The sequence below is a fragment of the Coptis chinensis genome, chromosome 5, assembly GCF_015680905.1.
Source record: "Coptis chinensis isolate HL-2020 chromosome 5, ASM1568090v1, whole genome shotgun sequence".
Taxonomy (NCBI): domain Eukaryota; kingdom Viridiplantae; phylum Streptophyta; class Magnoliopsida; order Ranunculales; family Ranunculaceae; genus Coptis; species Coptis chinensis.
In genome coordinates, this window is record NC_141460.1 from 50,794,689 (window position 1) to 50,856,505 (window position 61,817).

At 37.6% G+C, this 61,817-nt stretch overlaps 2 protein-coding genes across 3 annotated transcripts; one reads left to right on the forward strand and one right to left on the reverse strand.

The window, feature by feature from the left end:
* The first annotated feature begins 24,166 nt into the window (after nt 1-24,166).
* Nucleotides 24,167-30,169, forward strand: LOC147497824 (TORTIFOLIA1-like protein 4). Of its 2 annotated transcripts, none has more exons than XM_086560143.1 (5): nt 24,167-25,292; nt 25,378-25,486; nt 26,277-26,881; nt 27,629-28,131; nt 29,770-30,169. In XM_086560143.1, the coding sequence occupies exons 1-4, from the start codon at nt 24,489-24,491 to the stop codon at nt 28,094-28,096; spliced, it is 1,986 nt and encodes a 661-aa protein (XP_086416269.1). In that variant the 5' UTR covers nt 24,167-24,488; the 3' UTR covers nt 28,097-28,131; nt 29,770-30,169. The 2 variants fall into 2 exon arrangements, with proteins under 2 accessions (XP_086416269.1, XP_086416270.1); XM_086560144.1 differs by having other exon boundaries at nt 29,782-30,169.
* LOC147497825 (uncharacterized) lies at nt 29,657-60,488 on the reverse strand. Its single transcript, XM_086560145.1, has 7 exons — nt 58,498-60,488; nt 49,346-49,893; nt 48,864-49,256; nt 48,688-48,787; nt 48,127-48,611; nt 47,962-48,044; nt 29,657-30,024 (listed from the first exon to the last, which is right to left on the reverse strand). The coding sequence occupies exons 3-5, from the start codon at nt 48,869-48,871 to the stop codon at nt 48,402-48,404; spliced, it is 318 nt and encodes a 105-aa protein (XP_086416271.1). The 5' UTR covers nt 48,872-49,256; nt 49,346-49,893; nt 58,498-60,488; the 3' UTR covers nt 29,657-30,024; nt 47,962-48,044; nt 48,127-48,401.
* Between the last annotated feature and the right edge of the window lie 1,329 nt (nt 60,489-61,817).

The following is a 61,817-nucleotide window of genomic DNA, read 5'->3' on the forward strand; positions in this document are numbered from 1 at the left end:
AAACAGAACTTAAATACTTATTCAGCTCATTGCAAGGGTGTCAAGGTGTCGACTTACTCTAAAAGTGAGGAACTCCAAAACTATACAGAACATATACGATCTAATCCGGGCAAATAAATTATATATTATTGAGAGGGAAATCAACTGGTCTCAGGTAGATGAGTAGATGACTATGACTAAAGTAACTAAAATAAGTAGATCCATTGATATAACGTAATATTATTAAGTCTTGGAGACTTTTGAAGCTCACCAATTATGTTTACATCCCATCACTTCCTACCTCCACCTCTTTACGAGATTTTATTAGATACATCCGGTTAACTACTAAGTCTACGACAAATAGATAACAATTTAAGACGACTGTTCGTCTTCTTCTTTAGAAGGGGTAGAATCTCCTCCTAAATCATCTTCTAAGCTGAGATCTTCAATGGCGTCTTCTATAGCACTAGGAAGAAGTATACCATCATTTTCTTTTAATGGACGAGAATCATTTAGCAAAGTATGATGTTCCATAGCATTTTTTAGCACATCACGTGTTCCATTCAGCAAGTCGACATTCTTCTTAGTTGAAGACTCAAGCTGAGCATTTTCAAGCAACACTGCGGAGAGCTTTGGATTCAATGCAGCTAGCGTACCTTTTTCAACGCGCAATTCTCGCGTAATTTTCTTATAATTTGTCTCTTTTACTTTTAATGCTTTCTCCATAGCCATTTTTTGCTGCACCAAACAATCTTTTTCATGCTCTAAAGTAGACACTCGTTCTTTTAAAACCGACGACTCATTATTGACTTTGGCAACCTCAGCTGTAGCCTCGTCTTTATCGTTCTGAAGCTTCTCTATCATCAGTGGTGATAGACCCCGTTCTTTTTCTTTACCAAGCATTATCATTGCTTTAGCAAAACTCTCCTTAGCCTACAAAAATAAATTTATTACTACAATAAACTATGATAAATCCTTTAATTTAAGTGCAATGGAATACTAACCTCTTGCAACTTTTGCATCCCCATATTGCAAAAATCTGAAGTATCACCTATACAAATCAAGTTACCAGATTGAATGTTCTCTCCAGAAGTGGGCTGCATCAAATGTTTGTTAACGTAATCATCGAGCATATCAAAGTCAAGAACTTCAGTAGTTCTTAACACATCTATCATGTCTTCTTCCAGAAAACCAATTGAAATGGGTGCAGTAGCTTCCATTATTGTGGTGTTTACAGCTTGTAAAGGGGCAACAACATCTTGCGTAGAGCTATCAACAATAGCATGAACCTCATTGGCCTGGGAAAGTCCACTCCTTGAAGGCTGCAGTTGGGTATCTTCAGTTTCTAAGCTAATTTCTATAACATGTGAAATAGTAGTTGCTGCATCTTTGTTACTTGCGACGAGGAATGCTTTAGCAGTACTTTGAGGAGCATTATCTTCACATGCTTTGGGCTCCACAACATCAATAGAACGGCTTTGTGAGATTGTGGACTCAACACTACCGCTAATAAAGTTTTCATCAACTTTTCGTTTGTTCCTTCTATCTTCCTCTTCGGATGCCTTAGTTGACACTTCAGGCATTTTACAATCTTCCCAATCATCATCTTGCACTTCATTGGTTAGTTTTCACTTCTTTTGATTTGATCCCTCCCCAGAATTGAGCGATAATTTCCTTGGCAAGCAGTCACTTCTAAGATTCGTTCCATTACTTCGGCGCCTATCTGTCAATTGATCTTTGGATGCAACATATTGCTCTTGATGCGTTTTTGGCCCAGAAAGTTTCTCACGATCATTTTGTCTCTCACTATGCCAACCCCAATAAGCAACCTCATTAGGCCAAGATAAATCAAAAATGTGTTCCTCACGGTCACTACTAAAATAAAATTGTAAGTTCTCTGCAGCTCGTTTTCCAATCTCGATATTTGGAATAATAGGGCGTTCATCTATAGAGCATCACAAATAAATAACGTCATTTAAACATACAAATATACAACAATAAAAATCAATAAAACTCAATGTGAGAATTTAACGCTTTTCGTACCTTGTATTTTATTTGGAACACGTATTCCATGGGGATTCCATGGTCCTCGGAGGAGAAAACAATATTTATCCTAGTCTTTGTAACCTTTTGGTAAGTCTTTAAACTTCTTCTCAGTCTTCCAGTCTACGGTAAAATATGACGACCCATCTTCCTCAATGCGACGTTGCGGTCGCAGCAAAAGAAACAATTCTTCAAAACCAAAGGGACGCTTGTAGCTTTTTGCCAAGGCTTTAGCTCGTGCAAATACCGACCATAGCATCATCCCGATTTGTATTGGTGCAATCTTCCATAAAGACAATAATCGTGCAGCGTCATAATCTAGCGGGATTGTTAAACCTCGGTCCATTTGCGCACACGTTACGACCATTTATCCCTCTTCCACGGGATGATTTGTGCTGAAATTTTCAAGTTGCTTGACATCAAAGTTCTTCAGCTGGCAAAGACCCTTAATTCCTTCCGTACCAGTTACGTGAATAATAGATCTCGGCACAAGCGAATGCTCTAATCATCACCGTCGAATAATTTCACCAGTACATGTTACCATCGTCATTCTAGCATCTTCATGGCTACTTCAGACTTTCACGTCATATTTATTTCCGCTCATAATTACCATATATAACGATCGGGTATGTTACACTTAGAAGACGATTTGTTCCTTAAACAAAAGTGAGATACGTACTCTTACTTAACAAAAGTGTACGTAACCTTTTATAAAGATAAACAAGATTAATCCTTATTAAATAGATAAGGATTAATCCTTTTATAAAGCTACCTCCTGGTAAAATGGGATACGTACTCTTACTTCAAGCCTTGAAGTAATCCAGTTTTCACAGTCCCTATTAATCAAAACACCAATTCGTAATCCAGTTTTTCACATTCCCTATTAATCAAAACACCAATTCCACTTTGTTCCAGATTAATCCTTATCTATTTAATTATCAATATATACCAACAGACCAACAAATTAAGTTAGCCTACCCAAACTAATAAACCTTGGGCTTTTCATCACATCAATATGTTTATATGTCAATGATGTTTATTTATAATACATGGTCTAAACACTATACCAGTTATTATGGTTCAGTTTCTTTTCCCTATTTTTTCTTTGCCACATCCAATCAATTCCATATGGCAAAGAAGGGGCAATGTACGTACCTCCACATTCGTACCCTGGCTAATGAATTCATTAGGGACTTAGTCTTTATATTAAGTCTAAGTGACCGGTCCTCGGTTACCTGGACGGCTCACAGTTCCAGTTAGCCACTTGGACGGCTCACATGTCCACTTAGCCACCTGGACGACTCACAGCTCTAGTTAGCCACTTGGACGGCTCACATGTCCACTTAGCCACCTAGACGGCTCACAGCTCGAGTTAGCCACTTGGATGGCTCACATGTCTACTTAGCCACCTGGATGGCTCACAGCTCTAGTTAGCTAAAACATAGTTATATCCATCTACATTAAAACATGAACTGTTACCTAAAGCTAAAAAATAATTGAGAACTAAAAAGTACCTAAGAGCTCAAGTTTGAACATGAAAATTGATGGTTGATTCGCACTTTCAAGAAATAAAACTTGAACTGTTACCTAAAGCTAACATGCAAAACAAAGACCCATATGCAGGAAACAATACAAAGATGATAGAACCAGTGTCGGCTCGTCCATAAGGCGAGTTAGGCGATTGCCTAAGGCCTCAAATTTCCACAAAAAGCGTACTATGCAACATAAAATTCCTACTAAATATGCAATAAATCTTACTAAAAGATTTTTGGATACTACAAAACATAATACATATCCCATACAAGTCTCCTCATAAAAGGTAATAACTTTCCTTCTCTTATGTTAAAAAGAATTTCCGAAAATACCTCAAATTTCAAATGGTTAAATTTTCAATTTTCCATCTCTATACTATATCTCCATAAATGATAAGTTTAACCAGACCTATGAGAAACAAATTAATCAAAATAAGCATAAATTTCAACCCTATTAGGCAAAGAAAACTTGTTATGTAGTGTAGAATTGCAAACAAAAAAAGGAATAACTAACTTAAATTTTGGTTTGGAAAAAGGCCTCAAGTTCTAAGTTTCGCTTAAGGCCCTAGCACCGAAGCTAGGGCCGGCCCTAGATAGAACCATACTAATCTTGAAACAAGGATAACCTAAAACCTTCATCAACATACTAGGGGAGCAGTCTAAAGTACCTGAGCGATGATAGAATTCCCTTGGTAGATGGTGCAAGATCTATGAAAGGTAGAAACTCTATCTTTAAACCAGGATAGGGCTCTCCACAATATCTCAAACTTCTGAATATCAGTTTCAGAAACAAAATCCTGCAGAGTGGCAGGGGATGATGGCTGCCAAGAAAGCAATCAACCATCAGTTTCTTTACAACTTGCTGAATATCAAAATTTTACTAAAATTTTAAGCATAAGTAAATAACCTCATTCATGTCAAAAACCAACACCAAAGCTGACAAGTTGTCCAACTTGGGCAGTACCCCTATAGAAAAACAATCCCCAAGATGAGCCATCCACACAAAAACATCAGTTGTGTAATACTTGGTACTAAGAGCACCTATTAAATGAGAAAGAAAGATAGTTATAATACAAGGTTGGAACCAAAAAAAATAAGACAAATCTTGATTACTTACCCATAGCACAGTATTTCAGATGATAATGATGAAATCGATTTAAGGTCGAGAAAGAGAGAAATTGAGATCTAGAGTCGTCTAATTTTGGAGTGGTGGAGAGATAAGTGGTGGAGCCGACTGATTTTGGAGAGAGGGTCGTGGTTGAGTGGGGAAGAGAAAAGAGATAGAGAGGGGAGAAGAAAGAAGAGAGTGGAGAAGGAGGAGTTTCAGAGCCACATTCTCGATCTAAATTTTGAAAATTTTGTTTTTTTGTGTTGGTATTTTTTTTCCGAAATTTTGTTTATTTCGTATGCTAATTGAGAATTGATTGTATCTGTAAGATTAGAATAGATAGAGGGATGGGATTGGCTGTGTCTAGAATGTGGCGTGGCTACAGTGCCTGTGCCTCTATCCCTCCCCATTATATCTATAATGAAGAAGATAAATAAAACAACTAAACTCACCAGGGTATACTGATCAATCTGCGGCTCTAACTCATGGAAACGAGCATCAGGCACCTCAGGAATGGAAAGGTAAGTAGCCTCCCCATCAAGTCCACACACGGCAAACATTATCAGATTAGTGGCAAACACAGGAGCTGGATGATATGCATTCACAGGTTGTGGGTTGTAAACAGGCTGTGGTAGATGAGGAATACGTAGCACACGTCTCATCCCTTCTAGGCCCATAAACTCGAAGTTGTTAGCCCGACCAACAGGGGGCAACAACGGACCTATAGAGACACAGTTCCACAATCTATAATACTGATCAGCAGTCTACTCAACAATAAAAGAAGACGCATCTGGCCAAGGACCACCACTAGCATGAACTTCATGAACTTGAGTTCTACTCCACGACTTAGCATCACTAACATCTGGTATGGGAGCACATGGAAATCCATAATGTCCAGTCAATTGTCTCCAACATCTGTCACCACAGTACCAAACCTTACAGTCACGTGTGGCAAAAATAACTCTGTAACGTAGCAAAACACAAGCATGCCGCATAACTGGATCGTCAAAGGCAGTAGACAAACGCCAAGGTTTCCACTCAATAGATGACAATGATCTAATATCAATCTGAGCACGAGCCATACACACATTATTTCTAATCTGCCCCCTGTTACGAGTCAAGTGAGTCCCTGACCAACTTGCAAATCTAGGGCGAGTATCAGAAATTATGTCTATGTTAGGACAAAGACAACGGAAGTGCTCGTAAAACAAAATCTCCAAAAGTCCTATGAATCCTGCAATCTGAGAACTTTTACTTCCAAATGTCTATGAAGATTCGTCTAACGCCGTTATCAGTGTGGCATATACTGAGCTACCAAGGTCATAATCTCTCATATTATGCAAATCAGAAACATAAGTATAATATCTAAGTCGTACAGTAGAATGACCATTTGAAAACAAAACATGCCCAATAAAAAAATATCAAAAAAGCCCTAACATACACAGCAACACCCTCACTACCAAGTAAAATAGTCAAAATTAACTCCGTTCGTGTAGTAGGATCCAAGAGAGGTTCTATGTATGCAGTCTTAATATGAGATAGCTTAATACCAGAAGAATTATAAGCATCAGCATCTAAGATAGGAAAAATCATAAGCATACTACCAATATTTTCATCATTTGTATTAAAAGGTATCGGTTGGCCTATACCGATACTCAACCCAGAAATCATGGTGAAGTTTAGTGGTGTGCCCAACTCCGCACAAGGAAAATAAAATGTATGAGTTATATTCCACCATCTTTCTATTGAAGCAATGACCACTACCCAATCAGCCTTCTCATAATCTACATCAACCAAAAGACCCAAAGGTGTACACAAAATATTATTTCTAATATGTACAAACTCATCCAAACTCTTAAGAACCTTCCACCACTCTCTAACACTAAGTAAAGTCAATCTAACTCGGTAGTCAATAACTTGCTGATATTATAAAAAAAATGCATATAAGATAAATAATTAATTGGTCCAACTCAACTAATTATTAATACATAATATTCAAAATATTTAATCAAAACTAATTAATTACTTGAGAATTAGCCACTACACTCGACACGTGTTTTGTATCACGTGTAGAAGACACAACTTGCATATCAAGTGTTTCATCGGGATTAAATTGTCAATCAAAATCGTTCAATTGATACTCAAGTACATAGGGATGTCTATCAGTCGGCGTGACATTCTCTACTTCTTCTCCCCCACCGTCTTCTACTTCCTCGACTTCTTCTAACTCTACGTCATCGCCAATGTCGTTTGTGTACTGCCAATACTCATCATCATCACCGTCAAAAGGTTGAAAAGGATCCATATAAAATTTCAAGAGTTTAGGTAGGTTTTTGTTTTTTTTTTTTTTAATAAGGAGAGGGTTTATCAATTGAGAGAAAAATTAAAAATGAATGAACCACGCAGTTTTGGTTATGTATATAAATACATAGCACGCGGTGTTTCGCATTAATCGCCGTGATCTTGGTTTTTCAAAAAGTCGTGGGCTATCTGTTGTGATTTATCCAAAACTACGTCATTTGATGTCAACTATTTGATATCACTCTTGAAGTTGGTTGGTATTTTTTAGGTTTGGTATTTGGGTTGGTTCAAATATTTGGTGTTTTTTTTGTTTCTCTCCTGAAGATGCTATAATGATTAAATTATCTAAACTTTTAAAAATGAAAGAAAAAAAAAATAGTGGTAGGGGTCCTAGAAAGTTGGCTATCATTTTGTGTAGAAATATTAACTTACTTAATAATTAATTACTTAAAGAGAATTGATAAGCTAAAAGGGGGAGTGAAATTTGTAAGCTTACTAGGCTTAGGCCCAAGTCCATCCCTCTTTTTCTTTTACAGGGCAATACATGGTACTCATTCTGTAAAGCCCAAGCCTATTATTCTGTAAAGCCCATCAGCCTTTGTTGACTTGTTTGATTGAGTTGAACACTTGAACCACGACCTGGGCTTTAAGTGCTTAACCACCACAAAGCCCTTACCAATGTGGACTGGTTATTTATTTACTCTTCTGTTATTTCATGTCAAACCCAATCAACAAAAAAGAGTCTGGTTTATCTATAACCGGGTACAGATATGAATTTCGTATTATTGAACCGTTAGATCGGTGCCGAAATACACAACACATAGATGTCGAGGTCGAAGTCTGTATTTTGAGGCAAATGTGTGTATTTCGAGACGATCTAACAGTGTAATAACACGGTTACAGATATTCATCTTTGTACCCAATTATAGAAGAACTGGACTCAACAAAAAAAATATCAAGCTAGCCAATCAGACCTCCCAGGCTCCCACTCAGCGTGGAATGTGCACTCAGTTAGTCAGTTCTGAAGATTTGGTGACCATGCAAACCAAATGAATGACTTTTACTGTTTAGAAATTAAAATGTTAAAGTTATCTCTCTGAGTTTGAGTTTGATCGTATTGTTTTATGGAGAAAGCATACTAAGGATTCTCTTTTGATAGACTTTTGACTTTTTGAGCATTCCAATTTCCAACATTATATATTGTTTCTAGTTTCTACCTTGTTTCGCAATTTTTTGGTACTCATTTTTACTGATTTTTTTCAACACATTCTCGCAGAGAGACTCACTCTGAAATCATTCGGTCCTTAGACCAATATCTGGTCATGGAATTAGTCACTGAGTCTCACACCTAGAGGATCAGGAATTTCTTTATTTCTAAAAATGAAGGTTTGTCCAAGATTTTGTACTGTGTCCCACAAAGTAATGTATTTTCTCCATTTATGCTTACAATTTATCATGCTGAATGTCGGTCAGCTGGACGCCTGGACTGCTGGAGTAGTCAAATATCAGCTAATGATGATACAATAATGGATCTAGTGATGTCTTTCCGAAAGTCAATTTAGTGCACAAATACTGAAGAAGTTTGATTGCAACCTATATATTTGCTGGTGCAGTTTGAAAACTGTCAATGGTGGCCCAAACCGACCAATATAGGAAGCAATGAAGCATAGTTAAGCCAGTCTGGTATTTGTTTTGGTGCAGGACACGACAGAGCTGGAGCCGCAGATCCGTCCAGGGAGGACTAGAGTTGGTGAGCCGACTGCAGATAAAGAAGTTGGCAATACTGACGGACTGTCAGAATTTAGCTGCAATTTTGAAGCGTAGAGAGACTACACTTTCATGGGGGAGCGACTAGTGACATTTACACTTTTTTGGCTCAATTGGATGATTATAATTTTTAGGGTGAACTAGTGTTACCTTCTACTAGATGAGCCAATTAGGATTTTCCCCCGACTAGATGGGAAATTAGGGTCTCCCCCCTAAATACACACAAAAAAATTTCGGTCAACCCACTTTGACTTCTTTTTTTGTGTGTATTTAGAGGGGAGACCCTAATTTCCCATCTAGTAGGAGAAAATCCTAATTGGCTCATCTAGTGGGGGGGTAATACTAGTTAACCCTAATTTTTATTACATTAGTAGAACAACAAACATAGTAGCTCATAGTATAGCTAGTAGAGGTAGGCGGATGCCACCGTACTCTTGTCTAGACCGTGCCTCGGCGAGGTCATTAGTAAAATTATGTATGTGTTGTAATCTTAGGGAACTTTCCTAGTTTGGTTTGCTCCCTTTTGCTAAAAATAAAATAAATAAATAAATAATTGCAGGGCTTATATTTCGAAGGTTGGATGGACATGAATTGAGCTGCAGGAGTACGTGCAACACTAGTGATAAGTCTTTAAATTCATGAACCAACACCAAATTTGCTATATATTAGAACATGGAGGGTGTCGGCTCAACCATATAGCAAAATAGGACTCCGCTTAGGGCCCCCAAATATAATCCACCCACCCACTATTGTTTTTCATTTATTTTTAACCGTTAGATAAACGTTTTTACATTATATTGGGAAGTTGGAAACTAGAAAATCACGTCAAAATAATGTTAAACACTTAAACTCCTTCGGTTCTCTCGTCTTCTCCAACAAAAAATAGCACATCTCCATAACTGATTAAAGTTCTCTCTTCATCACCCTATAACAAATAATCAAGTATAACGCCAACAATTTAATCTTGGGTGATTTTGAGTTATCCCCCTAAACTTATGTCGCGTTTTGTGTTTAACCCCCAAATTTTGAAACTTCACAATTAGACCCCCAATCTGTCTCAGACCTCTAACAAAACTGTTCATTTTTTTCATAATGCCCAAACTACCCCTTTCTTCCCCAACAATATAATCAACTCTCCACACACCTTTTAATTACCTCAACTGAAATTAAGAACAAAAAAATACCCTTTTTATCCAAATCAAATTAGCCCCAACCTCAATTTCAACACTTAATATGATTCTAATCAGATTAGCAACATATACACAAGCAATAAACAAACATCGAAATTACACTAAATGAAACAACAATTTACCTTGAATTGAGCGGAAAGGAGATGTAGAGACAGGGAATTGAGTTGGGCACTCTGGTATTGCAGCAAAGAGAGAGAAAATAATTTGGGGAAATTGGGGATTTTTTTTAAGAGGGAAAAAAAGTTTTTAGGGATTTGAGGGGAAAAACAATTTGCTCCGCAAATTTCTTGAAAGGGTAGTTTGGGCATTATGGAAAAAAATGAACAGTTTTATTAAAGGTCTGAGACAAATTGGGGGTCTAATTGTGAAGTTTCAAAATTTGGGAGTTAAACACAAAACGCGACATAAGTTTGGGAGGATAACTCAAAATCACTCTTTAATCTTACCTCTATCATTCTTTTGTTTTCTATGGTTTTTCTTTTTATATATATATAAATTTATTGAAGTTTCAAGTTTGTGCGAAGATTATTCAAGAAATAATAAATAAAATACTTGGATCATATGAAATAACGTAAACAAATCAATAAGATGTATGTTGTGAAAAAAAAATAAAAGATATAACAATTTTTATTGGTATATATTAATCAAAGAAGATCTCCTATTCGAACTTTACTTAGGGCTGATTATCTTGAGCCGCCTCTGAGAACATGGTTTCTGCTTAACTTTTGGCAAAACCACTAACATTAATGTTGGACGGGGAATCTAGTAACTTGCTTCCCAAGTTTAATACAAAAGACAATTGTACTTCATTAAGACTTATAAATTGTTAATTGTTGTCATGTGCAAAGGCACATGTGACATGCCAATGTGTCACTGCACCCTGATTGGTTTCATGGAATGTAGATCCTCAAGCTAGAATATAAATTCATTGACTTTGAAACTATAACTTGTATATATTAGTATATTATTACTTGTCTTTTATGGTCAAATAGATTTTTTTTTTTTTTTTTTTTTTTTTTTTTTTTTTTTTTTTTAAAGGGTGTTGCTTCATGCATGTAAACCCCTCCCCTTCATGTCGTACTATAAAACCTCCCTATTTCTGATGCCTCGTGACATAAACTCCCTATTTTTGTGATTATACAAAAATCACGATCTCTTTCTTATCTTTCAATCTATTTCTATTTCTCTTTTACCCTTTGTAAAAAAAACCCCCCATTTTCATTCCTTAGTTTCTCTCCTTTAATCAATTTCCATCTTCTTCAATCATTTAAACGAAAAAGAACACTAATTCAACTTTGATAACACACAATTCAATATTAAAATTAGAAGAATAAGTTTCGGCGATGAAGAAATTAGGTTTGATGAAAAAGAAACATTTTTCAACAATGAATAAATCAAGTTTAACAATGAAGAAACATAGTTTCATTATGAAGAAACATGATTCTACTATGAAAAATCACTCTCTTTCTCATTTCGATTGATTGTTGTGAATCTTTGTTTTTGTTTTATTGATTTTTCTTTCTTCTCCCTAATTTAAATAAATTGGGTTCCCGTGACTATGTAAATTTGTTTTCGCATAGAAATTTAAGTATGCAAATTTATTTTTACATATTAATTTTTCTCAGCAGATCCCGTGACTGACTATGTAAATATGGTTTTACATAATCGTTTTGGTATGCAAATTTATTTTTACATAATGATTTTTATGTGCGGGTGTGAGTCTATAACTATGTAAATTTGTTTTTATATGGACATTTCAGTATGCAAATTTATGTTTACATAGTGATTTCTCTGCATATCTCATGACTATGTAAATTTGTTTTTACATAATCATTTTAGTATGTAAATTTATTTTTACATAATGATTTTTATGTGCGGGTGTGAGTCTATGACTATGTAAATTTGTTTTTACATGGAAATTTCAGTATGCAAAATTATTTTTATATAGTAATTTTTCTCTGCAAATTTATTTTTACATACTGATTTTCAATGAAAATTTAATTTTTACATATTGATTTTATATTAGAGATGTTTGTGTTCTAAAGAATTTTGATTCAGCGATATCATTGCTTGACATATCTTGTGTGATATAGGTTCTCCCATTGCGCCACAAACGAGTGTTGGATCTTGTTTATTTTGAGTAACAAGTGTTGGATCTACAAATCTACAATCATATTTACTTTTTCTTTTTAGTGTTCCAATCATTTATTCTTATTTTTTTCCATTTCAATTTTTTTTGAAGATAGAAATTTAATCTTCGTGTTTTTTGGGGGTTTTTTTTTTCCGATGGAAAGAGGATATAGAAGGAGAGAACGTGGATCTTTTGGAGGTGGAGGGGTATTTTGGTCAGTTTCTGATTTTGGTTTTGCATTTTAAAAAACAGGGTTTTTTTTATCACTATGTCCATGTAAAGGGGGTTTTTATGTAGCCAGTTGAAGGTAAAGGGAGATTAAACGCAAAACCTGATGGAGAAACTGTACACAATATCAAATTATCTCTACTAATATATAATGACGCTTGCCCCTCCCCCGAGCCGCCCAAAAAAAGGAGCCAAACAGTGACGGCTAATCCGAGCTGTCAGGAACTTTGATAGGATAAATGACACTTATGCCCTAACTACAAAACAAAAATAAGCTATGGGCATTAGGGACAAAAAAGTATATTTTTAAATTTTTAAAAAAGTGCATTAGAGACTCGCCAACCAATTTTGTCCCCAAATTTGGGGTTTTTTTTTTTGGCCCTACCAAACTAACTTTGTGGATGGTCAGTAACTTCGCCTATAAATTTTAAAACAAAACATTAGGGGAAAAAATGTAATTTAAATTTTAAAAAGTTGTACCCACGTGTAGCGGTGCCAACGGGTTGGTTTTGGATCGGGCTTTAGCGGTTTCTGTTTGGATTATACTATTTGTGGTTCTATCAGTTTCAGCTCTCAACATTTTTAGTATGAGAATTATAGAACCCAATCCAAAACCATCAAAACCCATGGTTTTTTTTTTATCGGTTTCGGTTCTAATTCGGGTCTTTATTATTTATTATGATTATTAAACAATTTCAATCATTTAAACACTAAAACTTGTTTTCATTTTTATTTTTTTCTTTTCCTAGATGATAATATTTTATGTATAATTAGTGATGTATCAACAATCATATTTAAATCAATCTATGAACATATATCAATCATATACGTTAAAACATTTACCATTCATGTGATAATTTCAAGCTTAATTTGATATAGAAATTAAAATAATCAAATATCTAACCCCAAAAATTTGATTTTTTTTTACGTGCATACACATATATTTGTTTCCTTGTATTAACTCCATCGTGCATGTACACGTGCAATCACATATATTTGCTACCTTGATATATTTTACGTGCATATACATATATTTGTACATGTATATTAACTCACATTTTAAATCGAATATGCGACTACATGTGTATTACAATTACATCTCACCACTAATTTTTAACATGAACATTATATATTGGTTTATAATAAGTGCGTGTATCACAATATATCAAGCATGTGTATCCTATTTAAATATACACGTGCATAAGTTAATAAATCTAAAATGTATTAGTTAATTCATAATATACACGTTGACATTATTATTAACATCTATGATACACTTGTTTAACGTATTGTTATAAAATATACATTTAACAACACACATTCACTATTATACTATATATATTTAATAGGCTTTTATACGTAAAAAACATATTTTACATTATAATGTATGAGTTTGATTATTTTAAATGTAATATAATACTAAATTTTATATATCGAAATCATAATAATCGGTTTCGATTCGGATACCTACGAGTTTTTTACTATTCGGTTCTATGGTTTCGGTTATTTATCGATTCGGTTCTTAATGACCCATTTTAAATGGGTCTAACATTTTAAGGCCCAAAACCAGAACATTCGGTTTTGGTTCCGATTCGGTTCCAGATAATCGGTACCCATTGGCACCCATGCCCAAGTGATTGAGAAATGAGAATTGTCATCTTCGAATCTCTTGCCTCCAAACTAAAATCACGGCCCACATAAGTTGCATAGGACTGTTATAATTGAAAACTCCAACTTGGATAACTGATTAGCTTTATCGTCCAGCCTTTAAACAGAGGGGGATGGTTAGAGCATCTCTAGGTGGTAGTATAACATGTATTTTTCTTTATATTTGAAGAAAAAATTCGGAATTTCCCGGAATTCCATCTCTAAGTGGCCTCATTCATGGTCGCATAACCTGCCTGTTCGCATTCTTGTTCGCAAATTTGGAGGTTTGGATGCGGATGCGGAGCGACAATAGTAATGTCGCCCCACTTTTTTGACTTTGACCACAACTACGGCGCGCCACTACCATTGTCGTGCGACACTACTACTGGTGCGCGCTACTCCTAATGTCACGTGCTCCAACGGGCAAAAAATGGCCGGATTTCTACATCCATATATCTACACTCATCTCCTTCTTCATTTTCACACACAACACTCTCAACCATTTCACACACAACACTCTCAATGTCACAACCAAAACAAGGAAGGGGTCCAAGTTGGACAAATGAAGAAAACATTGCTCTTACTAAAGTGTGGATTGAGATTGGAGAAGATCCTATAGTAGGGAATGATCAATCGGGTCAAGTTTATTGGGAACGAATTATGGCTAGGATGAATGAAATTCAAGGTTTTGACCGCAACCGTAAGTGGAAGGGAGTCTCACAACGTTGGTCGATTATTTTACCGTTCTTCAACAAATATCATGCTATACTAAGAAAGCTTGAAGAACAACCTCCAAGCGGGTGGGGACGGAAGACATTTAAGAAGTTTTCTCGCCGTTTAATTTATACTTCGTTTAATTTATACTTCGTTTTATATACTACTTGATATTAATTTTTTTTTTTAATAAACGTAGTTTTCAGACGCAGCAACAACTTTTGCGGCTACTACTGGAAAACCATGGATATGGCAAGATTGTTATAATCTAGTCAAAAATACGCTAAAGTGGCAAAAGAACTTCGATTCACGCGAATCCAAACGCTTTGCTCCAAGACCAAAGAAGAAAGCAAAATCCGAAGATGTTGAAGGTTTCGATTCTTCACCCTCAACCCCAACCCCTTCAATGCCTTACTCTACCCCTTCACCTTCACTGTACTCAGAATACGATCCTAGCAGTACCGAAGGTTTTTTGGAGAGGTCGGTCGGTAGGAAGCAGAGCAAAGAAATTGAGAAGAACAAGAAAGTTGCTTCTACTATCGAGGGTAATGTTGCCACTGCTAAAAATATGGATGAATTTCTTGAAGCTTTTAAAGAAAGTTGAAGAAATAAAGAAGATATTCAAAATGAGCAATTTCAAAGTATGATGAAATTGAAGCAAGAGAAGACACAAAAAAAAGTTATTTTTGAAGCAAGAAAAACTCTGTGTTAGAGAGGAGGAAAATGAGACTAGGTTGTTGGCAATGTCACTTGACAGTGTTAATCCTCGTTTGCGAAGGGTTTTAGAGCTAAAACAAGATGCAATTGTAGCTAAATATGAAAAAAAAAAAAAAAAAAAAAGGCTGGACCAAGTAATACAAATGATGCTTCCAACAACGAATAAGCCAATGATGAAGAAAATGATGACTGGCTTGATAACTAGAGTAACTCTAGTAGTATGTAATAAGGGTGATATGTATTAGTTGTCGTTCTATTAATAAAAATTGCAATTCATTTGCTAAATCAAAGGAAGTAAATTCTAAATCACACAATATAATAATAATCACACAACATATTACACAAGATAATAATAATCACACAACATATCAAAATGATCAAATGAACAATTCTAAATCACACAACATAATAATAATCGTTATACAACAACCTCCTAAACTGTCATACATTCGCCTCCTCTGCCGTGAACTCCTCCTCGACTGTCCTTGTGCTGAACTCTCCGTCTGGCCATGCTGTGATGAACTCACCCTTGTGCGATCAATCTAAGCCTGTAACTCATCAATTTGGCGTTGTAAATCGTCATAATCCACATGAGCCTGGGAAAGAAGTCTCTCTCTCTCAACACTGTAGGCAAATACCGAGGAGCGCAAGCCATCATTTACACGAATGCTTGTCTCATATCTCATGCGTAGGTCATCCTGAAATAATTATTCATTAATAATTTATGATATTTTCATAATAAACAAAAATAATAAACCAAAACCAATAAAAATAATTACCAAAGATAGATGTCCAAGGTCAGGCTCTAATTGTACGACGCGAGTGTCATCAATAGAAGAAATGGGCTGGTAAATCGTCTGGCCACTCGGATCGCTCAAACTGAAAACCCAAGGCCACTCGGAGGGAGGGGATCCGTATTTGGAACAAATGTGTATACAGTCCAGCTGAAACGCGTCGGCGGACGGGCCGGGCCAATCTGGAATTTACGTCTGACACCCAAATTGCTAACCGTATGAATGTTGCCTGTACGACCTACAGCTGGGAGCAAATGACTAATAGATACCCTAAACCAGTAATGGTAGTACTGCTCATAAGTCCGCAGAATGTAACTAGGTCGAAGCCCACAGAGCCAAGTCCAATGCACGTTACTCTCGATGACTTGCTCTAAAGTCATGTCCTTAGCCTCTGATACATGGGTAGGCGGATCAGGGGGGATACTAAAGTATGGTGTGAGCTGTCTGTAACATCTATCCCCTAAATACCACTCCATATCACTCCCACAAGTGAATACCATCCTCCTATGAGAAATGAACAATGCATATCTACAGTCATTCGCGCCGATGTGCACAGATGTCCTCCAAGGCCTCCAAACAATAGAAGCCTGTGTGCTAAGCTCGATCTGGGTTCGGACAGAAGTTATGTTATGACTGATCTCACTGGTCAGACGAGCTCGACGAGGTCCGTGCCAAGCCCTGAGCCTCGGCCTCTCATCGGTATACTCTGTGAGGATAGGATTTGCAGCACGGAAATACTCATAAAATCATACCTCTAAGAGAATGACAAACCCTCCCATCTGGGGACTACTGACAACACCAGTCTGCCGAGAAGCCCTATCTAAACAACGCAACAAATGACCGTATATGGCTCCACCAAAATCAATACCGCCCAACTCATGCAAGTGCTCAAAGTTGGCTAGATATCCCGAGTTAATCATGGAATGGCCAGAAGGAAAAAAGAAGACACCCATCAAATACATACAGAAAGCTCTTACATACTCATCAACATGTGTTTGACCATCATCAGAATCAAGTGACAAATAATCTATTAAAAACTGCAATCCTGAATCAGTAGTCAACGGTATAATGTATGCAGCCTTGATACCAGAAATCCTAACACCAGCACTGTCATATGACTTCTCGGTCAGACAAGGGAAGAAAGTCATCATTTGGGCACAACTCTGGAATTCAGTGCTACATCTCAACGGATTACCTAATCCTATACTCAAACCAGATATCATGCAAAAATCTAATGGAGTGAAACCCAACTCTCCCTGAGGGAAGTGAAAAGTATGTGTACTATCCCACTATCTCTCAACTAAACCATTAATAACTCCTTGAATGTCAGCCTTATTGTAAGGGATGTCAACTAGATGAGCAAAGGGAGTCGCTAAAATTGCATCTCTAACATGGTCAAGTGCACCGACTTTCTTAATATCATCCCACCACGTCTTAAGCGCACGTGGAATGCACCGAACCCGATACATAACACATCTCTGATCTACGCAAAATGAAACTAAAATTAAAAAAATAAAAATAAAAATGTACGTATTGAACTACTAAAATTAACTACTACTACTACTACTAATTTATGAAATTAAAATACATACATGTTATTCAATAACAACTCTTGAGACATGTCTATCAAGAAACCTCTTAGACACCGGCCTAAGATGGCTGAAATCAATAGCCTCCGCAGGAAATTCAAAATCGACTTGCTGATATTGAAGCAGCAATGGATCGTCAGTCTCAGCTCCCTGATTTCCAGCTCCAGAAGTGGTTGGTTCATCATCTAGATCACCAATGGGATTGTTCCAAACGTACGGACTATTACCACTATTTTCTTCCTCCTCACCGTCACCACTCTATTGTGTTTGGTTATTATAGACGTATTCATCGTCGGAACTCATTTTTTTCCTAGAACTAGAGTTACTTAAGTTGAAAAAAAAGTTGTGAAATGACAAAAGCTCGACTGTCGCGCGACATTATATTATACATAGCACGCGACATTAGTACTGGCGCGCGCCAGTGCTAATGTCGCTCAGGGTGGGCCCGTCAAGTGAATTTGCTCGCGAAATTTGCAACCAACTTCTTTAAATTTTTTCTTCAAATATGAAGAGTATGCTACCACCACCTAGATATGCTCTTTTATACTTATATATATGAACTCTATCTTATGGTGACTCCAAAATGACTACATCACTAAATACAATAAATTAAAATCTGATTTTTGGTGGAGATATTTTCCACACAGTAGAGATCATTCTCACAAAAAATCACTTCATTTTTTAAAATGTACAGCCTTGTCAAAAAACTGTTTAGAATGTTATAAAATTATTTAGCAACCTTGCTTTTTTTTAATTTTATAACAACTTTTGACAAAGTTAAGCATATTCAATTAAGCTAATTTTTTGTGGATGTGTTCTCTATTATGCGATGTATATCTCTATAAAAAAAATTAGCCCACAATTCATTTTGTAAGTCCACTTTTAAGAATAGAATAACTTTGGAGTCACTATAAGGTGGAGTTCATATAACCATCCCCTTCAAACAACCATATGTATCTACCTTTTACCATGTTGATTCCCATGAGAATTGAGTCGCATAGACAATTTCCTTAACCTCATTTGATGTGGTGATTGTCAAGCAGTTGATAAGATGGGAAGGACCGAAGGATGCATGTATGCAATAGAGGAATTCCAGTTGTATTTTGTCATATGAACAAGTACTTTTCCATATTAGATACGCAGCCAAATAACACTTCATGATTGCTCGATCTCCTGCCTCCATGTGGAATTATTGAGGATGATTATGTTATTGCAATGCTACCAGCCTCCTTATTGTTGGTATAACATGATCTGTAGGAGACTAATGACCCATCCACCACAAAGAGCGGGTCCATGACCAAAATTAGTCCCATGACAACCAATTTGTCCCAAACTACTGGGTTGAGAAGACTGCCGATCCACTGCTCCCACTGTTATTTTTCCTTGATGATCTTTGTAACATTTCGATTATGCATGAATGTTTGGTAGGGGTGCCAATTTTTTTCGAAAATCCGATTTTTCCAAATTCCAATCCAATATTTTTTTTTTCAAATTTGGCAATGATAATTGTGTTTTGATATTTGAAATTTTGATATATGATTTTTCCAAAAAATAACTGGATCGGAATTGGATGTGTTTTCAAAATCCGATCCGATCCGATTTTCAATTAATTTCAAAAAATTTAATATATAGTTGTCTATTTCATATAATTATTAAATTAAAACTAGAGATAATTTACAAACCAAATAAAAACCCTAGAGAAATAGAACATTGTCTCTCTCTCACAACTTCAAGAAATCAATATTATCATTCTAGTACATGTCTCTCTTTCTCTCATCTTCCTATATACTGAATTAATATATTAACATGAAGAAAAAACTTATTGAATGAACGTTTTAAAATGTCTAATTAACTTGTTTACTGAATTAATACATTTCAAAATGATTGCTAAAAAAATATATTAACTGTATAAAAAATGGTTATCCTAAAATAGAATCCGATTATATAATTCAAATTTCCGATTTACTTTCGAATTTTGCCGATTCTAAATTTTTTGAAAATTTTCTGATTTTCTGAATTTGGGAAGAATATTGTCATCTGAATTTTGAAAATAGAGAAATTTTTCAAAAGCCCTTTATCCGATCCGAAGTCACCCCTAGTGTTTGGACTAGAAATTTACAAACACAGTTAGAGTTGTGAGAAGTGGTTGGATTGAAAGAGAAGGCCGGTGAGACTGAATCTTTGAAGTCTACGTACGTACCAAAGTCCAGAAACATAGATTAAGTCTCAACAGTGTTGCATGCGTAGTTCTGAAAGTGAGAGCAAACTCTTTTATGAGAAAGATCCGAATTCCAGTACCCTATAACCCCCAAACCTTTGAAGATTTGGTTAATATTTTTCTCCTTACTAAGATATATTCTTTCTTACTTATATGTTATCTATGTTGACATAAACGTGCATATTTAATTAAATATGTGCCAGATACATTTGTAAACATTTGAATCTAGACCAAGTCCGGACAAATGTTGGGCCGGATCCGAAAAAGTGTTGGGTTGGATCCGAAAAGACGTTGGGCTGGATTCGAAAAGATGTTAGGCCGGAGTCAAAATCTGGATCCTGATAGTATGACTATAACACATGTTTACCTTGAGTTGTGGATTGGTGGCATGCACCATGACCAGATATATCATAGCATGAATAATTATGATGTCGTGGTCCGAAACATACTGCTTTCTCCTTGTTTTTGTCGTGACCAATATTTCATTTTCAGTATTAAAATGGGTTGGCAGCCCCATTTTCTCATTCGATAATTTGTTTTCCTATTATACAAGAAGTACTGCAACAATACTATTTTTTTTTGTCTAGACCACCCACATTTGTAAACATCATGGTTTATACCCCATTTCGTTTGACTTCCATTCCAATTCCGTTAGTATTCCAAAATTACCCCTAAAAAAGAGTCCTTATTAATTTTTTTTTTCTTTCTTATTTACACTTAAAAAAAGTTGTTGTTAAATACCTGTTATGCCTTTGGTTCAGAAATAATTTTGGTTTTAGGTGAAATACCAATGAAATTGGGATAGAAGTCAAACGGAGTGAGAGGTAAATCATGATGTTTACAAATGTAGGGATTTTATTATAAACTAGAGACAAATGTAGGGGGTTGAGACAAATTAACTCTTTTTTTTTTCACTTGAAGATTAATGTTAAACAAAAGTAATTCATGACAATAAAACCAAAAAGAAAGTTAAAACTTAAGAAATGTTCCCTTCAATCATGTTCTTGTCAAATGAAAAGCCCGACATTGGTTATGGAAAAATTTACAAATATACAACTATCCACATTGAGCAATTGGATAAACATATATCAGATCTAGCTACTCTCACAATTCACCATACATATATTCATTAGCTTGACACATGGTATCAGCTAGCTATCGCATACCACGTGGCATAATTTGATTGGAATGGGAAGAAGGAATGTTTTGTATGGTTGCTCCCTATATATCCATTTTTTTTTTTTTATAGAGAATCAGTAGTACAATGGAAGTCCTGAAAACATTTATTCACCTTGGCTGCACCCTTCTACATCACCATGTGGTCCTGTCGCATGAGGAGGAAAACTCACATGGAAGGGTGCATACTGCACAGAGAAAGGGAAATAGATAGAAAATTTAGAGACCATATTCATTCAAGATAACTTGGCCGATCACATTTCTTTCCCTATCGGCCTATCCCATGTGAATATGTATGAACATATTTAATCACAGCTCTCAGTCTCAGTCAACTAAACACACTATATGGGACTTACCAAATTAATAGCAATTATGTGAAAAGAAGAGGAGAAAGAGAAAATCTGATAGAGACGACATAGAGTCGATGAACATAGCATTTTCAGTTTTTCACTACCATTTTTTGTGACATAGTTTAATCATTTATATTGGATATATATTATCTTGATGATCATCATTATTGTATGATCTGATGATGAAATTATCATAGGAAAACTAGTTGATTGAGTGTTATTCATGCATGCATAATTAATATATTTAGAGAGGAATTGAGGAATGATCTTTATCTATATTTGTATGTGAATATTTCAAACATATTTGAGCACATGTGTAAAACAGGAAAACGGGATTAGCGTTCTTTTTGTGGTAAAACGATAATGACTATTCTTTATATATTTTTTTACACTTTACATATCCATAGTTCTACGACAGATAATTGCTGCGAGATCTCATATCCCCGGGCGATTCTTTGCTTGAGATCATACAATCCACGGCATCGGGTTCTTGCGAGATCCATATCCCCGGCAGGCAGTTGCGCATGACGTGTTTTTTTTTTTTTTTTTTTTTTTTTTTTTCACAAATTTTTTCCAAATTATTGAACACACACGAAATATGAATACTTCATTTTCTTCTTTAAAGTTTCTTTATATATTCCAAAAACAATACCAAAATCATGACAAAAAAAATGTACAATTGAACCATAATTTTATTATCTCGCGGCAAATATTTTCATATGATATAAGAAAATTTTATGATCAAATTAATGAAGAAGAGTTTTGATAATTAATACAAACAAAGACTCTATTTTAGTAAACAAAATCATATCGCGACAACTAACTTTTTTTACGGTGGCTATTAAAAAAAAAAAAAAAAAATTAAAAACCTACGGCAACCACTTTTTGTGGGATATGGTATCTCACGTCAACCCGATATCGTAGGTTGTGCAAACCCACGGCAGCTACTTGCCATTAATGTTTTTTGTGTATTTAATGAAAATATGCTATTACTTTTGAATTGGTCAAAAAGGTACTAGTTCCTATTTATAGGGTGTCAATACCTGCCCTAAAACAGAGTTTGTTGCAACTTGCAAGTAGTTGATAGTTATTAAAAAAAAATATATGCAAATTCAGTGAAAAATTTGCTATTCATAACTGAATTTGTTCTTACACCGTAATCAAATGTAATCCTATATTCCTACCAAGCTACAAGATCTCATGAATCCACTACAAACGGAATCACAACAAATAGCCAAAAAAGGGATAAGGTAGAAACCAGAAAATAAGTTATTATTGCATGCATCATCTGGATTTAAGAGGAAGATGGCGACACTCAATGAGCCAGAACCATGTGACCCCGGATAAGCCGTTTGGTTTCTGCTGTTCTTATCAATGACCAAGTTTTGAAACTTGAAACAGATTTTATTCGTTTTCCAATTCTACAAAAATTATTAAGGTCGATTATATGGTACTAATTAAGCATAGTGTGCTAATTGCAAAGTCTTATGTCTTTGGACACATACAATTGTTCTATTTTTCACGAGACGTTTTACATGGTCTGCGTGACTTAGAACTCAAACTATGGTTCGTTGAATATACCCAGATCTCTCCAACAATGAATTGGCTACAATGTCTTGTCCTTCACATGCTTCGTATTAAATTCAGCTTGCAGACCCACAAGGCCACAAGTTCACAGCACGCTATCCCGAACATTTAAGTTGGGAAAGATTGGCGTGTTGCACACAAATGCCTAACTAATCTGATCTCTAGTTACCTGATCGGTTGATTGTACTAAATAAACATCACTACCTAGTGACTAAAATGTGCGGCATACAACATTATTGGAAGTACATACTGACTGAAATGTGCAAATTAGTCTGACTAGATAATGTGTAATTTGATTCCTTATTCTCCATTCCAAACGCCAAATTAACATGACTTTTTCTCTGGAATCAAAATTGTCTGACGTCTCCTTCACTGCCACAAGGCACAAGCTCACTGCTCACCTTGCAAAGGAGACAAGGAGTCGCACCAAGTAACAGGACAGTATTTTGATTTTGCCATAGGGTCCTTCTAAGCAACGCATCTTCAAGTTTCTGTGTCCTCAAAAAATCAACATGTGGTGCATTATGTACTTGCTAGTTGCTACCAGCCTGCCATACAATGCATGTGTGCATCACATTGTCATGCAACTGTTAATGGTAAAATACTCAAATGTGCAACTCTCCAGAGCATGGCCAAAATATCGTCGAGATATCCGATATTTTACCGATATATTTTGGTAAATTGGTACACCGATATCGATATTTTTGATATATAGCCACCGAATATTGAACCATTTTTTTTTCTGAGATATATTGGAATTTCCGATATGAAACTTTATATCGCTAATATAATTAATATTTCTAATATAATTGATATATATCGGTTGATTTTTTGACCATTTTTAAATATAAATCCGATATTTTCAATATATTTTCGATATTATATGTCCGATGTATCCGATATTTATGATATTTTAAATAATTTGGACTGGTCACTAAAAAAACCGATATTTTCGATATATCTAATATATATCGATTTTTGAGTACACCGATATATTAACCGATATCGATATTTTGGGCATTGCTCTAGAGTTGATATAAGTTCCAAGTCTTCTATTTTGTTTTTCTTCTTCTCTTCTTTCCCTCTCAAATTCTCAATAACCATATTAAGGTCATTCGTCAATAATGCTTCACCAAGACACTAATAATGTAATTTTCCTTCTCAGTCCATTTCACATGCAATAAACAGATTCCTGTCAGAAAACCAAATATAAATATTCAACAAAAACAGAATTTCCAGCTATCCATATTCTCTGTGAAGTTAGAACTCAACACTTAACAAAATGCCTTGAGTGAAGTGTAAAAAACCTCAACACTCCTGACTCCACCACCCCCTCTCTCAAACAAATCCACCAGACCACCACTCATTTCTCATTTTTAAGCTTGCATGAAATCCAACTTCTTCACAAACCAAAAAAATGACTCAACCAAAACGTTCTTCACCAACTCATGAACTCAAGAAACGAGTCATAACCTGTTTAAACAAACTTTCAGACAGAGACACACACACACAAGCCACAACTGAGTTAGAAACAATCATCAAATCACTAACTCATCATGACTCATTTGCTTCATTCCTTACATGTATCTATGAAACAGACTCATCTTCGAAAACACAAGTTCGTAAACAATGTGTACGTCTTCTTGGCTTCATTTCAATCATTCATGGTAATGCATTGACCCCTTTTGTTCCAAAAATGATTTCAAACATTATAAAAAGGTTACATGATTCTGACTCCGTTGTCAGAACAGCTTGTGTTGATTCAGTTACCATAATGTGTAGTTCAATTAGTAAAGTTTCGTTTTTTACACTGTTCTTGAAACCATTCATGGAGACAATGTTGTTTGAACAAGATTATAATTCACAAATGGGTTCTACCCTTTGTTTAACTTCAGCTATTGAAGCTTGTAATGATCCAGAAGTAGTCCATTTACAAAGGGTGTTGACTAAATTTGTTAAATTGTTGAGAAGTGAGAGTTTTAAGGCCAAACCAGCTTTGTTATCGTTGATTCGGAGTGTTATCGGTGTTGGGGTGTCGATGAATCGGAATGTTTTGAGGGATTTGATTGGTTGTTTGGTTGAGTTTTTGAGTAATGAGGATTGGGCTGCAAGGAAAGCTAGTGCTGAGGCATTGTTGAAATTGGGCCTTGCGTGTAGAGATATGTTATCTGAGTTTAAGTCTTCTTGTTTGGTGTCTTTTGAAGCACGGAGATTCGATAAGGTTTGTGGAAATTTTTAACTTATTTTTATCAAGTTTTTGGGAATTTTGGAGATTTGGGTCTTGATTATTGTTTTGGATTGTGTAGGTGAAGGTTGTGAGGGAGACTATGAATCAAATGATTGATGCTTGGAAGGATGTTCCTGGTAGTTATGGTGAAGTTTCGCCGCCATTGCAATCGAGAGCTTCTTCTATAGGTAAATGAAAAACTTGATTCTCAAATTATTTTTCTATAAGTTGTGTTTTGTTAGCAATTACGTTCTGAATCTGTTAAAGCATAGTGTAATTTAATATTTGAGTGAATTCTTTAATCCTTTTATGCATTTCAGAGTTGATGGCCTTGTTTACAAACAATTTAAAGTGCTTAAATTTTTAGGTCCGAGGTCAAATAACAATGATTCAAATGCAATGTCAGAATTCTCGTCCATACATAGTTAAGATCTAGTGTTCAAGATTTAGCTATATGTAGTTGTGTGATATGACTTTGTTGCTCCTGATAGCCATTTTGGTCTTTACATCTAAAAGAACTTCCTCGCTGGTAAGGTTTTCTAGTGTCAAATAAGCAACCAGTAGAAAGCGCTATCTGGAAAAAAGACTGGCAGAGTTAAAATGGTCACAGAGTGGGCTGCTGATGATGCAATGTGCCGAATTTGGTGCAGTGCCGGAATCCTATGATAAGCATATCAAGTAATGCTTCCTATTCTTGTTTATTCTTGTGAGCAGTTTGCTCACATAACAAACAGTCTGATGGATACTTGATCGGACTTTGCTACTTTTGTTGACAATCTTGTCCGTCAGTGTACTTGATCTTTCACTTCCTTGTATACTATTGTTACTCTATCGACAAAAATGAAATACAAAATAGGATTGCATGACTGAGATGTTGATCATTGATCCTCTGTTGCTTTTCTATTCTGTTTCTCTGGCTCAGTTTGCTTTCGGATATTAATTCAATTTTGTGTTGTTTCAAACTTCTTATGTTAACAGATAACACCACCGGCGAGTGCTCTCCATCTAGTTCCGTAAGCTCTAATGCTGTGAGTTCTGATTCCACTCAAACCAAGAGAAATACAATCCCAGCAAGCCGGTCTCCTCCGTCGAATAATTCAACTAGAAGAACTGCCAGGAAACGGGGCCCCATGAAAAATACAAACAGGATATCAACTCCACTTTTCCAAAGGCCGGACTATAACAAAAATTTGGATTGGAAGATTGAAGCTTCTGTTCCTCACACATCCAACTTTATTATGGACTCTGAGGACCGTTTCGAGGAGAGAAATGAGAAAATTCAAGAACCAGAGATGAATCAGAAAGTCCAGGAATCAGAGGTGCAGAAGAACAGCCAGCATCCAAAGCCTGAAGACAGAAGCAATTTCTTCAATAAAAACAGTGATGAAAAGATACACAAAGTTGGAGGATTCAGCCCTGGTTCCCGTGTTGTTCTGTATAATGATGAATGCTCGGAATCTACTGTTAGCAATGACAGTGAGGAGCATAATGGAAACCTCAAAGAGACTGAAGATTTGTCTTTGATCAGGAAGCAGCTTCTTCAGATAGAGAACCAACAATCCATCCTGTTGGACCTTCTTCAGGTATGTCCTTCTTGGTTGGTAACTATTACTATTTTATAAGCTTCTGATCCTTATGCATTATTTCGTGAAATCGATCTTGTTCTGCTGAAGTTATTTGGTCAATGAAGATAGGCTACAAATTCAGAAAGCAGGAACAATATGTTGAGGGGCTTCACATGTTACTTGGTCCATCATATTCTTAATGACATATTGTTCCTGCCTTCTGAATCCTATTGTTAGAATTGGATATACATAAGTCTAGATTAGCAGTGAACCCGTCCACGTTAAAAAAATGCAACAGAGAATACTTCAGTGTCTTAATTATGAAATATGAAATCCACTTATGTCTAAATCTGTATAACTTGCCTTGTGTAAATTGAAGACCTAATATGTATTTGTAGGTGTTTTTGTGTTTTTTGTTACCCCCCACCCCAAATTCTTGGGTTTTGGCTGGTAATGAAATAAGTTCTCGCTTTAGGCTCTCATGTGACACTGAGCTATTACCATGCATGAAGTAGTACCTTGAGTGACCACCTTGGATAAGACCATCATCTTTCTGGTAACTTGGAAACTCAGAAAGGTTGACAGCAACAGTATTTGATGCATGTGTCTTCTTTACCTGTGTTATGACGAGTATTTGACGCATTATACGCAAGTAAAGGTTTTCTATTATTTCGTCTTGCATGGTTGCTCTTTGTAAACTTCAGTGAGACTTGTCATGGAACTTCTCATTGACAGTCAACACATTTTCCCTTTTCTTTTGTACAGAGATTTATGGGGAGCTCCCAAAATGGGATTAGGTCTCTGGAGACACGTGTCAATGGCTTGGAGATGGCATTGGATGAGATTATGTATGATATGACAGTGTCAACAGGAAGAACATCAACCAGCGATCCTTCGGAGAACACATGTTGTAAGTTACCTGGAGCTGAATTCCTAAGTCCAAAGTTCTGGAAAAAAACAGATGGGCGATACTCAACTTCAAGGTTTACTTTTTCTGGGAGCAATTCTTGGCCGCACAACATGGTCGATAAAGATACCAGTGCAGAACCTTCTAAGTTGGAGAACAGGAAATTCTATCACCAGGCTGGTGGTGGTGGATTTGTTGTCAATCCATTGGCAGCTGAGAACCGTAATGACTTCAGAAGAAATCCAGAGGTTTATTCGAATAGTTTGCACACAAGCATATTCCAAGATGCAGGTAGGAGACAAGCTCGCACAGGAACTGGGCTTTAGCTGTCTTTGGTCTTCATACTTTACTGTTATCGCAGGTAAATCTTTTTAATTGATTGCCTTTGGTACTTCTACCATGTTGTGTTTTAGCACTTATTAATTTACCACCTCTTTTTGTAGAACACTACACCTTCACAATCAAATATGAATTGCTAATATGAATTGTTCAACTCTTGACATTGAGAAGATATATACAAATAAACACAGTATATTAGTTGGGTAGGATCTATGAGTATGCTTGATAACAAACCTAAATATAGGTTAGGCGCAGATGCTATAGAGCCACTACTTTGAACATGGTGCTACCCACGTAAAGGACGATATTTTTGTCTCGGGAAACTAAAAAAGAAATAATAATATTCAGCTTATGTTTGAAGGAATCCACAGAAACTTCTGTTTTGAACCAAGTCACATTGACACAGATACACATGTCGGACACCGACACGTGACCTATATGAAGTAGGACATGGGGACATAGCTAATTAAAAAGATAATTTTTACTATTCTATAGTTACATAACTAATTTTTGGGCTCAAGAGTTGAGACCTTACACAGCGCCTCCTTACCAGTAAATTATTAATATGATTAGTAGATTGTATTCTTAGTCTTTTACGGTTTAAAAGAAACCCCAGTTTGAAATTGTAAATGCATAATGTGTCTGTGTGTCCAACACGAGTGTCTGTGTACGTGTCCGTGTGTCGGACACGGATTTTTGTAGAAATATGAAAGGTCCATATTACATAGGTTTTAAAGAGGTAGCTCCGTGTGTCTTTTTAAAGGGGTAGCCTATTAACCTTCCTCATAGCATATTTATGTACAATGAACCTTGCTAGTATTCAGAAGGTTACTTTTGTATGGTACCATCCCAACTTTCATTTTGTTTCATCTCAGCCGAAAATTCAGATACCAAAGCTGTATAACTTGGTCCCCCAAACCCTATACCTACTAACTGCGGGTAAATAGCATCCATAGTTCTTAATGTAAATTCCCATGTAGGACAGTAGATCCGATATGATTGCAGACCCATATTTGTACCTATGCCTGTCCTACCCACAGGGATACCGTAGCGAAGAGTATGGGTCTGTTTGTGTACTTAGAATTGAACTTTGAGTGGATATGCCAACTCTGACAACTCAAAGGCATGCCTAGGAGCAAGAACTGGATAGAGGAATACCAACCAAGGCATCGGCAGAGCTACACGACAGGAACTTAACCACTAGCTATCAAGGGCTGATATTGATTATCTTCTCCATTTAGGGATAGTCACTCGCCAGCATAGTCCTTGCTTTGGAAAAAGTTATTTGACCGAACCCCTATCGCTTGATTGATCTAGCTTATCAGATGCTTGTTTTTCCCCAGTCAAGTAAGTACCCAATAGTGCTTTGTACGTACAGTCACCAGTATAGCACTAACCGCCCACAAGGATAGGAGGTAAGTAGCTACCATTAGGACTTATAACAAACTTGGCTAACAAGCACTGTTGTTTTGCCAACTGCTAGCGTTGGGTTCTTCAATTGTGTTTCTCCCTCATAAAGGATATAAGTAAGGTAGTATATAAGCATATTTGTACCGTGCTAGGAGTAGGCATCTTTCTTGATTCTTGTAAAATGGTAGCCTTATTCATGGTATTGTTTACTAGCTAACTCTTTCTTTTTCTCTATTCTTTTGATTGTTAGATCACAACATAGTTGGGCTGGGAGTTTGTTATCCGGGAAAGTTTAGCATCAAGAAAAAGCAAAGTACACAGCTCCTGCCATCTTGAAGATTCTAGTGTTCTGCCGTGGATCATCCCATTCAGAAGATCAAACCTGCTATGAAGAAAGCTCAGTGCAAAATCTTTAGGATCAATGAATTGATCCGGGAAGAAGTGCGGAAATGATTCATCCAGTAATTCTTCATGTTGAAGCAGCGTTCTTTTCTTGATTCCAAAGCTGAAAGATTTAAAGAAAGAGAAACCATTGGACTCAGGCCTCACTCTTTGATTCATTCGAAAATCTCTGACTTGGCTCGAGATGTGAGGAAAGTTATGGTTGAAACTCAAAATTTAAATAATTAAAAAGAAAGATTCAACTGTTATTAAGATGTTTCGCCGTTTTGTTTTACAATCTGGTTAGCAAGAAATACTTCGCAAGCACAAATTGTTCTTCCCATTCTTTTATCAGCTAATGCACAAGAATCCTATCCATGCACACAAATTGTCTCTCCAATGACCAAACGCATCACCTTGTGTCTTGTGAGGGGAGATATACTTAGGTTCATTATTCTCAACCCAAGCCCAATATCAAGCAGACTGCAGACCTAAGTCTAGAACATGAAGCCCTACCGAAGCAGAACATGGTCGACCCAAGTACCAAAAGTCGGCCAATACTTGCTTTCATGAATTGAGCCCATCATGTTATAAAATTTTGAACGCAGTAGATGTATTAGGGATCCATGTTATGATGTTACTGCGAACTTACTAGGAGCTTGTCCATTCATAGCCAATGAAAAGCAAATATTTTACCTTGGTGATCAAGACATAGCGTATTCCAACTCCAACTCCTGTCCAAAATCTATATATATAGGAGCTTGCCCATTGGTAATAGCATTGTATATAGAAGATGAGATAGGCTTCGGAGGTTATAACAACCCTAATTTTTAAACAACATAAATTACATTATTTGAATTGAAAATAACTATTATATTATGAAGTCTAGCTTGTTCTAGAATTTGTTTGGTTGTTGTTGATTTTTCAAAATTGTTTTTACATGAATTGTTTGTTAAAACTTGTGTGGGTATTTTAGAATCATTTTTGGGCTTGAAAACATTGTTAAAATGTACTCATTGATATAGTTACGGACTTTGGGTGTTTTTAGATCCATTTGAGGCTCATAAGTTAACTTAAACAGACTTAAAACATTGAATAAAGTCAATAAACAAGACCTACGAATTTCCTCTGTAAAAAATCTCATTATTCAAAAACAAAACCCTAGCCTCCATTAAAAAGAGTGTTTTTGATTGAAAGAAATAAAAAGAAGGGGAAGAAGAAGAAAAGGGATTGGAGAAAAAGAAGCATATATGGATATTCTTTTGCAAATTCAATTTCGGGTGAGTAGTCTAAACCTTATTTTCATATAATTGATTTATTACTATGGTTTAAATTAGTTGCGTATTTAATTCTCTATAATTATATAGAACTTTGAGATCGAAATTATTTGTTTAATCAGAGACTTTCAGTATATTGAGTTACTAGCACCAAAAGTTTAGCTTTGATATATAGGTGTTGTTGTGTTCAGGAGTATTTGTATACAGTAGTGAGTAAACCATGTGTTTATTGATTGATTGGTAGTATTATATAGGTCTGCAACTGTTTTGAATGATGTGAAGTCATTGGATTCATGTTATAGGGTTTTGATTTTCAGAATTTTAGAACTGTTCTTAGTAATTTAAGCATAGAAAATTCGTTTTTGATTTTTTGATATGAATCCAACGCCTGTCTACTATAGACACGCATATCTACAACTTTTGTGTTTTGTAAAATTTCATATCTAGTCGTTTTGCATACTGAAATTTAAGTTGAAGTCTGACGCAGAAACTGGGACTGAAACTGAGCAGTCTGCAGTAATAAAATCATATAAAATAAAATATTTACTCTTTTGTGTTGATTCCAAAACCATTAGAATCTAGACTTACAGAGGTACAACCTCATACTTTGACCCGAGTTCATACTCGTGTTTAAGATTATGAAAACTGACTTCAATATATGATAACTGTTTGTGCACATATTCTGGATATGTTGCATTATAGGAAGTGTATAGGACACTATACTTTGTAGATTTGTGGGAAACCAAAACCTAATAAAATCTTAGAGAGTTGTTTATCGGACGCAGTGAGCCTCACTTAATTTGGATGAGTTACGGAAAAGATATGACCTCGACAATTTTAGTGCGTCAGAAATTCTATTTGTCAGAAAACAGTTTTCTGCATAGGGTTTGATCACAAATTGCATAAAGCTAGGGGGAGAGTTAGAGTTTTTGTAAAACATGAAAAGGTGAGTTTTATAAGTCTTCTTTCTAACTCAATTGGCCTCGTTATATTCCGAGGTCTGTGGAGGTAGATATGATGTCTGGAAGTTTGACTGGCAGAAAATAGTGCGTCAGAAATCAGTTTTTGTGCACTGTGTTCTAACCTAGTTTTTGTATACTTAGAATGAGATTGAATATTTTTGTAAAACATAAAAAATTAAGTTCTGTGTGTTAGATTTTCAACACAAAAAGCCTTAATGTATTTGGATACCTGTGGAAAGAGTTGTGATATTCGGAAGATAGTCCGTCAGAAATCTAGTTTGCTGAAAATTAGGATTTTTACCGTTTTCGACCTAAGTTTTATTCTAGATGGGCTGAGGTTGGAATTTCGAGTTCTACATGAAAAAGTATATCTACATACCTTAGTTTCTAAATAATTAAGTTACATGTCATTTGGATGAATGTAGGAAAAACTATAGCATTGACTATGTGGCTGATAAGAACTACGAAGGCTTGATTCCAATCTTGAAAGATTTGGATACGTAGGCAGCTTTGAGCAAAAGTACAGCCACTACACTATATTATATATTAATATTAGTTATTAGTTATTGTGATAACTATATGTGTATAAAGTTAGTACTTAATTATGTACGTGATTGTGGTGGTTTAAAATGTATTCACAAGCTAGACATTTAACTAATGCGTTATTCCTGATTGAACATTTTGATATCTATGATTTATATAATTGATAATGAGATGAGTTGATTAGTTATTGTGTTTGGAATCTTTAGTAATGATCCTATTGTTTGAGACGGTGTTTGTTTTGTAATGAAAATATTATAATAAATGAGAACTCTTGAGTGTTAAAATTTGGGGTAAAAGTGTCCGGTGAAAATTAAATGTGTCGCCCACATCTTTAGATCTCTCCACGCCTCTTTGATGAAAAGAAATGTTTATGACTAATGATGTCATGTGAAAAGCCGCCTTAAAGAGGAACTAAGGCATTCGCCTTGTGGGTTGGCTGTATTCCTTGAATGTACGGGAATGTAGGTGGGTATACCTTGAATGTGGCGGGAATGACCTAAGGTATTCATTGAATGTGCCATGAATGACCTATTAGTATTATGATGGGTATTCTTTGAATGTGGCGGGAATGACCCAAGGTATTAATTAAATGTGTCATGAATGACCTGATATTTTGTTATGCCCAAAGGAGGCTTTGTGATTATGTGTATGGAAAGCCCAGAGATGGTTGTGACTCACAAGTTACGAGTTTACAAGATGAAAGTATGTTTTCTGGAGGCGATATCCCGCTTGGGACATATGTCTTGTAGTGGTACTCGGTGTGAGTGAGGCACACGGATATGTGTGATTTGGCAAATGTGTGTAGTGCAAATCGTGGAGTAGGAACTAAAGGTTGGGCTGTGTCTTTGAATAAATTAGTCAACAAGATAATTAATAAACAAAGTAAAAATATTGATTTTACATGTGACTGAGTTATTGCATATGAATATTTATATATTATGATGTATATGATTTCTTATGAGAAATGTATACGTGGTTTGTGTGAGTTAATACTCACGAGGGATGAATGTACTCCCTAGTTGTGATATATTTCCTCGTTCTCATAAGTAAACGAGTGGTTTTTAAGAAAATTATTGGCTTTAAGTATGAGCGAGTTGTTGGACTTGAATATTAATATTGATGATATATTATGTCAGATTGTATATTCTCATGGGTATTATGAGAGAAGTAGATATATGAATTAAATGTTTAGGTTTGGGAAACCTAACTTTGTTTTGCAGGAGGGTAGGACTTAATGATATTTTGTGCAGGGATGTTATCGTACCCTTATACAGAAGGGGATATCGGTAAGATTTAATTCAATTACTAAGTTAAAATGAGTTATTATCATGAGTTAATAGAATGAATGTCTTGTTTGGGAAGAAACTATGCCGGTTGAAATGACGGAACTACCTGTCTTCCAAGCTAAGAATGGTTAAGTTATGGGTACATATAAAGTGTTTGTTTGGATAATTAAAGTATGGAATTGTTTTTATGTTGTTGGTCTACTCATACCAGCAAATTCAATTTGTTGACCCATGTTTGCTTTCTTTTGCAACGTGGGTGTGTTCTTGGAAACATAGATGGTAGAATGCAGTGGATGAAGACACTTGATTTGGATTCGCTCTTGGAGTCTTACTGGTATAAGTTATATGAAGTATAAAGTCTTGATTTGAAACAGATGTAATAGAGTTGTTTCGAAATTCTTGAATTTGTACATTAAGAGTTGTTCTTTTGATTTTAATTTGATCTCATATTTTAATATCGTGGTTGATAATGGGTTATTAGGGTTTGGTTTCATCCTGGATTTTCAGAAGATGGAATAGGGTGTGGATAATTCCCTATTTTAAATTTTTTGGAAATTTGGGGGTGTGACAGAGGTGATAATGGAGTAATCTCGGAGAGAGTTAGACAGAGAGAAAGAGAGAGAGTGAGAATGGTGTTTCTCCTTATCTCTCTCTCTCTGTCCGTCTCTCTCACGAGAAGTACTACCAACCAAGCAACCATGAAGACGTACCTCTCTAATAACTTGTGAGTTTCTCTCTCTCTCTCATCTTTAAGAATTCTTAATTTCCTTATCAAGGTGCATGTATAGTCTCTATATAATGCATGTCTAATCATGCATCCCTATATAACAATCACAAGTAATTTTTCTGTGTTAATTTGGTTAATTAGCTCTGGTTCATCTCTTTCAACTTGATATGTGATATGATACTGATAGTGTAGAGAAGTTGGTCTCTCTCTCTTTCTCATGGATCGGACTTGAATATTATATGGGGCAATGCTTGTTGTGGTACTGTTTGTGCTGGATTTTTTTGTATCTTTTGTTTCGTTTATTATGCAGGCTTTTTTTTTCCAGGTAGTTAGGTCTTCGATCGTGAATTGAACTTAGATCAGATTTAACATTTGAAGTCTATGTCTTCAGTGGAGGAGCCATACACCTATTCCAAGTTTTTTAAGTAATATATAATGTATTATATGTCAGGAAATTGTGCTAATGATACATTGATAAAGTTGTTAATGTTGGAAACTTGGAATATAATGATTTCTTTGTAATTTTTATTCCTTTTGTCCAGAGAAACCTTCCAAGTACCTAGCTTCAAACATGTGCTGAAATAAGCCACAACATAATGCTCTTCGACACCAATTAATTTCCTATAGATGGAGCCTTCATAATCATACTTACTTTGGGTCAGATTGAATCTGGGATATGTTATGCTCTTCCTGAGCTTTACCTCCAAGTATTTTTTTTTTTTGAAACAGATAATAGGGTTAGGCATACCTATTAAAAAAGAAGACGACGCCTCCTCGACATCGTATAACTTCGAAAGCACGCCATGCCTCAAGTTCGATGCTTGATTTCGCACCGTCTGTTTCTAAAACTGTATAGATCTTTGTTATTTGTTTCTATTTTCCTATTAACATGTATAGTAAGGATTGATATCAATCTTAGGAACTTGTAATCTCTATATAAACCATTGTATGAGACCTAGAAATAAATCAAGTAAATATTCTCTCAAATCAATCTCTCTCTCTAATTTATCATGGTATCAGCCTAATTTCGATCCAAACCCTAGCCCTAACCGCTCTAACCTTCCGCCTCCTCTACACCACTCAGATAGTCCCACGGCTATTCTCGTCTCTCCCCTGTTATCCGGTGACAATTATCCGACTTGGTTATGGTCTATCTCTAGAGCCCTTCGAGCAAAAAATAAGTTTGGTTTTGTCGATGGCTCTGTCACACCTCCCAATACTCCCAAAGAAAAATCTAAGTGGTCGCGATGTGATGACCTCGTTGCTTCATGGATTCTCAATTCTGTTACTCTAGATATCCATGGAAGCATCCTCTATGCCGACTCTGCATCCAAAATCTGGAAAGATCTAGGTGACCATTTTTCACAAACTAATGCACCCAAGGTCTTTCAACTGAAGGATTCCGTCACTCTTCTCAAACAAGACAATTGTCCAGTATCTGTTTACTTCACTTTACTTAAATCCTTATGGGATGAATTAAGTTCTTTGTCTACTATGTCTGCTTGACTTGTGGTCATGCATCTATTTTTGCCAAAGAGGTTGAAGATGGTCGCTCTATGAAATTCATGCAAGACCTAGATGCTCGTTTTCAATCCATTCGCAATCAAATTCTCTTAATGGATCCGACAGGAAGAGAAGCAACAAGAGATTCATGTACTCTCTCTTCCTTCTGCTCCAGACGATGTTGCCCTAAGTACCCACTTTCAAAAGACCAACTGGGCTTCTTCTTCGAAATCAAGCTCGTCTAAACCTCCGCAACACAACACTGGTTCGTAATAGCCTCGAGCGCGCGTGCCCTCAGATATAGGGCAACCAGAGTTGGACATTATATTGGTACATGTTACAAACTGCACGGTTATCCCCCCAAGCCTGCTCAAGCCAATTCGGTTGCTACGGACTCCAATTCTCCTGTTTTCTCCACAGAACAATACAACCAACTTCTCAGTTTGCTTGATTCAGGTAGCACCACTTCACAAGCAAACCTGACATGTATTTCTCTCTCGTGTTTTTCTAAATCCATATGGATCATTGACTCTGGTGCTACCAATCATGTTTGTTCATCATTACATCTGTTTTCTCATTATCATACTTGTTTAACACATTCTACTCTTAAACTTCCGGATGGAACAGATCATTTAATTACTCATGTTTGTAGTGTTATTCTCTCTCCTCTATTGTGTCTTGACAACGTTCTATTTGTTCTCACTTTTTATTTTAACTTGCTTTCCATTAGTGAACTAGTCAAGTCTCACCCTATCTCTATCACGTTCACTAATGATTCTTGCCTTTTTCAGGACCAATTATCGAAGAAGAAGATTGGATTGGTCCGGCTTAATGGGGGTCTCTACCATCTCTAACTAGCTTCCGTTTGCTCATCCCACAACTCCACCACCAATAATTTATGGCATTATCGCTTAGGACATCTCTCTTCCACGCCTTTGCAGATTTTAGCTAAGCAGTTTCCTTTCATTTCTTGTTCCAATAATGCTACTTGCAATATATGTTCGCAAGCTAAGCAAACACGTTATATTTTTCTCATAGTTCAATAAAAACTATTAGACCTTTTCAAATGATTCATTGTGACATTTGGGGTCCATTTCATTTACCATCCTATTTTAATGCTCGTTTTTTCTTAACTATTGTCGATGATTTTAGTCGTGCTATATGGATTTATCTTATGACTGTCAAATCTGAAACTGTCATGCATTTACAATCTTTTTTTGTCATGGTTCATACTCAATTTCATTCTACAATATATTCACTCATATCTGGCCATAGCAACATTGATGACCATTTTCATGAAATCCAAGTCCTTCCAAATTTATATCCCATAACATGCAACAATTTTTTTCCAAACATGGGGTTATCCACCAATGTAGTTGCGTTGCTACTCTCCAACAAAACGTTGTTGTTGAAAGAAAACATCATCACTTACTCAACGTTGCACGAGCATTATGTTTTCAAGCTCATCTCCCATTATCCTTCTGGGGTGAATGCATTCTCACCGCAGGCTATGTAAAACCCCAAAATTTAAATTTGCTACTGTTGGGCCATGTTTTATATTGGGCCGAACTTTAATTACATTGGGTCTTATGTGTGGACCTTGTGCTATATTTTTGTGTTGAGTTAGGTGCGATCCAGACACCCAAGTGAAGTTATTGGGAAAATATAAAAATTGGGGATTCTCGAGACCAGCTCTCGAGATGTAGAGGGAGAGAAAGATTAAGGGTTTTGGAGATCGATAAAAGCTCTTGGCTTGGAAATTCAAAGTGACTTAGAGGGGAAAAAGGAAAGCTAACTTGGGGAAATCCATGCTAACCTATTCTATGATCTATTATTTGGTTGCTCTTGGAGAATCGGTATGCAAGGGTCAGGCTATTTAATTGGTAATAAGACTAAGGGAGTATAAGAAGAAACCCGGTTAATGGTCAATCCTTTATATTCTATTAATTCCTTTTATTTGTTAGGAGTAGGAATATATATATGAATATATGATCCGTTAGATCTCGAAATTTATTAGTTGTCGGAGATGATTTAAGTTATTGTTGTTTCAATCTATTATGTATTACCTCGTTGTCATTCTATTGACATTCATGACTAGCTTGGTTTGTATTGGTGAATGAATTGTTACGTGTACAGTTTAGATGAGCATTGTATGATAGTATCGAAATGGTGAGTTCTAGTATTGAACTGTCGAGCTCTAAAGGAAGAACTACGTATGGCTTGATCTCTGAAAGGGTACGTAGGCAGCCACCTAGCACAGGTGCTTCCGTAGGCAGCCACCTGGCACAGCCACCCCGTAGAGTTCTTTGTTTCTGATGTTTGATCGTTGTTTTATTTTCTAACTATATATGTTAGAGCGTGCTTAGTGTGATATGTTTAATATTGGGTCCTCACGTATTTTGCTTGGAAGAACTGAGATTAAGTGATTCAGGTTTAATGTTGTGCATTATGTTATTTGGTTCTGAATAGGCAGGATGAGAAATGGGCGAGAGTAAGTTTTACTATAACTTAGATATTTATCGCTATGAGTGTCATTAATTCTAGTTGTGTTTGTGTCCACCCAGTTTCTATATTAGATATATCTTTATTTGTTTAGTTTGTTTAACCGATATTAGTTTGGTACTCAAGTGATCTGGCACTTGGCAAAACGCTTTAGTATCTTTCTCTTTTGTATATGTTCCGACCCCCACAAATGAGGCCCAATAAAAGCCCAATTCAATATAAAGCCCACGCTCAAAGTCCATGCTACAAAAAAGCCCACGCTCAGAGCTTATCTACAAAAAAACCCACGCTCAAAGCCCACGCTCAGAGCCCATGCTCAAAGCTTATTTACCAAAAAGCCCACGCTCAGAGCCCATACTCAAAGCTTATTTACCAAAAATCCCACGCTCAGAGCCCATGCTCAGAGCTTATCTACAATAAAGCCCACGCTCAGAGCCCATGCTCAAAGCGTACATACCTACACAACTTCGTCCACATTCAAGAAACAACTTCCACCAACTTCATCCCATGATTGGGCCGGTTCTCCCCCAGTTCTCAACTTCATCCCACGATGACAACCGGTGTCCGCTTAGTTCTCCAACTTCATCCCACGGTGACACGGCTATCCATGAAGTTCTCAACTTTATCCCACAAGTTGACGGTGTCCATGCCGGTTTCTCAACTTCATCCCACGAAGCCGACAAATGATTCTCGACTTCATCCCACGGTGACGGTTGTCCCGCCAATTCTTCAACTTCATCCCACGAAATGACGGTTGTCCCGCCAGTTCTCTAACTTCATCCCATCGAACCGGCGGTTGTCCCGCCACTCTCCAACTTCATCCCATGATTGAGCAGTTCTCCCGGTTCTCCAACTTCATCCCACGGTGATAGTTGTCCCCGCCAGTTCTCTAACTTCATCCCACGAAGCCGACAATTTGTCCCCGCCCGGATTCTCAACTTCATCCCACGAAGTGACGATTTGTCCGTCGATTTTCCAACTTCATCCCACGAGTTGGCCGGTTGTCCGCCGGTTCTCTAACTTCATCCCATCGGCCCGACGGTTGTCCGCCAGACTCTCAACTTCATCCCATGATTGGAAAGTTCTCCTGCCAGTTCTCCAACTTCATCCCATGATTGGAATATTGGAGAACGAGGAAGTAACTATCACCAATCCTACCTATAAAATCCAACCTTCGTCATTTTTCCAGAACTACGCATCGAGACTTGATCCCAAGCAATACATTTGGGTATGTAGGCAACTTCAAAACCGAAGTCCAGTCTCATCTTTTCCCAACCACCATCTCCACCATCTCCAAAAACATTGCCGACCACCTCAACTAGTGTGTTTTAGCAAATCTTGCTGAAACATATTTGGCGCCGTCTGTGGTCCTACCCTCAACCATAAAACAAAAGTTACGTCAATGGCTTCTCGAAAAACAAACAACGGTGAAAGTATCCCTTTTACGCACAAGTTCAAACATTCAGATTCACTGGCGGGAATTCACTTTCCAAGTCCGATGGTCCTAGGCCATCTGCGACTGAGAGAGTGGGTATTCATGTATCCGATCCATCAACTCAGGTAGACTGTCGTCTCCGACAATTGGAGAGCAAGAATAACAATCTGAAGAAACAGCTGCGTCAACCTCTTGAAGATGAATCAGGGTCCACGGCAAAAAGTGTTTGGGATCGTTTGAACACTACAGCATCTCTGTCAAAGACTCCGAGTACAAACTCCGCGCAAGAGAAGAGGTCGCGAAGTAAACATGAAAGGCCGTGCAAGCGAGAATGTGCAACGCCGAAAGCCTACACTTTCCAGTGTAATCGTAAGCGAATCCACAAACTCCTCTACCGACCTTGATGCCGACCACCCTGTGAGGGATCACCAACTCACAAAAGATCTCATGATGAAAACCGGTTTTGCCGATTCGAACCGTACCAAGGGAGATCGGCAAAATATCTATATAGGTCGGCAAGATAGACTACCCAACTAACGAAAAACCAATGAAGTTCCAACCCCAAGCTCTAGAAGGGGTAGGCAAGCCACTGCAAGTCCTCGTCGCAATAGCAGTATGCGCCGATCTCGACAGTAGCACTATTCACCAAGCAGTTCCAGTTCACAACCTAGTCGCTCAAGTTGTAGTCCCAATCCAAGAGCTCATTGTCGGCCAAAGTATGTTGACAATGGTAGCCATGGAGATGGAGACTCACTTGCATCAGGTCAAGAAAATGGTTGTGGAGATCCGACACTCGTCAGTATTCTCCGATGTTCACCATAGGAGACGAAGGAACCAAACTTCTCTCGGCTCGGTCACCTTCACTGCATGGGCCGGTCAACGAGAACTCACTCCACCTCCTCCTCGAAGAAATCTTGGCCAAAAACGTCCACAGTTCGGTCGTGACCATCGTCAAGAGAATGTTCCATTTTCTCGAGCGATGTCTCCACGAAAATGATCTTGAAGGCGTTAATTAATGATAATAAGTCCGCGAGAAAACAAAATCACGAAATCTTGCTATAGAGAGTGGTATCGATTCTCCCTTCTCTCTCGAATCAAACAACCGTTCATCATAAGGACTTGGCGGCCGAAATGAAAAGTATGATGAGATTGATGGAGATCCTTTGATGCATCTTGTTAATTACAGAAACAAGATGATTTTATGGACTTTCAACGATGCTCTTCTTTGCAAGTTATTCCCGTCCACACTCATTGGAATTGAGTCGATGAGATGGTTTAACATGCTTCCAGAAAGATCCATCCACAATTTTACTGGCCTTGCATATAAGTTTGCCGAGCATTTTCGTCACAATTGGAAAGAACAAAAAAATATTGATTCTCTATTCAGTATAAAACAACAAAAGGACGAAAAGCTCAGTAAGTTTGTTGCGAGATTTCGAAAAGTGACTGTTGAAATTCCCGATGCATCTAATATTCTTGTCATTTATGCTTTCAAGGAAGGCATTAATTATGACAGATACGGCGTTTACAACTCTATAGTAAAAGACGTCCCAACAACTCGTTATGAACTTTTTGCTCGAACTCAACAGTTCATTCGAGTTAAAGATGATGCATCAGCACGAGTTCACAGAGATAGGGATCGAATAAGCAAGTCGCAAGAACAGAGTCAATAAACAACCGATCAAAAGTCCAAGAGTGATGGTAGGCCACAACAATGGAATGGCAAAGAACAAAAGAAACTTCCCGAGTTAAAGCTTACCACCCTCAACGAAGTATCATTATCTATGAGAAGATTAAGGGAAAGAATATCTTATCTCCACCTTTTCCTCTCTCAGAAGATACCAAGGCTACACGTGACAAATCACTGTGGTGCAAATTCCATGATGATTTTGGTCATGAAATTGAACAATGCCGATCTCTAAGGGGTAGAATTCAAGGTTTGATCGAGAAAGGTATGCTTCAGGATTATGTGTTGTGTAAAACGAAACAAGCTTTAGTCGCGACCGCACACAATGTAATCAAAGTCGGTCATGCCAGAGTTGATTCAATGTCTAACACCCAGCGCAAGAATTTTAATCACTCCAAGATCACTGATCTCAGCCACCACTATGTTTATAGTGGATATGATTTTCTCCACGGTATGGGATGCGGAGACTTATGAAGAAGGACCTCTGTTGGACCGACAATCGATCGATAAGAGTGCACCATCCTCATTATGATCTTTGTTGTAATACAAGCTTTTGTTGGAATTCATCGTGTGCGAGAAAAATCATGATCGATCTGGTAGTTCGACAAGTGTGATCTACAAGCGTTGTTACAAAGGACTCAATCTCCCCGAGAAAATGATAGTTCCCGATCCAAATCCAATCATAGGCTTCGATGGGACAGTAGCAAAATCAATTGGTAGATGCTCTCTTTCGGTGACATTAATGAACAAAGAAGTTACAATTGATTTTCTTCTCATGGATTGTAACTCCTCCTACAATGTCATTATGGGAAGAGATTGGATCCACTCAATGGGAGCTGTCGTTTCTACTTTCCATCAGGCTATCAAGTTCTGGTGTGATGGTATGGTATGCAAAGTTAGAAGTGATCAGATAGCAGCTTTGAAGTGCCATGAGTCTGTACTCGAAGATTATAAAGATTCGGAAGTCAAGGGCAACACCATCCTAAATGTCGATGGGGTAAAATAGCAATTACAAAATTCCATTGGCCGGGTAAACGCTATGGAGTAGCGTTTAGGTGGCCCCCCGACCATCGACAGGCTCCTCGAAGTACAGATCGGCAACAAGGAAGAAGAAACCACTTTTATTTATGCGGAAATTTCAAAGAAGGAACAGGATGAACTCATTGAGCTTTTGAAGAAAAATTACACAGTGTTTGCGAGGACAGTTGAACAAATGCCTGGGATTGATCCTTCACTTGCATGTCACAGGCTGGATATTGACAAAACACAAAAGCCAGTGCGTCAAAAGCCTCGCCGAATGGCTCCCAATCGAAAGCTCAAAGTAAAAGAAGAGATCGACAAACTTCTAAGTGTTAATTTTATTAGGCCTGTACTATATCCGAAATAGATATCCAATGTAGTAGCAGTCCCTAAGAAAAATGGGAAACTTAGAATCTGTGTTGATTTTACTGATATCAATAAAAAATGTCCTGTTCACCCGTATCCCTTGCCTCGTATTTCTAAAATGGTTGATGCCACTTCAGGGTTTAAACGAATTTCTTTTATGGATGCCTCAATGGGATTTTATCAAATTGCATTAGCTGAAGATGAACAAGAACTTACAACTTTCATAACAGACCAAGGCTTATTTTGCTATAAGGTAATGCCTTTCGGTCTAAAAAATGCACCGGCAACATATCAGAAATTCATAAATACATCATTTTCAGACTTCCTAGGCAAGTTTATGGAAGCTTATATTGACGATATGGTCATCAAGTCGCATGAAAAGTCTTCTCACCTTCATCACTTGCAAAAATTCTTTGATCGGCTTGTGCATATTCGAATACATCTAAATCCAACAAAATGCGCATTTGGGTTAGCATCGGGTAAATTTCTTATGACCAAACGAGGCATTGAAGCTAATCCTGATCAAATCCGTGTAATTACCGAAATGCCCTCGCCAAAAACAAAGAAGCAGATCCAGCAACTTACGTGTAGGATAGCCGCTTTGGGTAGATTTATCTCAAAATATTCAGATTGGCTCCACCCTTTTTTTCAAGCCATTAAGGGATCCCCACAATGGACAGATGAGTGTGACGTAGCTTTTCAGAAAATGAAAGAATACCTAGTACAGCCGCCAATTCTTGCTAGTCCGACCACCGGACAAACAATTGGCATTTATTTGGCGGCATCGAAATAGGCGTGAGTGCCGCCTCTTATTCATTGATGATGAAAATGAACAACCAATTTTTCTTCATAAGTAAGACCCTTACGACTCGGAAGCAAAGGTATTCCGATTGAGAAAATAGCTCTCTCACTTGTCCATAGTGCACTAAGATTGAAGCCTTATTTCTAAGGGCGTATCATCAATGTCTACACTGAATACCCCTTGAGAAAAGTTCTTCAAAATGCTGATTCGAGCAGATTAGCAGAATGGGAAACATATTTGAGTGCCTACGAGATTATCTACAAAGCCCAATCATCTGAGAAAGGTCACGCAATGGCATCACTTATGGTCGATTTTCCTGTCGATGACATACCGACCATGGAAGAGCAGTTTGAGGAACCTCCTCCTAATCCACAACAAGGATTGGCTGATCCATACACAAGTTTTATGGATTCTACACACGGACGGTTCCAAGAACAAATCAGGTTCAGGTCTTGGTTGTGTTTTGATCCGACTTGATGGCGAGAAAATTGAAAAATCTGTTCGCCTCGGATTTTGCGCATCAAACAATGAAGCTGAATATGAAGCGGTTCTTTATGCAATGCGAACAACACTTGACCTGGGGGGCGACAAAGATCAAGTTATTCACTGACTCAAAGCTTGTTGCGAATCAATTTGGCGGATCATTTGTTGCTCGAAATGATAGGATGGCTGCATATGTCCGAAAAATGCATGAGCTATCCATTCATTTCAAATCCATTGCAGTTCACCAACGCTCTCGCAATGATAATCGTCACACCGATGCCTTAGCATATCTCTCTGCCGCAGTTGATGTTAACAATGAAAGAAAAATCTATATTGATTTCCAACATTTTCCAAGCATAACTGTTATAGAAGAAAATGTTCAAAACTTATATATTGCTCATCTATGCTATTTCCAAACGACATCTCGGCATTTCGAATTCGAGCAAGTAAATGCCGTAACAACGAGGAAAAGAAAGAGAGAAGAGCTAGCTCAATTGGCCGGCACAAGTTCAGAATCTCACTCAGAGGAAGCAGCTCAAGAAGATTTAGCCGACCATCAAGATTTGGCCGATCATCATTTTGAGAGTGATTCTCCACTCACACAAGATGTCGACCAAAGCAATGTTGATATGGAAGATGAGTCCCATGAAGCAGATAATTCTCCAGAAGTACCACATTTGGATCTCCAATCTATCGACGGTGATTCTTCACCAGATGATTGGAGACCTACTTATTTAGAATTTCTGCAACATGGAACTCTACCTGAGGATTCCTCACTTTCCTACAAAATTAAGAGAGATGCCTGGAAATTTGTCATAATTCCAAATTCTAAAGGCAAGCTCCTACTTTATAGGAAAGCAAACAACTTCAGTCCTCTTTTCATATGTCTTTCCAAAGATCAAGGTCATCTAGTTCTCGAAGAAATACACTTCGGACTTTGTGGAAACCATTCTGGGGGATGTAGTCTTGCACATAAAGCCATGACTCAAGGATACTGGTGGCCTAGCATGCAAAGACACTTTCGGTGAATTTGCCTAAAAATGCATACCATGTCAAAACATGCAAATATGGGCAAACTCCCAAAGAACGGAACTCCACCCATTCTAAGCCCTTGGCTTTTTTGAAATGGGGCTTGGATATTGTGGGACCCTACCAAAGGCTCACGGAAGTGTAACGATTTTTATTGGTTGCGTGATTATTTCACTAAATGGGTAGAAGCTCAACCGCTTGTCAACATCTCAAAGAACGGATGTATGGCATTTCTTATGGAAAGACATCATTTGTCGCTTTGAATTCCATCTAACATCGTCTCGACAACGGTAAACAATTTGATACATAAGAAATTCACAAATTTTTTCACTAAAAATAAAAAGAGCATAATTTTTCCGCTCCATATTATCCACAAGCAAATGGACAAGCGAAGCAACCAATAAGGCGATTCTCGACTTTGAAGAAGAAGTTTAATGAAGCAAAAGGAAATTGGGTTAAAGAGTTACCCAAGAATGCTTTGGGCTTATCGCACCGGTCAAAGCATTCTACCAATCTTTCCCCTTTCAACCTAGCTTATGGCATGGATCGTCCTCCGATTTAATTAATTGCACCAACTACAAGGACAGAAGTGGTACTAACTGGAAACAATGATGTTGCTCTAACTTTGGTGGCAGACTCAATCGATAAAACTCGAGAAGAAGCTTTACAATGTCTAATAAAATATCAGGCAGACATGAAACGCGCCAAATATGATAGAAAGCTTAGCCTCCAAGAGTTTTGAACCGTAAGATCGGGTACTTAGCCAAAAACGAAGCTCATTGAATCCGGGAAGTTGTCGAGGAGAATTGGGAAGGACCGTTCATCATTGATAGGCCAAAGATCTAAAGGGTCTTATTTCCTTCGTAGAATCACTGGAGAAAAATTTGTCAAGCCATGGAATGCTTTTCATTTGAAAAAGTTTTATCGTTGAATGTTTTGTTCTTCATTCATTGTAATCATTTCATAATTCAATAAAGTTCGATCCATCTTTCGTTTTAACTAGGAATCAAATACCCCAAATTTCATTACGTTATCATTACACTTACACTGTGGGGGTGACGACACCCCAAATTTAATTACGTTAGCATTACACTATGGGGGCAGCGACACTCCAGATTTAATTACGTTATCATTACACTATGGGGGCGGCGACACCCCAAATTTCATTACGTTATCATTATACTATGGGAGTGGCGACACCCCAGATTTCATTACGTTATCATTACACTATGGGGGCGGCGACACCCCAGATTTAATTACGTTATCATTATACTATGGGGGCGGCGACACCCCAAATTTCATTACGTTATCGTGGGGGCGGCGACCCCCCAAATTTCATTACGTTATCATTACACTATGGGGGCGGCGACACCCCAAATTTCATTATGTTATCATTACACTTTGGGGGCGGCGACACCCCAAATTTTATTACGTTATTATTATGGGGGCGGCGACACCCCAATTATGTTATCCTTAATACTTATATCTATTTTGCCGACCTACCTCAAGGCCAGATTACCCAACTCTTATATATTTTGACCGACCTATTATGATTACCAATCTAATAAAAAATAGATAAAAACCAAATATCATGAATACAGGGGAAAAAATAAACATAATCGAGAAAGAAAAAACCATAACCTAACCTCACATTATCCTAACAATAAAAAACAAAAACTTCACTCAAGAAGTTGCGGCATAATGTTATCCTCCACTGGAACTGGAACACCTTTTAGATCCGACGGTGATACATCTTCCAACTTCCTATAACACATAGTATAATAATCGGCAAATTTGCCGCAATTTTTCCCGTTTCTCGAATCTCTCGATTTCCAAAGTCCAACACTTGCCGATGCTTCACGCAATGGCGCCTTGATTTCTTAGTTTCAACTGCGTGATACTTCTCAATCATATCATCCTTCTCTTCACACCCAACCCTAAAATTTTCCACCCTCTCATGATATTCATCTAACTCCTTCTTCAAAAAATGCATTCTCTTCCAATAGTACCTTGTAGTCTCCTCTAATCTACCTTCACCCAAACTCGTTTAGCCAATTCAATTTCTCACATTTTAAAATCTCAACTTCATCACTCAAAACCCTTCGCTCCGAGAACAACAATTTCTTGATTATGTTTTCGACAATTTAGCTTTCATGATATTCATTTTCATCTCATAGTCGTGCAAAACTACTTCATTTCTTATAAGTACTTCTCTCAATCGTTCATTCTCCTGAAAGATGAGCGCTCTCTCCTTCCAAATATTTCTCAATCTCGCATATTCACTGGTTTTAATCTTATAATTTTCTTTAGCTTCTAAGATTACTTTAGCACAATCCCCAAGCTTCGACGCCTAAGAGAACAAAAATAATGTGAAAAACACACACACACACACACACACACACACACACACACACACACACACACACACACAAAAATTACCTCTGCAAGCTTTGAATTCAACATATTAACGGTTTTTCCAAAATCTACACTTCGTTGATAATCCAAACACAATAACTCTGGATCTGAAATATTAGACAAAATAATTTAAAATAATAATATATAATAATAAGTCAATACTATTAAAATAACTATTCAACATCTAACCTTCAATTGCCAAGGCTTGCGTGCGGAGTGATGAGCCGCGGCGTTGTAGAACCGCCGGCTCATCCCCTCGGGCGCGATTGAAGAATATATTGAGCCAACAATGATGTTGGTACTAACCACAGTAGACACTTCTGTTGACACACCTGCATCGGTGTCAATAGAAGTCGGCAATCCAGCACTAGTGCCAACAACAGTTGATACTAAACTCGACACACCAGCAATGGTGCCATCGACAGAAGTTCCTACACCAGCAATGGTGCCATCGGCAGAAGTTGCTACACCAGCATTGGTGCCAACAATAGGTGTTGGAACTCCAAAACTACTTCCACCAAAAGGAGTTGGCACTCCAAAACACCAGCATTGGTGCCAACAATAGGTGTTGGAACTCCAAAACTACTTCCACCAAAAGGAGTTGGCACTCCAAAATTGATCTTGACAACAGAAGTTGAACCCATTGTATCTCCACCATCGAAAACTTTTTCAATCTACATTACCAAAAGAACCATTAAACAATCAATAACAAATATTATTCTAAATCACAGAAACAAGATCAACACAAACATCAAGTCCAGATATACTGTTAGTCATCGCTTCCCCACCAATATCATCATCATCATCAATATCAAGCACATCGTGGTAGTTTTTGTGCGGAAGACAAAAACTGTCATAATGAAACATCATTTCAAAACATATTATAGGTATTACATATATGATATTTTAAAAGAAATATTATATACATTACCATTTCTTGACTCTCTCAATCCCTTCCTCAATTTTACTTGAGTTCTCCCAGATTTTTCTTTTCCATCTTTTTTTTTTTTTTGGACGACGCTTCTTTTCTTCTTTCTAATATTTTCTTGTCCACTATCCTCGAGTCATCTCTTCTACTTCTTCATCATCTTCTTTGCTATCATCTACAATAACATTCTTTCTCTTCTTTGAGCCACAGTAAGGTGCTAATTCCCTAGGCTCATTAAGCAGTCCAGTTTCTATATCATGATAATAATCTACAATATCATCTGGAAACAACGGATCATAGACATCTGCATTATGACTAAACAAACTAACAAATTTCTTTTTTATCATCTCGCTGCTAAACACTGATTTATTTGGAAACTTCAGAAAATCCCCTATATAAATAAAAAAAAAATAAGATAATCAAAATGTGATGCTAACTATTTAAAATTATAATTATAAGAATATTGAGTTAACATCTTACCTGATATATTCTTAGGATAATCAATATTTTCGAACCTCCAATTGTCTTTGATCTTAAAACCATACAATTTCGCATTCTCATAAAACCGATAATTTTGGTTGTGATGGTTATGATATCCCAACGCATAACTTTTAGAAGAAGCCTTGTTTTGCCGCAGAGGCTTCAATAACTAAAACAAAAGGTCTGACAACATACTCCTTTGACAAACTTTACAAATCCTCGCTATACGGGCAAAGATAGCCCAATAGCCAGGAGATAATTGTAAAGGATGCAATCTCCATCGAGCTAATAATTCGGAAACTGATTTTCGAAATGGAACACTACAACCAAGCCAAAAATGTGAAAACAATAAAATTATCTCGTCATTTTCACACTTTTGGTCGATATCGCTTCCAACATACTCAATAGAAACATCATCTCCAATATTATATTTAGCTCTCAAACTATCTGCATCAATACCCTTTGCCACCCTATTCATATTAAAATCCCCCTTATCACCCCATCTCCTCTTCAAGTTATAATTCTTCTCCATTAAACTATTTTCAATACTGTCAAAAAAATAGAATAGTATCAAATTAATCCTTCTCTCAAAAACAAGACGAATTTCTTTGCAGGATTATAAGATCTAAACATGGTTTACTGTCTCGCGATCACTTATGGTAATCCAAATCCTAATATACATTCCTCAAAAAAAAAAAAAAAAAATTCATTTTCATAACTTGACAACCGTTTTTTTTTTTTCATTATGAATAAAAAAAAAAAAAAAAGTGTGTTAACGTGAATAGAACATACCTTGCTGCACAGGTAAAACAAGAACATGAAGAAGAAGATTGAAACTTTTATTCTTCTCTTCTCAAACCTATCTTTCTCAATCTTTTAAGTCTGATAAGTATTCAAGACATCAAGTTCTCCTTTTATATTTACATTCTAATTCATAGAATCGTAAACCACTAGGACTCTCTAACTCACCGAAACTATAAATAAAATAAAAAAAAAAAAAAAAAAAAAAAAAACCAAGCACAATATAATTTGCCGATCCCTGAATTGCAGACCCAAAGAGTTAGACATGCCGCTCGATCTCTTTGAGCCGTTACTTCGATACTATTACCGATCACTCGAACCGCCTAAAACAAGTGCCGATCAAGTTGATGGGTAGAAACCCTTCCAATTTAATCCTTTGCCGCTGTATGACGTTGAATGCCGCTACTATTTTTAAAGCTCTGAATACAAGAGAAACATAATGTAGTTGCCGCTGTATGCCGTTGCACAAAAAGCTATTTTTTCGAATTGCCACTGGTTTCTAAAAAAAAAAAAAATAAAGTGGCTGAAGAGAGGGATTCATTGGTCTCTAACCTACCAAGTACCATTAAAAATTATTACTTCTTTGCCACAGGCCTTGCCCATGTAACAAAGAGAGGGCGATGTTCCGGCCCCCACAAATGAGGCCCAATAAAAGCCCAATTCAATATAAAGCCACGCTCAAAGTCCATGCTACAAAAAAGCCCAAGCTCAGAGCCCATGCTCAGAGCTTATCTACAAAAAAGCCCACGCTCAAAGCCCACGCTCAGAGCTTATCTACCAAAGCCCACGCTCAGAGCCCATGCTCAGAGCTTATCTACAATAAAGCCCACACTCAAAGCCCATGCTCAGAGCTTATCTACAATAAAGCCCACGCTCAGAGCCCATGCTCAAAGCGAACATACCTACACAACTTCGTCCACATTCAAGAAACAACTTCCACCAACTTCATCCCATGATTGGGCCGGTTCTCTCGCCCGGTTCTCAACTTCATCCCACGAAGCCGAATTTTGTCCCGCGATTCTCCAACTTTATCCCACGGTGACGGCTATCCCGCCAGATTCTTCAACTTCATCCCACGAAGCACAAATTCCCCGCCCGGCCGATTCTCGATTTCATCCCACGAGCTAAACGGTGTCCGCTTGATTCTCAACTTCATCCCACGAAATGACGGTTGTCCCGCAATTCTCTAACTTCATCCATGAATTGGCGGTTTCGCCTTGACTCTCAACTTCATCCCATGATTGAGCAGTTCTCCGCCGGTTCTCGACTTCATCCCACGAAGGCGACAAATTTTCCCGCTTCATTTTCCAACTTCATCCCGGTTGTCAGCGGGTTGTATCGCCCGGTTCTCTAACAGGCGAACCGACCGGCTTGTCTCGCCCGACTCTCAACTTCATCCTATGATTGGGCCGGTTCTCCCGCCAGTTCTCCAACTTCATCCCATGATTGGAATATTGGAGAACGAGGAAGTAACTACCACCAATCCTACCTATAAAATCCAACCTTCGTCATTTTTCTAGAACTACACATCGAGACTTGATCCCAAGCAATACATTTGGGTACGTAGGCAACTTCAAAACCGAAGTCGAGTCTCATCTTTTCCTAACCACCATCTCCTTCACCATTTCCAAAAAAAACATTACTTCTGACCCTCAACTGGTGTGTTTTAGCAAATCTTGCTGAAACAGTATCTATTTTAGAAAGTTTTATAGTAAGCTCTTATTGTTGAAGGCGTAAACCTTTTGATAGTTATGGGACTTAGATGTACGTATGTTAGTTGCACTGTATAAGTCGTGTATTAGGGTTTCTGGGATGTTCGTATATTTATAATTTTATTCTTATTCGAGGATTGGTTACTTGACTTAACTAGCATTGGTCAAGATGGTTAAGTGGCTGGTTCTACGAATCAGTATATCTTTTAGTAGTTGAATTTACGACTGAGGTATAAGGTTTTATATTTGGTTTGGATATTTTCTTATTAAATTTTTAAGTTATAACAGGTTATCATATTTATGAAATGTTGAAAATATAGAGGAGACTCTGCTGAAATTTTCTAGAAAAGTCACGTAGTTTAGGTATATAATTGTTTGAGATTTGGGGCGTTACAGGCTATCTCATTAACAAAATTCCTAGCACCTTGTTAAATGGCAAATCACCTCATGAGCTTTAGTTTACAACACCTCCCACTCTTGCCCATCTTCGTGTTTTTGGTTGTTTATGTTTTGCTCACAACACTTCCATTAAAAATAAGTTTGATCACCGCGGGAAACCTGGCATCATCATTGGTTATCCTTATGCTCAGAAAGGCTATCGCATTTATAATTTATCTTCCAAGAAAATTTATACTTCCCGTGTTGTGATTTTTCATGAGAATGTATTCCCCTGTCAACATTTATATTCCCCACCATCACATCTGCCAGTTTATCCCTTACCCATCCCAGACAATGAAACTTTCGACATTCAATCCTTTCCTGTAACTCCAGTAAACGGAGCGCACACGCGCTCTGATCTATCATAAATCAAGCACGCATGCGCCCTCCCTCCTGTAACTCTAAGAGACAGAGCATGCGCGCCCTCTGATCCAGTCCAGACAAAGCGCGCACACGCCTTCCCTCTTGACAATCTTCCCACTTAGTCAGCTTTGTCACTTGCAATTTTGGAACTCCCTTAGCCACCACACCCCAACCCTCCTACCTTACTTCGATATACTAGAGTGCGAAACCCCCCACCACCTCTCATCAAAGATTATCACTGCCCTACTCTCACCAAGGCACCTACAGTCCCTCGTTTGGCGAACCTCATCCAATCGGACTCTAAGGTAACACGGTCTTCCACTCCATATCCTATGGCTTTCTATGTTTCTGACACTAATTTTTCTAATTGTTATAAAGTTTTTTTTGTCTAAAGTGTATTCTTCAGTTGTTCCTACATCTTTTTCTCAAGCTGTAAAAATCCCAGAATGGAGAGTTGCTATGGCTGCTAAAATTACAGCTTTGGAACAGAATAACACATGAACTCTTGTTCTGTTATCCCTTCATCTTAAGCCTATTGGTTGTAAATGGGTTTTCAAGATTAAATATCATGCAGATAGCTCTATTGGGCATTACAAAGCTCGTCTTGTTGCTAAGGGTTACAATCAGATTTAAGGACAAGACTATCATGACACTTTTGCACTCGTTGCTAAATTAGTCACTGTTCGATTACTTCTCTCCATTGCTGCTATCAGACATTGGTCCCTTCATCAGCTGGATGTTCACAATGCCTTTTTCCAAGGCGATTTGGATGAAACTGTCTATATAACCTTACCTCCTAGCTTCACCAAACAGGGGGAGCACAAGATTTGTCACCTCAATAAGTCCTTATATGGACTCAAGCAGGTTTTTCGGCAATGGTTTGCCAAACTATCTACCACTCTTATCACTGTCGGCTTCACTTAGTCTAAGTCTGATTATTCTCTATTCACTAATATTCGTAGTTCTAATTCTACATTTGTCCTTGTTTATATGGACAACATTCTGATCACAGGCAACAATCCATCTCTTATTCAGAACTTGAAGCAATTTTAAGAGGCAAAGTTCTATATCAAGGACTTGGGATGTCTTAAATATTTCTTGGGTATTAAGGTAGCTCGTTCCAAAGAATGATTATTTCTTACACAGCACAAATGTCTTTTGGACATTTTGTTTGATTGTGGTACCACTGGTAGTCGTATTTCTTAGTTCCCTATGGAACAAAACATCAACCTCCATACCGATGATGGCATGTTACTTCAGGATCCTACTATCTATCGTTGCTTGATTGGGCGTCTCTTATATCTCATAGTTACACGTCCAGATATCACTTATTTTGTTAATTATCTCAGCCATTTCATGCAGTCCCCACGGACTCCACATCTAGATGTTGCTCATCATATACTCCGCTACCTTAAAGGTTCGATCAACAAAGGGATTCTCTTATCCGCTAATAGTTCTTTATACATCTCTGGCTTCTGTGACTCTGATTGGGCTGGTTACCCTATCACTCGTCGTTCTACTAGTGGTTATTGTACGTTTTTTTTTGTTCTAACCCTATATCCTGGAAAACAAAGAAACAGAGCACTGTATCCCGTTCTTCTGCTGAAGTTGAATATCGTTCCATGGCTAGCCTTGCGTGTGAACTTTAATGGTTGAAGTATCTTCTGCATGACTTAGGCATCTCTCACCCTTCTCCGATGAACATGTTCTGCGACAAGCAGGCCGCCCTCCATCTCTCTCAAAATCCAGTTTTTCATGAACGAACGAAGCACATAGAATTGGATTGTCATTTCTTATGCGACAAGATACAAGCCAAGTTATTATCTCCTACGTTCATTCCATCCTCAGATCAGGTGGCTGACGCCTTCACTAAACCTCTCAGCAAGGACACCTTTCTGAGATTAATTTGCAAGTTGGGAGTTCTTGACATTCACTCTCCAACTTGAGGGGGAGTATTAGAAGTAAGAGCGTGCACGCGCTCTAACATCGTATAACTTCGAGCGCGCCCACGCCCGAGTTCCAGTAAGCAGACTCACACTGTCTCCTTCTAAAACTGTATAGATCTTTGTTATTTGTTTCTATTTCCCTGTTCACGTGTATTGTAAGGATTGATATCAATCTTAGGAACTTATAATCTCTATATAAACCATTGTATGAGACCTAGAAATAAATCAAGTAAATATTTTCTCAAATCAATTTCTCTCTCTCTAATTTATCATACACTTATATGTATCTCCAACGACTGTTTGCCGATCTTCAATGTACTGTACAAGGCCCCATGAATGACAGAAACTTCAATGAGAACCCTTGAAGTGTTTGCTTTTAAGTTTAGGAGATGATTGTGGCGCAACCTCAGGCTTCCAGCTTGCATACACCTTAGGAATAATGCTTTCGTAAATGAAGACCTCTTAGTTTATCACCCCAGTGTTGAGCAAAAAGAAGGCAAAGCAGGCCAGGAGAGCTAGTCGGTGGAAGCAGTCTCATGTTTCTCCACAAACTACTAGATCTATCTAAGGTAATGTTTGGGAATAACGATTCTAATCAATCCCCACTACACAGATAACTTGTAATAAGAACACACTACTACTCTAGACAAATTCTAAATTTCCACTACAACCAACCTAGCATGCCCAACTCTCTAAACAACTATCACAAACAAATAATAATGCAAAAAAAATATAAAACATACCACAACACAAAAGATGTACCGTGGTTCGGCCAATGGTGCCTACTTCCACAAGAGCTAATCTTTTTATAACGTGGGAATGAAGATTACAATCACTCCTCTCAAGTCTCTCCACCTTACTATATCACTCCTCTCTCTGTACAGCCTTTTTGTCTTTGCAAAGGTTATCTCTCAATTTTGATCTCTCTCTTAAAATTGGGTTTCTTTTTCGTGACTTTTTGTGTTAGGTTTTCCAAAACCTAGTTCTGTTTTTATACCTCCCAAAAAAAGCGGTTCTGCAGAGAAATAGAATTACGCAATTTCGGACATGGCCTTGAGTCGCCCTCAGACGAGCCAATTCGGTCTTGGCGTACCGCTTTTCGAATCCTACAGGAAAAAGTTTAGTACCGATGTTTCTAAAAAAAAGTGAGAAAAAAAAAACTATCTTTTTTTTCTCTCCAAGGCTCCCTTGGGCAAGACCATTTCCGAGCTTTCGCTCGCTCAAACTTCTTCACGCAAACACCTCTGGATTCTCTCCTTCTTCCTCATGTGAGGTATAACTCCAACAGGTACAACTAACCTAGCTCCGATCTCCATGATGAGAATTATATAATGGAAGTAGTATGTCTAGCTCATGTCTCATCCTTTACCTAAAAAGGAATGAATGTTTGACCAAAGATGGTGGAATAAAAAAAAAAAATTGATATGTTGCAGGTATGGACTATGGATTACGGGTAAAGTATGTAGTATGAACGTTCTCAATAACTCCATTTTTGCAAATCATTGAAAAGAAAAAAAAAACACTAAATACAACCTTTAATAGGCAGCCTGTTATGTAAGTGAATGCTATTGTATTAGGTTTCTCACTATAGTGGGCTAGGTGCGTGGGGATCTGGCCTGGTCACTTGCTACCTTTCTGGACTTCTCTGTCACTTCGCTTCCCCACCTGCTATTTTTCGTTTTTTCTCTTCTGCCTTCAATTCCAAATCTTCGTTCACGATGTTGTGGTCTGAACTCTGGGATTCATGTAGTTCAAAACCTTAAACGGGTGCTCTAGTTTTGGGGTTTCCATCTAAGCCAATTTAAACGTACTACTTCAAATTCTCGAGCAATGAAGCTCGTCAAGCAGTTTTAGAGGAAGGTCCAATCTTTATTGGTGGTCGTTGCTTTATCATTAGTCCATGGACTCGAAGTGTTGAAAAGCAACGAGCAATGGTAACAACAATCCCTGTGTGGGTTAAATGTCACAACGTCCCTAAGGAGTTGTGGATTAATGATGGTTTGGGGTTCGTAGCTAGCAAGGTGGGCATTCCTTTCAGTCAAGATGAAGCTACAAAGCAAAAGAGGCAAATCGATTCTGCTCGACTATGTATTGAGGTAAATGTTTCTGCCAAGCTTCCAAATTCATTTACAGTTGAACTAGCACCAGGAGATGAACGGATCCTCTCATTTGAGTACCCTTGGATCCCAAAAAGATGTGAGAAGTGTCAAAAGTTTGAGCATGAAACTGAAAAATGTTTGGGTGATGCAAATTCAAGGAGGTTGAATACGACTAACATAAGTGGAAGAATTAGTAGACTCAATACTGTACAATCTACTGGATTGGATGCTAACAATGTAACCAGTTCACAGGAAGGAAGGCAGAATGAAAGAATGACTCCTAATGCTAATGTAAGCTATGAGAATGTTATGAGGAATATTGTAACGTATGCTGGCAATGGAAGTGGAGAAGATGTGAATAGAAGAATATGGAGAGTTAGGAGTCGTCCTAGTGCCCTTTTTGAAGGTGTAGGAACAAGATGCATAAGAAATGATAGAGACAAAGATATCAGGGAGCAGCCCACTGGTACAACTGCCCAACATGAACCAAATAGCCAGAGTAGTGGTGCTCAGGGGAATGGAACAGAGGTTGAAGAGCTTAATACTGGTGTACATGAGACTGGAACTGATCCTTCTATTGGACTTCAACTAGTACTTTATGTGCCTGCTAAAATAACAACTCCTATAGTAAATATGATTGGTGAAACTATGGATACTCCTCATGTGAACACTTTTTTGCAAAGAGAAACTTCAAGTAACCAGAAAGATAAGAGTAATATGGTTACACTAATCCAGAGTCAGCCTAGAGGTATTCCGATTAACCAACTGCCATGTAGTAGAGAACAAAACATGTATGAAGGGCTAGTTGCTGGAAATGAGGATGAAGATGATGATCTCTCAGAGAATGAGACTAAGTTCTTTATGGATGCAGTATCCCCAACACTTGTTTTGCAAAAGAGCTCATCAAGGTATGTAGCACCTTCTAAGGATCAAAATTAATGGACTACTGTGAAGCCAAAAAGAAGCAAGCGGATCCAAGAGCGTGATTTAGGAGAAGTAGAGTCTACGCTAGCAATGATGAAGAAAGTAAAGTCGTTACTGAAAAACAAAAAGATGAGAAATCTTGAAGACTACACCAAAAAAAAATTGGATGATACTTTGGGACTCACTTTTGTGTGTTGTGCTTGCGAAGGTTTCTTTTGCAACTATGAGAAAGTGCAGACTCATCTTAGGAAGGATCATCCTAAAATTGTTAAAGAAATCATGACTAGGAAGTAGGACTACTATCTCTACTTTCTTAGGTTCGATTGCAGGACGACTAGTATGTTATTATGTATGTTAGGCTTGAAGCCTGTCGGTATAGAGTCTTTGTGTTCCTCCTTTTAATAATCTAACTCTTAGGGAGGCTTGTAAGGTTTAATCTTTTGCAATAATAACAGGTGGGGGTCTGCCTTAACCTCAGCTTAATCTTTAAAAACAAAAAAATTAAATAAATAAATAAATAAAATTAAATTAAAATTAAATTAAACGTACTACTTAACCCTATATAATTGATCCTCCAAGAGAAATTCAATTCATATTAGGAATCGTAAGGGTTCGGTTAGAAGTAGTGTCCATGGATAGGGACCTTCGTGAATTGGTAACTTGTTATTAGAGTACAAATCGTGAATTAGTGTCTGTGTAAGATTAGGTAACTTCTTCTTAGCTTCACTGAGCTATATATATTATGCCTTGTGAAGCTGTAGAAGAACGTTCTCTTTCCTTTGGGGATAACATCTTAGTAGTTTTATCGGAACACATATAGATTCCGGTCTTCTCGTCTTAATGGATCAGATTAAGGATGGAGAGGCTACCTGTTTTAGACGTGCGGCTCTTTTCCTGCCTAGTACCCAATATGATGATCTTGTTAGAGTGGTTGACTGGTCGGAACTTCCTGACCATCTTTTCTGTGAAATTGCACGTAAATTGGTCGATGCCAAGGATTACATCAGGTTTGGTGCTGTTTGTAAGTTATGGCAATCTCTTTATCACAACATTCGTCACCATATACCCCGCCAAGCTCCTATGCTCATGCTTCCTACTCAACTTGACCACGACATGAAAACACAAAGTCTGTACAGCATTACGTAGAAAAGAGTCTACAATTCCAAATTACATGTACCCCATAATTTGTCCATCCGTGGTTCTAGCCATGGATGGTTGGTAACTGTTTACAACCTCGATGATGTTTGTCTACTCAACCCGTTCCTAGCCGTTAATAATGAGATCCTTCTCCCTTATTTTAAAACTTTGCCTAATAATAGGAGATATCGTCTTGAAAAAGCTTTTTTGTCTGCCAACCCAGCATCAGATCCCAACTTTCTAGTCATGGCAATCTATGGAGCCAAAGACAGATTAGTCTTCTGCAGGCAGGCGACGAAGCTTGGACCCAAATAGACTTGGATTATGAACCAGTGGCAGACATTATTTGCTATCGAGATCAGTTTTACTTTGTGGATGAAAAAGGAGACGTTTTTTCTTGTGATCTAAACAATCCTAGTGGTCCCCAGCTGGCAAGTGTTGCACCATGCCCTTTTAGCTGTGATTCTGATGACGCCAAGTATCTTGTAGAATCAGCTGGGGATCTGCTACTAATTAAAAGGAATAGGGACATGCTTTACGGTGAATTGGATTTGGAAATAATCCAAAGGGCTAGGGATATGGGTTACTTAAAAGATGACAATAATAATTACAGTGTCGACGATGATTTTACTCCTGAATTTCTTGTCTTCAAGCTGGACCTCGTTGAGCATAATAAGTGGGTTCAGATGGAGAGCCTCTGCGGTCGTATGGTATTTGTTGGTGATTGTTATTCCTTCTCTCTATCAGCTTCAGACTTCCCAAGATGGCATCCATTTCGTCGAAGCATACTCCTATAGATATAAATATGGAAATATGAATCATGACATGGGAGTTTTCAACATGGATAACGAGTGTTTTGAACCCCTCATACTATTGGAGTTCAAAGGATTCATGAATACTGAGTTTAAATGGAACGGTGATGAAGGCAATTGTCCCCCAATTTTGATTGAGCCGACATTGCAACAGCCTTTGAAGATATTCTTAGATCGAGAAGTATTAAATAGAATATCTTGACTGTGTACCTGTTTGTGCATTCAGATTACCCCAGCCCCCAGTAGAAGTACTTCATATATTGTTTGTTTTTCTATTCTGCTTCGATTCTAAAACACTGTTCTTTATGAATCCAAAATTTATATCAAACAATTTGATGCTTTTGGTGTAATAGTTTTTTTTATTGATACCAGAAGCATGGACAACTTAATAAATGAATTTTGCTTCGAACTTCATATTTTGCTTTATTAGATGTTCTGCTACAATCACCAGGGTACTGACCAGTGGGGGATGCTGGACACTTTTAAACTGCATAAAAGGAGGCGTTTGTGTATGTATACTTCCGCAGCAAACATTCTCGTCTGGCCTGTAATGGACTAGGTTGTAGAATATCTCTCAGGGATGTGATGCGGACTAGGTTGTAGAAAAACGTTACACTGCTCCAGATCTTTTGAAGCTTAGCTGACATCTATTTAACTTTAAGCTTGAAAATGTGTTTTAGCTATAAGATATCTGACAAACTGCAATCTAAAGAACAAAGCGGGCACAGAAGAAGATTGAGGACATCTCATTTAGTACCTGTAGCATGAAAATTTCATGTGCACATCAGACGTTAAGTCTGCAGTTGTTAGCGAAACCAAGACCTTCTGGAGGTATTGGAAAAGCAATTGCTTTGGCTTCTGGCAGAACTGGTTGTGATCGAGGTTATTCCCTTGGCTCATTTTATTCGTGTTTTTTTCATTTAGTGCGGTTTTTAAACTGTCGAAGATTTGAAATCATGAGGGAGATGTGTTGACGTTCATATATAGACCCCCACTTTGTGGCTCATTAAGCCCACGGATCCAGTCCAGTTCAATTAAGCCCAAGAGCTTAATTCTTCCTACACCTACACCCAACAACCATGTAAGAATATGTAGGGTTCATTTATTGTAGAATATAAAGATAGAGATTCAAAGGGATAAGAATTCTTTTGACAAAAACAAACACAGTCCTCGTAGGACTCAATCTCTTCATTCATATAAAAACTACTTATTCTAATAATGTGAACTACGTTGAAACTTGATCCCAGATAATAGATCTTGGAGTGCATTAAGTGACCATTATTTGGTTCAGTTTCATCTCCCCCAACATCAAATTCCTTTGTTTCTTAGTGCGTTCTTCACCATTGCTCTCGTTGTATTGAAGCAGGTTACTACCGAAACATAATTGGCGCCGTCTGTGGAGAATTTAGAATCCATTATCACGTGAAACAATCAAGATGGTAAGCACAAGAAACAGACCAAATAGTCAACATATTTCTCCTGCTAATAGGAATTGCAATCCTCGAAATTCAAATCGGCCAATGCAAGAACCGTTGAACAATCGAGTTGCTCCTAGTGGTAGGATCATTCTCAACATCCAACTGCAAAGACGCCGCCCACCGCCATAAGCGAAGTACAAACGCCACCGCCACCACCCCCCTAACGGTCTTTGCAACAAGAAAACGCGCAAGTCGGTAATCCCCACGCGTGGTCCGCCATCCGTTCGGTGTCAATCCTCGGTTGACATGGATATGGGCGTGGACATTACTCTCACACCAACTAACGAAAAAGGGGATAGTAGCGTACCAATACACCCCCTAATACGGTTGGCGTGAGTTAAGACGAGTTAAAAATTTAAATAGGAACTTGAGAAGGAAGTTGGCAAAGAGGCAAAGGCCGGTGGACGATGTTACCAATTCAACTACATCAAGGCGACCACGCAGGGATGCAGGCCATTCTATTGTATGGGAGTGTCTTGAAGATCCACTTCATCGTCCTCAGCAACGTGTTACTTCTCAAGCACAATCAAACAGTGCACACTCTAAGAGTAATGACCCTATTACCCGTACTTATAGGGAGAATCGGATTGGCAGGGATAACTACTACCCTAGACATGTGTCACACCCCGAATTTCGACAGAATTCGGAAAAAACATTATTTGTTCCCGACTCTTCGATTTCCGAGGTGTGACGCCCTCTCCACTCCCAAAAACCCATAAACAGTTTTAAAATATGCGGATAATTAAAAACCAATAAAAATTT

Bases quoted from the DNA above. Each gene is read 5' to 3' on its own strand.
- LOC147497824 (XM_086560143.1), top strand. From the start codon at position 24,489: ATGACTCAACCAAAACGTTCTTCACCAACTCATGAACTCAAGAAACGA. The intron at 25,293-25,377 runs GTTTGTGGAAAT...TGGATTGTGTAG, and splicing joins AAGCACGGAGATTCGATAAG to GTGAAGGTTGTGAGGGAGAC. The intron at 25,487-26,276 runs GTAAATGAAAAA...TTATGTTAACAG, and splicing joins ATCGAGAGCTTCTTCTATAG to ATAACACCACCGGCGAGTGC.
- LOC147497825 (XM_086560145.1), bottom strand. The intron at 48,612-48,687 runs GTTTGTGTTGAT...TTGGTAATGTAG, and splicing joins ACAGTATATCTGGACTTGAT to ATTGAAAAAGTTTTCGATGG.